The sequence below is a fragment of the Cinclus cinclus genome, chromosome 3 (genome assembly GCF_963662255.1).
Source record: "Cinclus cinclus chromosome 3, bCinCin1.1, whole genome shotgun sequence".
Taxonomy (NCBI): Eukaryota; Metazoa; Chordata; class Aves; order Passeriformes; family Cinclidae; genus Cinclus; species Cinclus cinclus.
Genome location: NC_085048.1, coordinates 64,515,051 through 64,587,139, shown reverse-complemented (window position 1 = coordinate 64,587,139; position 72,089 = coordinate 64,515,051). Strand labels below are relative to the sequence as shown.

The following is a 72,089-nucleotide window of genomic DNA, read 5'->3' as shown; positions in this document are numbered from 1 at the left end:
TGGTTCTGAATGCCTTAAATATTGAAACAATTTAGAACCTTTGGATGACCTTTGTGTGATACAGTTTTTACCATTGTCCCCACCCCAAACTGCAGAGTATTTGCAGCAGTCTTTTGGAGCTGCAGAATTTGCTAAGAAATGAACTGTTGTGGATGGTCTTAAAATACCTTGTCATTTAACTTCTGAGTGTACCTATCTTATGGACACAAAAAATATTGCCTTTATTTCTTCCCAGTGCGCAGAGTTGTCTTGGAGTCTGAATCAGCCCGAGACTAACAATACTAAATTCTGTGTGGTGTATTTCTGTCACAGTGATTTTTAGTATGAGTTACTGACAATATATCACCTGGACGTTTTCTAGCACAAGCATGTAATTTCCTGCTCTGAGGTTAGGCATCTTAAAACACCGTGAGCCTAAGTGCAACTTATTTTCTAGGTGTGGCGCTTCAGTACAGCCTTTTGTACTGTGAATGAGTGGAAGTTTGCTGACATCGTGAGCATGGCTGACCACTTGAAGAAGTGTAGCTACAACGCTGTGGAGAGGCGAGAGGAGGCTGTGCCGCTGCCATGTATGTGTGTGACGCGAGAGCTCACCAAGGAGGGACGCTCACTGCGCTCTGTTTTGAAACCAGTACTTTAAGTATTGCAGCCACTTCAATTGCACATACACTCAAGCACCTGATATAACCTCGGTAATATTACGAGACACTTTATTAATGTACTAAAGATACTTTCTAGCTAAATCTACTCTGTCACTGTGTATATAAGGTTTGAAGTGACATTTATTTTTTATAATACTGTTTAGCTGGAAAGTAATGAAAGTTGCCTTAACGTTTGAAAAATTCGGAACTTGCTGGACAGGGTAGTTTTATCTAACTTATATAATTTAAGAACAAAATCCTAAGGTGTGTTTTCTGATTCACTGGTGCCCATGTAGCTGTTGACTGATAACATTTCCAAAATGGCCTCTAAATGGTATCCACATTTGGATAGGAAAAACTGAATTGTAGTGAGATAAAAGTTCTGTTCAAATCCTGTACCTTCTGTGTCTGGTCCTTTAAAAAAAAAAAAAAATCATAATCCAAATATTTGAAAGATAAGGAGGAATTCAAAACTACAATAGATGTCTCAAACACAGCTTGTAAGCACATCTTTTCTCATGAAATCAGTGTTCTACTGCTCTTTCTAGTTAACAGGTGATCTAGGATCAGCTTTTTTTTAAAAAAAAAGTGTTTTTAGGAATGATCTAAGTGAACTCAGATTACAGCAGCTTAATTTTTAGCACAACTTTGTTTTGACATGTCAACAATTGCTATTTTTCTTCTGAACTCTTAACAGTTGTTTTACTTCTGGGAGCAAAACTTTTAGAGCTAAAACCATGGAATACTTGTTTTTACTCTCACACCTACAATGTCAAATGTTCAGAAAATTTTTCCTTGTCCTGCAGTTGGCTGAGGGCTAAATTGCTTGAGCAGTCAGAAATTCAAAGTATGTGATGAGCAGTTGTGAATTTATAGTGCAGCTAATGAAAGGGCTTTACATGTTCTGTGGTGTTGTGAGACGTATTGTCTCCTTTTCTGTTAATTTGTCTGTAAAAATGCTGCTTTTTTAGGGAGCATTTAAATTACTGGTATGTATAGCAAATGTATCATCTTCATAAGATGAGACATGATTTGTTAATTGCATAAGGCATATCAGAAATGTTACGTTAAATCACATTTGTTAAACCAAGAACTCAAATTTGCTTTCAGTCTTCCATAAGAAAAGATCTTACAAAGTGTTTGTGAAGAGAGAATTCATGCTTTGAGAAATGGCCTGGTACAGCAAAACTTTAATAACTTGAACTGACTTTCCAACTTGTTTGTGTTACTGTTGGTGTCTCTAGCCTGTTGCACTTAGCAACTGTGCCACAAAGCTAAAACAGAAACAGACCAGAGCTTGGAACAATGAAATACAGTGTGTATTTCCATTATAGGAAAAAAAAAGAGCTAAGTAAGGAGGAGATGTTTACAAAAATGGCTAAATTTATTACTTGTAATTTCTGTACCGGACACTTGTTTATGGCTAGTTTGGCTGCAGTTCACAGCTTTGGTATCTGTACATTTCCCATTCTGGATTCAGTCCAGCTAAACATTCACTGCCTTTTTTCTATTCAGAGTGCTACAGGTGCCCAGAAAAAAACAAAACAACTAGTTCTTCAGTGCCATGAGTTGAAATTATAAGAACTTAAATAGCAGCTTTGCCTGAATCTTCAAACTGCATGTTCTCGTTCCACAACTTCTCTTCTTGTCTGAAAGAGAAGAAAGGAGTAAACCCTCTACAGAAGTTAGCAACACTTGCAGTAATTCTTAGCTGTTAGCAGAGTTATCTGGCAGGGTGAATCTAGATTCACATACAGATCTGACTATACAACTGGGTTTTAGGTAGGAATCATGCACCCCAGCCTGGTTCTTTGAATGCATTGAAATGCTTGTTACTCACAAATTCTTCAGTACAAGGCAGGAGACAGATTTTCATCAGTTCTTGTCTTTCAGCTCTAATGGCTCCTTGCTGCTGCTCTCCAGTGTTTAAAAGTAGTTGTGTGACTGGAAGGATCCTGAAAGTTGAGGAGATAATGCTTGCATTTATCGCTAAATCTATTTTAAAACATCTGTCTTGGGTTACTGGTATTTTTTAGTGAGCAGTATCGTGGTTTTGGTACTCTGCATTCTTTGTAACTCCCCAGAACCCTGATAAGTATGGTAGGCAGGCACATGTCTTGGTGCTTATGGAAAAGAGGATGTTCAGTTGAGGAACTGGTGTTAGAACCTTGCTTGTAGCACAGTGCAGAACTGCATCTAAAGTATCATCAGTTGTTGATCTATTAAAGTGAATTTTTAAAGTACTCTTCTTAAGAAATAACACTATTTCTCAATACATGCACTTTTATTTTCAAATGTAGATACAGGCTTTTTTGTTAAATTAGTTTATTTTTTACGAGAATCCAGAGCTATTAAAATATCAATGTTGTAAACAACATCTCTGCCTTGTAAACTGCTCCAAATGCAGGAATACAGTATACTTAGGATAATTTTTTTTTTTTTTTTACACTGCTATGCAGTTTGTAAAACATCTATGGTGTATAGTCAGTCTATCAAAATGTGACCTGTTCACATTTGCCCTTGAATTTTAAAAATGTCATATCCCTTTCCTGGTACATGTTCCGTACAGCATATATAGACAGCTGTTCCAGTCTTTCTTTTACTTGATACCACATTGCTACTTTGTTTAAAATACTATGTTTTCAATCATTATGCAATATTTTTTTTCAATGTCTGTTGAAATCCTAATAAAACTTTTGGAGTTTCTCTTTCAGTATGATTGTATTTTCTTTAAAGCTCATCCCCAGCCTTTGGGTGTTCAAGCATGGTACTCACTGTCTGCCTATAGGCTTCCAGTAAGTACTCCAAGGACACTATTTACAAACATTCAAACACTGCACAATTTGGAAGGGATTAAAATTTTTACACATTTCAGTGTGAAGACTGGTCATTCTTTTTCAGATTATCTACCCATTTCTATTGCTTTGGTCCATTATGCAGCATAGATTCCCTTCCACAATTAAAAGATTTGAGTACATATTGAAGACACATTGTAGCTTGTAGGCTTGTTCTAGCTGATTTTTCTGAATAATAAATTGGAAAAATTATCTGATCAATATGATAATGCTGCTGGTTTGCAACGAACATCTTCAGTATGTTACTTTGTGAGTAAAGCTTTCTGTAGAAAGTTACTGGTTAGAATAGTACAGAAAGAAAAATTTAGGGTGTTTAGGTAATGGTTGTATTTCAGACTGCTTATGGAATGGCAAAATATAAAACATCATAAAAATAGAAGACTGCTCAGAAATTGATGTTTTGCCCTGACATTTGCTAATACTGGCATACTAATAGTCTTTACAGATAAAAATGGTACCCATACTACACTAAGTTCAACCTTAAAAACTTGTGACTATTAACTTTTTAGACAGACCACATTTTGGTTTTCTCTCTCCATAACTGGATTAGATATTCTGTTGTATAAGGAAATATTTTTCTTTCACTTTCTTGATGCTTAAAGTATTGTAGTAGATTTGCCTGTATGTTTTAGGTTGTTTTTCTGAGATTACTACTGCTGAAATTTCATCTGTGCTGCATGTAATTGTTCTAAAATGAGATTTAAGTTCAGTGGACAGTTCAATGCCTGCTGTAATATCAGATTTAAATTCCTTTAGTCAGAATGTCTGTTCAGGCAGTTTTGATCATCTTCAGATGAGCAGAACCTAGCAGTTGTTTACAGCACTGATGAAAAAAACAGTATTCAGATATAGGATTTATAAAAAGTTATGGCATGTAAAGCAGAGCTTGAAGAATGGGAGTCTCATACTGTAATTTTTGGGCATGTGGTGAATATTGAAGCAATAATCCAAACCAGAGAAGGACACTGAATGAAAAGATAAAATAACTCAGGCTTCCAGTCCCAGCATATACAGATTCTTGTGAGAGATTGTGAAAATGCTGGGAGTTGGACTTGTACATGCTGCAGCTATGTTTCAGTGGTGATTTATCAGTTTCTCCATAATAGCAGAGTTGTCCTGCTGCTGCTTGTGCTTTCATGTGCTTTAGTTGCAAACTGTCTCCAAGCATTGCTTGCATTCCTGAATCAAATATTACTTAAGTTGAATGCAGTCCTCTCTGCTGAATGCACGGTATGTATTTGATGTAGATTCTATATGCTGGTGGTATCAGAGGCAGTATCTGGTAAGAATAATAGAAAATTAATAGAAAATTAAGGTCCTTCACAGACAGAGGATCTGTCTGCTTGGTTTTTATTGATATTTTCCAGAAAAAGAGACGAAAAATGTGTTATGAAATGCAAAGAGCAAGACTCATAGCATTCAGTATAGCTCGCTAATAACCTGGTAGTCAAGAAAACATTTTTAATTGTCATTCGATGCAGTAAGATGGCAAAAGTCCACACCTCTGCCATTTTGACAGACTTAAATTTTGACACTTGCAGCAGTAGGTATACAGCCTCCCTACAGCCTCAGGCAGTAGAAAAAATAGGTGTACAAAGTTTAACTGCAAAATATAGGAAAGCTAGAATTTCATTAGGGCTAGATTTGTACAATGAATCAGAAAAATGTGATTTCTTCCTTGAGGATGTTTCAGTCTTCTGGTTCTTAGTTTAGTCCTAAACTGGGCTGGCATTTTTATATTTATCAAAATCATAAAATGAATGAGCTGCAGTAAAACAGTAGTAGAAAAAGATTACGTGACCTCACAGAATTGTTTCCTAATATCATAATGACATATTGAATTGAGAATTTTACAAGGTGTTAAAGAGAGGAACAGAAGAAATAGATTGATACATGCTTTTCATTGAACATTTGCCATTTCCCCCCACCAGTGTATGTTTTCAAGTAACAGCAGACCTACCTTCAAGTTTGTGATTTAAATTCTGCTAGTAAAATGAAAGTTGGGTTGCATTAGTATTCATAGCACAGGAGTAGGCTGCAGGACAAAACTAATCTGATTATGTGACTGGTTAGCAAATGAACAATCAACGACCTGGCATGAACCTACCTTGGACTTTGTTCAGAAGTGTTCATGTTTGATTGTTATGTGTTGCGTAATCTTATGAATATTGTGTTCTCTTTAGTATTTTAATTATATAGTTGTGTTCCACATGTGATTCTGGAGGCCTTCGCAACAAACAGGAAATAGTGTGCTGCTTAAGGAGATTTGAACTTTGGTTAAGGTAAAATATTAGTGCTATGAACTCTGACAGCTGTTTATGAGCATCAGCTGTCCAGAATTTCATGTCATTGTGTATTTGAAGAGGAAGGGATGACTGGATGCTGTGTTGACTAAGCAGGTGGCTTTACTTACAAACAAGATTTTTATAAGGTACAGCACTAGACATGTGTTTTTTAATATACAGAGAGGTAGGATATTCTTGAATTGGGATTGCATAGAACAAAAATTGCTTCCATATTAAAACAGACTATCCAAGTGACTTGCATCTTTGACATGAGTTAAATGGAGTTGTAACTTTTAATCATATTTCTTAGGTGATGCCATTTTGGATATACAGAAGCCTTTATATTAATGGTTAGAACCAAACCAACCAAGGAAAAAAAACCCCAACAAAAAGAAATCTACCCCAACAACTGAAAAATTCTCTGTGATACATTTTTTAATGTTTAAACAGTGGTGATTAATGGTTGTTAGGAGAGCTTGGGAAGTAAATAGAAAACTCAGTTTCTGTATTTTGTTCAGATGAAATCTCCTGCATGTAGATAACCAAGTGCATTTTTTAAATGAAAACCAAAGCCAAAACAAAACACATTTACAAAAGATATATGATTGGCAATATCACTTTTCTTCTGTCCTTTTGATCTTCAAGTGAAATGTTAAAGATCACAGATTAGCAAATCTTATCATCCAGAGGGAGGAAGTTCTGTGAGACTGGACATTGAAGAGAGTGTAAAAAACACTATGTAGCAGAGAGAAGAGTGACAAAAATGTCAAAGAAACAGCCCTGCAGACACAAAGGGTCATGGGGGAGGAGGTCCCCGATGTGGGAATAGGGATTCCCCTGCAACCTGTGGAAAGACCATGGTAACTCAGGCCATTCCTCTAGCCCAGGGAGGACTGCAGAGGAGCAGGTATCAACTCTGCAGCCAGTGAAGGACCCTACGTGGGGTGCAGGTGGGTCTGCTTTGAAGGAAGCTGCAGTCTGTGGAAAGCCCCCACAGGAGCAGGCCTCTGGCAGTAGATTCCACTCATGGACGGGAGTCCATGCAGGGACAGGTTTTGTGACTACTGCATTTCTATTACATTGACTACTCCCAGAATAACACACAGAAACCTGTATGAAATAGTTACATAGAGGTGTGGTAAATAAGGTTGGCCAGAATATCCATAGATAAAATATAAGAAATCATCAAATTAGGTGGAGAATATGGAATAATTTATGTTTTTGACAGTTAAGGAACTGGTCTTTAATTTTGCTCTGACCACGCATATGCTCTCAGCAAAAGTGGGTTTAAAAACCACTACTTGAAAGGTGGAGCACAGCCTGTCTTTAGAACATTCTGTTTGAATTTTAAGCCACTCTTTGGCAATTGAACAACTTACTGTTAACTATGGTACTTAGTGAGAACAACACACAAAGTGGAGGAGTATTCCCTGGCAGCTGTGGTAACCTAGCAGAGCTTGGGGAAAAGCTAACAAGTGGCCAACTGCTGCATGACATGGGACTTCAGATCTTAAGCAAAGTGCCTAATGGTTGCATGAAGATCATATGAGTGTGGGTTTTTTTCCATATTTTGACCAGGTTAGAGTGACTAGCTGCATCCATGGTGGTAAAGTTTTAGAGTTGTGCTCACGCTGAAAAGATCATGAGGATCATTATCTGGGGACTCGCTCATAGTAAGGGTAAGCTGCCCCCAGACACATGTGACCACACAACATGTAATTGCAATTGTTCTCATAAACTGACCCATAATATAACATGTAAGGGGGGAAAAAAAGTCACTATTTATTGCTATATAGATCATACAGATACAGTCACATTTAAATAAAGTGAGATGCTAAAGCTATGACTACAGTAATTCTTTGAATCCATGTATAGTTAATTTTATGCTTAGTTGGATCAATGTATCAAATGAATTGGTTTCTATCTCCTTGAATTTATGCAAATAGTAATGTTTGAACAAAGATGTGCTACAGCAAAGCAAATATTAATAAATACAGAATAATAAATGTAAAATAAACCCCTCATTCTCTAGTGGTATGGACATAAACCTTGACAGAACATAGGAAAGACTACCAGTAACAACCAGATGGATTTATTATGTAAATGACAACTTTTCATAGATTTTTTAAGTGGTTTCACTCTCAGTAGAACAATCTGAAGTTTGTTAGCTTATGTGTTACACATATTCATGGCATAGATGTTTTGTACATGTTCATATTCTCTCATATGAAAACACTGTTACTAAATTTAGATAAAGAGGTGTCTGTGGGGAAATGAGTGTATCCATTTGACTTCCATGCAATTTTCAGATTGTTCTAATCCAGGTCACATGGGTTGCTGCTTAAAATACATCTCAGTTCTAAACCAAAGTACTAACTTTCCAGGTCTGAAATAAGTTCTAGGTAATAATGTGCCATTCATCCGTCACTCTAGTCCATGAAACAATTCAGTAACTTTCCCTTTTATAGGTCTCTAGTCAATGACCTGTCCCTGAAGAAAAAGCTGTTGTATTTGCAAGCATTTCTGAATGGCAGAGAACTGCAATTTTTTTTTTTAATTATATAGTACTCAAATCAGTTGCTGAAGTTTAATGGTCCCCTTTACATTTTGAGCTGATTGTGAGTTCTAATGAAATCTATAGAGCTTTGCAAAATACACAGCTGTGGGAAGCAGTAGAAAAAGGATCAGTCTCCCTTGGTGTCTGCGTAGTTCAGACAGAGAAGAGCTTCTTAGCAATATTAATTTTTTCCTTGATTTCTGTAATTTTCTTGGCATTGTTCAAAAATAATAATATCCCATTGGCTATTACCACTGAGACTTTTAATCTGCAGTCATGCTAGTGTAAATTATGTATGTAAAAGACCATTTTGCATAGCTTTATAAGCAGCAATTTTATTTTCATAAAGTTTTAAGTTAAAACTTGCACCTATGTAAAATACCTGTGTCTTAAAATAGATGGTCTTGAAAGCACAGAAAATGAAATATATGTTTCCAGAGGTACATAATCCTTTATGTAGTAATAAAGTCAAAGGAGGGTATGGATTTATCTGTTACCTCTCATAATGTCCCAGCTTTCAACTTCCAAAAAAAAAGGATTTGCTAGAGTCACTTTGAATCTTTCAACTAGCAAATGAAGGCACTGACAGTCAGTGCCTTTTATTTCATGCTTTTTAAATACAAAGAAAGAAAAACCTACCTTCTGAGATTTAGTGTTTAACACAGTTAGAGAACCTCATTTGAATAAGATTGGTTTAACTTTCCCTACAAAGATATGGTGACCAAAATTATATGAATATTGGTTTCTCTATCTCCTTAAAAACATTAAAAGGAAAAGCATTAGAAGGTAGATAGAATTGAGTTGTTACAATATGCCACCTTGGCTCAGTTACTTTTGGAGGCAGTGACTAAAAGAGCATGGAGATCAACATACAAGTATTAAATTGTCTTTTGTGTGCATAATCACTCTTTAGAAATAGTGTCGAAGGAAACCCTGTCAATTAGTTTACCTTATTATTTTATATTGCTAGAATTAATGTATTTTGAAAACAATGTGTGTACAGCTGAAAGCGAGGTAGCTCAGAAAGCGGCGGTAAGGCAGGTGCTCTGTTATACTTGGAACGCACGGTCAGTACCTCATGTAATACAATTGTGTTCTGGTGAAGAGGAACTGTGCAATAACACCAGTCAAATTCACCAAGCCAGAAGTGATGCTCTCAGGTTTTCTGATTATGGAAGCAACAGATTGAGTTATCACATTACAGTCTGCAAAATGTTGAAGGATAGTTTATTTTATGTGCAATTCAATGCAGTTCAGGGTAGTGAACACTAACAATACCATTGATCGTGAAGGTAAAAAAAGTTATTTTATTTGCATATTCATACTTACAGTCAAAGTGAAAATGCAGAGTTTAATTGTTGCTTTCAGTTTAAATCCCTTAAAATGTGATGCTTCCAAAGGAAATCTAACAGTAGCACATTGAGTTCTTCACTGTGCTGCCCCTGTCAATCCAGACTGGCCATCACGTCAGTTTAACAGCTTCATATACCTTTGCCTTTTTCTCCTTAGAAATGTTTTGCCACTGGGATAGCTGTATTGGGTAATACATTAAAATTACTCATAAATGTGTGCAGTGTAAAAAATTCTGTTCTCTAAATAAGATTAAATTCTTAAGAACTTGGAATATTATATTCTACTGCATGCTACAAAGTATTGTTAGTTGGCTGACAAGAATTCAAAAGTGCTTGAAGTTTGCATGGAACTAGTTCCAACAATCCCTATATAAATATATTTTTAAAAACTCCCCATTTCATTGTTTTATGGGTAGGAACTTAAAACATAAGAGATCAGCTCAGGATTTATTCTACAAGTTTCACAGACCAGGAATCAAGCAAAAAACTAATTGTGATAATTTAAGAAAATAATTCTACTTGCCTGGAATTTGAGGTCATGAGTGTAATACTTGAGAAATATGCAATTTTGGCCAAATAGATACCTGGTATTAATATATGGCTCTGTTAACTTTTCTATTTAGATTTATCTCACAATAGGAAAGGCATTTGGCAACAATATTTTATATAGCATTAAGCCTTAATGATCTTAGCTTGAGACTTTGTGCTTATGGAAGAGTGCAGATTAGATAATGTATAAAAGTAAACCAAGAAGGAATCTCAATTATATCATTGCTATTTTTCAGCAAACTTAAAACCAGTTTAGAGGGTGCAGGGGTAGGAAGTTTCAGACAGCTCGCATAATTATAGTTTCATGCATTAAGGAATAAAAGTAAGCACTGCGAAAAATAATGTCATTTGAAAATTCAAGTGTTCTTACAGCTGTTCAAGACAATGTATGAGTAATTCAAGTGTAACTCTACACGGAGAATATTTGAAGTGTGTGCTGTACTTCAAGGGCTGTTGTAGTACTGTTGATTAGCATGACTGGTACAGTTTTGGGCTGATCTTCAAAATCCATTATTCTTTCAAACAGGTGAAGAAAAACCAAGTGATCAGGTGCTGACTTAGGGGGCAGGTACAGCTCAGCTGTCCTTCCTGTGCCATTACCTTGAGGGATGGCTGTACTAATGGGGAGGTGTCTGTGTGAGAACTTGAGCTCGAGTGGAAACAGGTTACTATGGTACACAGCAATATACACATACCAAATTAAGTAGCAGGAGTCCCCTGCCTATGATCTAGTTTGCAAAGTATGTCATACACATCTCCTGGTTCTTGGCTGCAAGCTGTTGCCATGGCTGGTGGAAGGTTGCTAAGTTGCAGGCTGTTTACACTCTCATTCTAGACTGCAATTCCTATTTCCAAGGGTTTCTTTATATCAGAATGAAAGCAGTGTTTGTTTCTTAGCAAGGATTATTTATGTGCCAGGTAAGTGAATTTAGGGAAGCTTGCCAAATCAACCAAAATAAAGTTTATTTGAAATAAAGAGATGTGCAGTGGAAAATTTGGTAAGTACATGAAACCAGTAAGATAAACAGCAGCAATGGATTGTATTGATGTAGTCATACAGCAACAGATGCATACATAGAAAGAAGGTAAGAGAATAGATGCTCTGCTGTTTCATACACTTGAGCATCAAATCTCTTGTTTTATTAGATTTAGCTGATGATAAAACTTCTTATTTTTGTGTATATGGTGGAACTGTTGGGTAGGGAGCAGAGTGCTTTTTGATTTTTTTTTTTCCTGTTGCCACTTTTCCTTGACCTTAAAGATAATGTTTTGATTTAAAGATAATTTCTGGATTCATGTTTTGATCCAGTTTCAGTTTAAGAAAAAGGCTTTAAGTTATTTTTACTTTTCTAATATAATTGGAAAAATAAATTAATTGGTAGGGTCAGTCACCAATAAGTTGTATTTCTTGTATTATGAGCATATAATAACCACTGAGAATTGTACACTTTAAATTAGTAATTGTTTCTGTTCCCTTTTCTGATATAGGGTCACGGCTTGAAGGATAATACCCTTCAGTTTGTGTTTGGTTAATTTTTAAAAAAACACTGAAGGTTTCCCTTTACTGTTCCAAACAGCTTTTGTTCCAAAGCTGTTTAATCATTATACAATAAAATGGTTCTATTTCTAACTTATCAAAATCTAGTTGGACTTTTCAGCAAGACTTTCACTATTTTAGGCTCTTTATTAAATTCCAGTCAGTTTTGGAGCTAGAAATCGATTGCTTAAGCACATATTTTAGAAGGAAGTTTTCTTGTCAAACTTCCTTTCCCATGGTTGCTTTTCTCACCTTCTACTCAACATCTAATGCTGTGTGTGACTTCCTGAAATGTTGTTGGTCATAAATAAAACAATTGCAATTAAAAAGTCTGCATAATGAAAAGTAAGCAATTAAATTTTTCTTAAAATGGCCTCAGGAGTATAATATACAGGAACTTTCTATCAATCAGTAATTAGCTGGGGATCCCAAGAACAGTGAATCCCTGGCCACGTACAGTGGGTGCATTAGACTGGAGCACAGTTATTAGGATCTGTGAGAATCAGCTTTTGAAAGTGGAAGGATTATTTAAGTCTCCACAGAAAAAAAAGCAAGCACATTTTTCTACTTAATCTGTCATATTGCACTTAAGTTTTGGGTCAGATTGCATTCTCCTAACTAATGAAATAAAGTTTTGCTATTCTGTACAGTCAAGTATTTGTTTTTACACTGTCTTGTTTCTGAACAACCAAAACACTTCTTTTTTCCCTTACGTAGATATTTTATTTAGAAACTTGATGTAACATTGGTGGCAACAGGCTGGTTTCAAAAATGAAGCTTACAGTGAGTTAATATTGTAATGATTACTGCTACATACTGTTTTTCACTCAGGAAGCCCCCAATACTTTGATCTCCAAGTAAGCACTTGGCCTCCCTTCATCCCTTTGTGCCAGGCAGAAGATCCATGCTCCTGCAAGGGCTACCAGAACTCTGGGTTGCCTTGGGTCACAGCACCCCAGTGCAAATGCATCACAGATGACCTGGAGCATCCCTCCAAAAGCTGTGTGGCTCACTCTGGGCAGGAAAGGAACCATGTGCTGGACTAGTCTGCAACATTCGTTGATTTCTGGACGTTGATGAGGCTGATAGGACATCCTGAAAGGGCCCTGTCCTGAAATATGTTGGGATTTTTTCCAGCTCCTAAGGCATAGGAGGATGCAGACAGCTTTACTGGATGTTGAAAAAAGAAACCTACCAGATTAGTTGTTCCTGTTTGTATTTCTGTAGTGTTTACTGTAATGTTGTTATGTCTTTAAACTGCCAAGTTACTTCTAAAAACAACAAACTTTTTTTTAAAAAAATATGCTACATAAACTGCCATGCAAAAGTGGAAACCATCTCCTGTAGTGTCCTATCATTGCAGAATAATTTTCCAACACAGTTCCTGAAATGGTCAGTCCTGACAGAAATTCTGTAGCTAAGTCTGCATAAAGGTTGCTCCTAGCAATAAGCAGCTAAAATGGTTCATGCAGTTATCACTGCTCTGACACAGCTCAAAACTAAAAATTATGGATAGCAGTGCTTATCTGTTAACAAGTTCTTTAATTCTTAGTCTCCTTTCAGTCCTCAGTCAATAAAGCTGCATTGTCAAATTAGAAGTATTGGTGAGAGCCTCAGTTTATAGTCCTATCAACTGATGAGAGGGACAGTCAGAATTCAATTAGAAGGTCTGGATCCATAGATTGATTAGTTTAGGTTAATCAACATAATCAACTTTCACTTAAACCAGTGGTCTTAAAATTATTTGCACTAGAATAGGGTTTCTTTTATATTTGGCTCAATCTCTTTGAAGAAATACAGGCTGTCTATATTTTTCAGCAATGAACATTTTACCCAAATCACTAATACATCTAAATCAGCTTACACATAATATAAATGTTTGCCTTTTTACAAGCAAGACTGAGCACCATGTGCTGCCTTTCTCTTTTCTATAATTAGCAGAAACATTTAAAAATTGCAATAACGCTTTCTCTGTATCTTTACAAGAAAGAAAATTACCTAAAAAGGGAAGAAAGGCTAGTCTAGGAAGGAGCACTGCTAATCTAAACATCACCCACAACTTGCAATCAGGGACACCCCCTCCCTTCTCCAACTAGATCTTTCTGTATTTGTGTTTTGTTTTTGTTACTCAAACTCTCTTCACTACAGATTTCCCTACTTGGAAATATTATCATTTGAGATCTCTGTACAGCAATAACAGATAAAGCTGTTCCAGGCTGCAGACTGGACTGTGGGGTAAAAGTTTGGAATTGGTGAAGGACACATAAACTGCAGACACAAACTACCCCAATGTGGAACTATTAAGTTCATCTGTCATTTTAGTAGTGTTCACATTGATCAGATAACTGTGTGCTGTCTCTATCCCTTTATAGAGACACTTTTATAGACACTTTTCAAATAAGAAAATTGTGAAGAAAAATATTACTTTCCACTTGGAAAGCTGAATTTTGAACTGCTGTATACTGTCAAACTTCTCATCTTCCATTTTTACTAAAATTTCAGCTAGCAATACTTTGCCCAAGTTTTCTGATTGTAGCAAATGCTTTAAAACTCTTGGGTTCACAAAAATACCATGACAATTTTATCCCTGTCAGAGACACTATAAGAAATTAGGGTTCTGCAGAAAGTTAGAACTGTGATTCTGCAAAAGTTTAGCGCACAGCAAATGAAAATACCTTTAAATGTGCTCCACATGTCCACAAATAAAGTCACAGCTCCAATTTTGTAATTCTAGAATTTCTGGAAAAGTCTGGAAATTCAGACTTTTCCGTAGAATGCTTTCAGATACAGCCATTAGGCAGAAACCTGAAGGCATAACTAATGGCTGGTTGATACATAGACTCGGTGAGTCCTCCTGTGAGGACCTGCACAAATTTTGGATAGTAAGCCAGCTAACTGGCTGGAAATTACATAAGGCTACTACATATTGTACAATTTAGGTGAAATTCACAAAGCAACTGTTTCTTGCAGGAACTGCGATCTCTCGAGCCCCTTCTTGCACACTAATGCTGGGTAAAAATAAGCTGTCTCTTTTTTTTCATACAATTCTTCCCTTTTTGCCAGTTAGAAACAGCTTTAGCAAATGCCTGGGATGATAGCAGCAACAATAAACTGAAGGCTTTAAAATAAACTTGGCACTAAGCCTCACTGTGTTGCTAGTTCACTGTTCGATTTGAGGTCAATTGAGGCTTCCACTCAGTGGCTGCTGTAAATTAAGTATACTGAGAGATCCTAAACAGCTGTGAGGGGCACAAATGCACAGCGTGTATTGTTACAATGCAGACAGACCACTAAGATGGTAGTTTGTTCCCACAGGAATCAACAATTGACAGTAGTTTCTGTGAGAGTTAAAAACAACTTGGTTTATTAGGGTTTTGCCCCTTTGTGCCAAAGCTTTTTGATGGGAACTGTAAGGCTTGCCAAGTTGGAATGAGAACTTACTATAGTGGAGGAAAAAAAACAAGGAAATAGTCATGTTTAATTTGTGGTTGTGAAAGATGACTGGATTATAGGGAAAGCTTTTAGATTTCAGAATAGTGTTAAGGACTGTAAGGGAAGAGCACTGGCCAGGCAGTACTAGAATAACAGGTCATTTTGGCAAAGGAACTCTTGTTAATTCCTTAAGAAGCTTAGGGTGACACTTAAAACTAAATTTAGGGTTATGGCAATGGCTCAACTGTGGAAGTAGTTCATCAATTCCTTCAGTCCCAAATGCTAACAGTAAATGGAACTCCCCACCTCCCCTCCCTTTACTCCAGTTGAAATTCCAGTTTAGATGACAAATTACAGACCATGCAAATCTAATGGGGGGGGGATGACGACATACACTTGCCTTTGCTTCTTGATCTTAAAAACAAACCTTACAGTACCTTTAGCTCCTCAGTCTAATGCTAATAAATTTCATCTTGTCTAAAGCCCCCATTCAGCCTGCAACTTCACCAATATAAACTGCTCTTCTCTTCCTACTATCCCCAGCCATGGGACACCCCAAGCCAATCTACATTTCTAGTTTTCATCTTGGTCTTGCAGGTTCCATCAGTAGATCCAGTTTTTCAGCCCCTCCTGTTGATCTCTCAACCTAACCCTAATCTGCACTATGGCTTTTGAGGAAACCAGAGGAAATCACGATGTCTACTTTCTCTTATCTTTAAACTTAATCTAATAGACAATATTGAGTGGCATAAAATGGATTAAGACAGATCCTTAAGAAGAAGTGGACTGAATTATTTTTAAAGATACTACTTGACACGTCAGAGTCTACAGAACAATTTTTTTATTGTTCCACAAGGCTTACTGGTCTAAGATGAGGACTCAATACAGGCATAAGGCAGTTCAGATTTGTCCAAAGATGGATGCTGCTGGTTTTTCTTTACACTGGAGCTTAGACAACAGCCAGGGATTAAACTGTCAATCAGATGTACTATTGGACCCTGCAGTTTCTTAGCTGAGACTGTGACTGGAATGAACAGAAGCACACTTTTATGTAGATACAATATGCTGGGGTGGCTTTAGGACTCCTGTCATGCTTGAGCTTTAGGATAAAACCCCAGAGTTCTTGCACTCTGTCTCATCCAGGCTGCTAAAATTAGGGTGTACGATAAAGAGATATTTGAAAGACAACTATGAGATAGGGTATGGGTAGCTCGACTGTAAGGTTGAGCAAAAACAAAGATTAAAATGTACTGCACTGTTCCACAAAAGGCAGAAGTGCTACAGTGAAGCCAGCAGAAATGGAGGACAGTGAGAATTCCATTTGCTTTGGTTACATCTGGAAAGTGGTGGAATATCACTTACACAGGTTCAGTAAGTATCAGTGAAAATTGGCTAAAGCAGTCTTAAAAATTAATTTGGCAGCACATACACTTCAGTGTCATCACCCCTGAATAAAGGAAACAAACAGCCATCTTTTGAGGCAGGATTTCTTTTGACTCATTGAAAGGCCTTCATCCTGTTCCCAGAACTTGACCTAAATAAAGTTACTACTCCTCTCTTTCTGTCCTTAAAAGCTTCTGAAATGGGTGTATTCAACCAGGGACCGCCCTATAAATGGTTGGATTGCATCCTCTTCCTTAGTCTTTTTAAGTCCTGAGTATTGCTATGCGTAGGAGTTGCCAAATTTTCCCCTTCTGGCTGTCAACAGAACACGTGCAGTGAACTCCAGATTTTTAAAACAAGCTTTCTAACCTCCCTGAGCATTTCACATTTCTTTCCTCACTACGACTGGCTGGCTGTCAGCGGGGAAGACACACACTTCATGAACACTAAAGCGTTATTTGCAGCCAGTCCTTGTTTGTAGCTGCACGTATGGCAATTTTAATGATGTGTTTGCTGCGCTAAATTAAGCCTGGGCTCTTGGGAGTAATTGCAGCGGCTTCCTTCAATGCAGCAATAATCCTTGTTAAAGTCAGCGTACGTGACGCGTAGCCTTCGGAGAGCCAGAGTTTAGCTGCGGAGAGGATTTTCCCTCCCCACTTCAGGAGGCGATCGGGGGTCGGTGTTGTTTGAAGTCCCAGCCGCTACTTGCGGAGGGGAAGTTCCCTCGGCTACGAGCGTGTGGCAGCCAAGCGCCCAAAACAACCTCACCGGGAACAGCCCGGACCGAACGGGCCATGGCCGGGCCAAGGGGCAGGGGCGGCGCCCGGGGCAGGGACACTGTCTGTCCGGGCAGGGACACTCGCCAGGCAGGGACACTCTCTGTCCGGGGCAGGGAAACTGTCCGTCCGGGGCAGGGACACTCTCTGTCCGAGGCAGGGACACTCTCTGTCCGGGGCAGGGGCGGTGTCCGGCCCCGGCGGAAGGGCGGGCCCGGGCGGCCCCCCAGCGGCGGCCGTGCTGCAGCAGGAGCCGCAGAGCTCCCCGCTGAACCACGTCCTTATTGCGGCAGTAAAATGCTGTTCCGCTTCGGCGTGGTGCTGCCGGCCCGGGTGACGGAGGGCGGCGCGGAGCTGCTGGTGGCCGGGTCGCGGCCGGAGCTGGGCGAGTGGGACCCGCGGCGCGCCGTGCCCATGAGGCGAGCGCGGCCGAGCGCCCCGCTGCCCGCCCAGGAGCCCGCGCTGTGGCTGGCGGAGGTGGCGCTGCCGGACGAGGACGCCGCCAGCCCCTTCTGGTACAAGTTCCTGCGGCGGGAGGGCGGCCACTTCCTCTGGGAAGGTAACGCGGAGGGGACCCCTCGCCGTCCCTCGCTCCCCCGGCTCTCCTGCCGCAAGGACGCGCCGGCCCAGCCGGGAGGGGCGGTGCGAGCGGCCGAGGGCGGGCTCTGGCGCTGTCCGCCCCGACAGCCCCGCCCGCCTCCTGCGCCGCCCGAGCGCGTCCCGCTGGCCGGGCCGTGCCCGAGCCGGGGGCTGCCGAGGCTCCGGCACGGTGGGGGCTGAGCCGTGCTTGCAGCTAGAGCCGCGCAGGTCTGTCGTGGCGTGACGTGGGTTCTCGCAAACAAAAATATTTTTTAACCGTGTGATGGAGGCGGGTGAATGCGGAAGGAGGCTGCCTTACTAGATTGGTAAAAGTTATTGGAAACAGTTTCGTTTTCCCTCCCTTACTTTAGGCATCCATTGTCATGATGTTTTGCTTTGTTTTCTTTCTTTCCCCAGAAGTAAGGAATTTAGGATCCCCTATTACACACTATGGTGTGGGTTATTATTTTATTTCACTAAGGTGAAATGTCATGATGGCATTTTCAGGCTGGTAAATATTACTATTGTGGTTTCTTAAAGAAGAACACAGGGAGAAGTTCAACTACAGCTTTTCCAATCTTCTTGCTGTTTCAGTAGTACTTCCACTGTGTTCTCTCGCTGTGTGTTTTCAAATGTTGAATAACTGTTGTCAGTTTCCATGTGCTGTTCTAGTATATTTAAGTATCTTAAAAACGAGAGAAAGCTCAGACAGTTGTCTGCTGAGTCAAATAAGCTCTGGATATACCTCCTGTTACTGAGGAATGGATCTGAACTAGTAAAAGGAAGACAGATCTCTTGTTAATTTGTGAGAGTGTTTTTTAAACTCGTAGCATAATAATCCATGTACCAAAATAACACATTGTAGACCAGTTGCTCTTCACCCATTTTAAGAATATGTACCACACTTCTAAACCGCCTTTCTGTCAAGTAGACTAAAACATATATGTTGTCATAACTGTTGCATTTGTTCATCCTTCTTTATGCTAATAAAAGACTTTGTATTAATGCCACATTCACAGACGTTTACATCTTGAAGGACTATGTATATAATGCAGTAGTAATTGTTCTGTTTAGCATCTAAAACAAATAGCATATTCTGCCTGTTTTAACCCTGTTTTTCTTTTCCAGAATTGCAGAAAAAGTGAATTTATGGAATAAAAATCTTTACAGCTGTCCAAGGAAGCAGAATTGGGTCTCTTTGAAGGTGCCAAGTTGTACATAATACGTCAATGATACTGGTATATAAAGCGGTTCTCACCATGCAGATTATAGAAATAATAGTGGAATTAGAAATAATTAGAATTTCATAGAAATAATAAGAGAATAACTAGAGAGAATCAGTAGTTGCAAGGTTGATGGTTACTCTCTGGTTTGGAAGTAGTGGTAGCTCAAATTACTGTCTCTTCCAGGGAGCACTTTTAGGAAATGTAGTCAGAGTAGTAAACATACTGTGTTCTGGCAATTTGCAATTTTAGGATTAACCTGGGTGGTATTTTGTTCTTGTTATTGTGAATGCTCAGGAGTTTGAGCTCAGTGCTTAGCAGGAATGATAGAAAGAATGTGGGCATATCATCTAAATGCAGAAGAGTTTTTTTATTACTCATTCATGTAAACCATTTTTTCCTCAATTGATATTTACAGGAAAGGACAGATTTGCTTAAACGTTGAAATTTATTGTTCTTCATGTATTACATGAAGGGAGCCTAAGGATGTTTTCTTATCCAGTAACTGAGCAAACTTGCAGTTCTTTTAAATCTAATAGGTTTTAATGTTTTTTTGTTTTTTTTTTTTTAACTGTTGATCAGTGAAAGTTTTGGCCGTCATCTGTTTATTCTTATAAAAATCACAGCATGAAAAGACAACTCCCTTAAAGAAAAGAACAATTTTTTTTTTGGTGCTAAACAAATGCTGTGCCTTGTCTCTTTCATATCCTGCATGTTTAGAATTAAAATGTGTTCTGGGAAACACTTAGCACTTGCAGAACATCTGCAGTTTTGAAGACATATTTATGAAGAAAGTGCACAATGATACTTGCTCTAAGTTTATGAGTTGAGGCCTTTATCTGTAACCAGAGAAACTCTAGTCCAGTTCTAGATGTCTGATGTTTACATATACTGGATGTTGAAATCATGTGCTGTATTTAAGAAAATTATTTCAGCTATTTTTAGTAAGTCATGTATGTGTGTGAGAGTTCCACTGGCAGTGCATATGGTTTTTATAATAGTATAGTACCTACCATATCATATATTTTGAGTACAAATTGCAGCCATTCCAATGCAGTGGGGGAGACTGAAAGATAAAGTGAGGGTAGTTTTTTCTGTGGGCTAGAAGAGTCAAATTCTCAGGCCAGTGTTCTGTGGCTTTGGTAGGAAGCTTTCAGGCAAGGCTTGGCCTGTGTGACATTCACTGGGTTGTTGCTTGTGCCTGGAGGGAACAAGTTCCCCTCCCTAGGAGGAAGGATGTAGTGGGAGATGAGACTCCCCTGTGCTCCTGAAGGATGAGATACTTGCCTCTCCTGTCCCAGGGAGATGTTGCTGGTGTGCACCCAGGACTTGTCTCTTAAAGCCATTGAGCATTTCAGTCTCGGGTCACAGGAGCTGTTTGGGGTTCCTTCAGGGTTGATGCTTGCCTACCTGCTGTGAAACTGAAGCCTGCTGTCGGAGGCTTTGTGATATGCTGTGGTATCTGTGGAAACAGGTTGGTTATGCTGATCTTTAGAATCTGGGAATAGGTTTAGAAAAAAAAAATAAATTCATGCATGTATCTTTTTTTCTCCCCCAGCTGCACCTGTCTCTGTGTACTTTGTTTTTTATGTTGATTCTTCAAAACTGGACGTAAACATCTCTCAGCATGGAAACTAAAAGTATTTTGTGCCTACTGTCAAAACGAAATAAATACAAGATGAAACTTATGCTTGAATTTATTTTTGTGAGTTTATGATGGAACACTCATCTGTGCCTTTATCCCCTTACTTTAATCTAAATAAACTGTAGGTAGTAATCAAGAAACACGCAGCATAAAAGGACAGGGATTTTACTAGGGATATGCCTCAAACTGTATTTTGAAATGGTGGAATACAGTCTGCTGACACTTTCTATTTCTGGGAAAGGGAAAAATAAATTATATAAAAACCTACATAAGCTTATAGTACATACATAAGCTTGTATTATAAATGTTGATCCTTTGTTGCTGAGAGAAATTACGGATGCCCCTTGAAGTGTTGAAGGCCAGGTTGGATGGGGCCCTGAGCAACCTGGTCTACTGAAACATGACCCTGCCAGGGGAAGAGGGATGTGGCTTGGAACTGGATGATCTTTAAGGCCACTTCCAGCCCAAATCATTGTGTTATTCTGTGATTTTGATGTAGCTCTTAATTTGGTGTAGATGGAGCTTGCTTGAAGCTGGGCAGATACAATATCACCAGTGGAAGCTCAAAAACTTAATATTCTAATAATTTGTTAGGGTGAGCAGAGCCTTAATCCTTCCAAAAAAACCCCACCTCTAGTTTTGGCAGGGGGGAGAAAGAGAGAGAAGGAGGTGTATTATTTGGAAGACAAAACAGTACGATACAGTGCAATTCAGCCTATGGTGTGTTGGTCTTCCAACATTTCCAATTCATGCTTCTGTGAGTTTGTTCATATAAACCAGGAGATTGGTACGTTTATGGAGTAATAAAGGTTTTCACATCATTGTAATACCATCAGTGACAATATCAGAAATAAATTCTCATAATAGGTTTCAGGGTTTGAACACCCAATTAATTGAAAACATCAGTGATAGCTAAGCGCATTAAGGTTTCATTTTTAAAGTTGTGTTGAAACTTCAATCAATATGACTTCTGATTTTATCTCTTTGAACAAAGCAGGTATAATTTCTTAATTAAAAGGCAGAGATTCTTTAAGGCAGTATAAGAAGGTAAGGTGTACTTGCCATTTGCACTGCAGAGATTGTAACAGAATGAAGAATGCTTGGGACTAAGCCTTAGCAGACTATGCAAAATAAAAATTCTTTTGAGGCCTTTCTTAGAAGTACAGTTGGATATAATATTAATTTCTGTTACTGAGATCCATGGTTTTTTCTCTTTTTTTTTTCTCCAAAGCTGATCTACTGATCCCCAAAATAGTTAGCAGTTCCATTGTTAAAAACAAACAAAAAGAAATCAAACAAAAAAGCCCCACTGAACCCTGAAGAGTTACATTTCTTCATGGCTCATTTAATGCAGATATTTCATATAGTGATGTTCCCACTGGGTGGTGCCATATTCCCTGTGTATATCCCGTGGCTGCCTAGTATCTTGCAGCTCCTTTCATGTTTCATTAGTATTTAGTATAATCTGTTCTGCTTTTGAAAATAATCCAGGGTTTTACTTATTTTCCCAATCCTGGTCTTGTTCTGAAGTAGGTGGTGACTAGAAATGAACCTAAAGCACAAGTTATGTGATGCTTGAATAATTGTGCAAAATAGGCATTTTGTTCCTGCAAAGCTGTTGCTTTCTGGACAGTGCTAGATACCTTAACACCTTTGTGATGTGACAAAACTTAGCGAATAAAAGTGGATAATTCTGAATTCTTCAACCCAACATTTCTTTAAGGGATGGAAATAAACTTTGGTTACAAAGTGCAGTAGCTCTTGGTGTTTTGTTCTTCAACCCCCTCAAGACTTGTACATAGTATGCATTTTGGTGCAATTAAATGGCAGCAAGATTCTCACTATTTTCTATCTGGTTATCAGCTTCAAGCATCTTATACTGAGCAGAAAACCAGACATCAGTAAAACAATGTAGAGTGGCCTATGTGAAACTGCAAAATTACAAGAATAAAAATACATATCCTTGCGTTCCTTTGGCTTTGGCAGGCATGTATCTTCCTACTCACAGAGATAATCAGAAGCCAGTTCTGGTTTCTGTGAGAGTCTAATTAAAAGCTTTGTGATTATAATGGCAAACTGACAATAAATGCATTGTTTATGCAAATCCTATATTTACCATTTTCCCTGTCCCTCACTTCCAAGCGGTGGTAGCTTGCAATAGGGTTCAACAACTTATTTTCAATGTCAAGAAACACTGAGAAGTGATAAGTAACTGCAGTGATACTTTGCTGAAGGTGTTGCTGTGGTTCCTCTTTTGATGTAGCTCATTTCACTCAGGATCACACAGGATCACACAGAATGAGTAGGTGCCTTTTCTTTGGGTGTGATAAAAAGTAGCAGTCAGTAGTAAACAGTACAGTAGAGAGTGTCAAAGCAAATGGGAAGACGGTATTTGATTACACATTTTGTTGCTGTCAGCCATTATTCTCTCATCTGTATTTCTTTCAGTCTTATTTCTACCATCTGACAGAAAATAAGCTGTCTTTTACATGAGGAAAATTTCCTTCTAGTTGCTTTCCTCTGATATCATCATTAAACCAGGCATTTGGTGAAAATCTCTAAGTATGGTAGAAGTTCCCACTGAAAAATACCTGGGCCTGAGTAGGCCTAGATAGAGAAATAAAACATGTTCTTGAAAGTTGCCTTTGAAAATTCTGATTTTCTTATCTCTGATGAAAAAAAAAAAAAAGAAAAAAACGTGGTGATTAACAGCATTAAGTGTTGAGAATGGCTTTCTTGCAAACTATTTTATTTGAATTCTGGCATAATTTCAAAATATAATTCCATCAAATAATTTTCTTAGGATATATGAACAGTGACTAAATATTTGAGACTGAATATTTGCCTAAATAGAGACTAATATTTGAGACTAGAAAGTCTCAAATTCAGCCTGGGTTTTAATAGAACTAAAACTTCTTTTTCCATGGTTCTATGTAGCCGCTATACCAATAGGGAAGTTGAAACAGTCTGCTTCAAATCTGGTAGAATATAAACATGTGGTGTATGATGCAAATGGTTTTCTTCATTTTGCGTGTCTCTTCTTGGCTTGCAAATTTCTGAAAATCAAACCAGTTAAGAAGGAGTTACTGAACTAGGTGTGGCAAATTAACAAATTTGCCTTACATTAATACTAGGTATTTAAGTAATACAGTAAATTAATCTACCACTTACAGAATCCAAGGGGGAAGAAGCTTTACTAACAGCAGAAGAAAATAGCATTAAAAATCAAAGTATGCTTTTCATAGGCACACGAGTAAGGCTTCATACATGGTATACAGAATTGGAGCTATTTGTTTGAGCTGTAAAAACAAAGGGCTGCTGCTACTGAAGGCTTTGCTGAGGCTTGAGGAATGTGGGACTCCAAAGCCTGTGGCAGACTCAAACTCTCAAAAACTTGACTTCACTCAGTTCCAGTGAGGGGAATTCAGCCTCCCCTACCTCTGTTTTTTTTAATGATCAATAACAGTTCAGTATTGGCAAGATTGAGCTGGATCCTTTTTTGAAATATCAGAGATTGAATTTTGTTCACAGGCGGCAGGAAGACTTTTGTGACAGAAATTGGTGTGGAGGATAAGTAAATTTGAATATTGTGAGTGTACTGAAGGAAGTTCAGTTAGATTGATATGTGATAAAAAGACTGAAGTAGCACATTCAGGTAACTGAGAATTGTATCCAAAATAGGACTTGAGACTTTTCTTTGTTGTAATTTTCTTATAAAAGATAAGCAAGCTAGCAAAAAAAATATTATTTTAAAAGCTTTATTTTGGAGAGGAGACTTTTTTTTGGTATGTTTTTTTTTACTTCCTGTTCTACTACTATTTTTTTAAAAAAAGTCTTTTATTCCTTGACCCCTCCCTGTTTATCTGCCTGCAGAGTGCCTATAATATTAATATCTTCCAGGGGAATTTTAAAGTGAATTTAAGATACTCATTTACCTTGTCAAAGAAATTACTTAAAATATGAAGACATAGTTAAAATTTTGAATTGGCACTTAAAGTGTGCTGGTTCATGCAGAATTTATGACAAAGATTATAGGAGTTAGTCTGTGCTCTGACTGACTTCTGAGTAGGTGATCTGAAACTGCCTGGCGGCTTGTGGTTTGTAGGTTGGTTACTTACTTAGTTAATGTGTTTCTCTAAGGTTATCTAAGTAGCCCTGTGGTTTTTAAAGAGGTAGCAGTGAACTGAGAAGCACCCCCACCTTACTGGGGTTTGGAGGTCTGGAAGTTACCTATCTGTGTTTTAGGGTCAGGCTAAGGCAGGGATGAGATACTCAGCACCTTTATGGCTGCTGTTGTGCCCTGGAGTTCCTGCATACCTTCCCTTACACAACACAGAACAGAAAAAATTAAACTTTGAGCAATTTGTGCAACAAGTTGGTAACTGGGAGAGCAGTGGCTGAGCAGAGCCTTTGCTGCAAAGAGCTCTGCAGAGACAGTGGGAGAGGCAATCTTATTTTTTTCATTTATTCATGTGTTTTTTGTTCACCACTCTTAATGGTGATAAGAAATTTCATTGGCCCATATTTTGTTTATTATCTTTTAAGATCAAGCTGGTAATTTCTCCACTCTTTTGTGCAATCTGTGTGCAGTTCTCTTCTGTGTCAATGTGAGACTGTGCTGTTGGTAGACTGTTGGATGATATTTCCTTCTTCCCTGCAGTACAGCTCTAATAAAATAGCAACTGCAGGTTTTTCTGTGTGTTTTGTGGTTGTGCCTCCTTAGACTGAATTTCAGAACATTCTCTTCTAGTCTCTGCCCACCTTCTTGCAGTCTTAGATCTTTGCACGTCTTGTATTACTTCCTATATCTGTATCTGGTTTTCACAGAATCACAGAATTAATCAGGTTGCAAGGGACCACAGTGGGTCATCTGGTCAAACTTCACTGTCAAGGAGGATCAAAACCAAAGTTTTCCTCTGCTTCATTCTGGTCTTCCCCTTTTACCAGCACCATTTATCACTTATACTGAGATCTTTGGTTTTATTCTTTTGTTCAGTTATTTGTACAGCCACTTCTTACGCTCCTTTGATCATCTGCATATGCATTAAACAAGGAGCCATAAACTGCAGTCACGCATATTTTGAAAGAGCCTTCTGTGAGGCTTGAGCTGTAAGTTGGGCTACGTGGTTGCTTTGCTCTCCAGCAATTCCCTTCATCAGTGGATTCTGTGCAAAACCATCTGCAGTACAAAGCAACAAGTGAAAAAGCAATGAAAAACTATAATTCAATGCCTAGAAACTTTATCTTTCTCCCTCAGGTAAGCATTTTTGCTGTTAAGAATCACAAAGATGGGTTTTAAATAAAAAAATACGGACCTTATAAAAGGAAAGAAAATGCTATCCTAGAAGTTAAACTAGGACCTATATATTCTAATAAACTCTTCCAAAATGGTTTTCTTTTTTAATTAGGAAAACCAGCATGATCAATTAACAGGAAGATCAATACTGTTCAAATACTGACTTATCCCTTTTTATGGTAGAATTTTACATGTTTTCAGTTGATTGTGTATTTGCTTCTGAAAGATAAATAATTAAATCTATGTTTTGCCAGTTGGAATTTGAACGAAAACAAGATGAAGAAAAATACTGGTATAGAAGTGGGTTTAGCTGTAAAACCATATATTTGCTGTTGTGTGAGCCCTTTCTCAAAGGGCATTTGTGTTTGTTTTCCTTTTTTTCAAAGATGAGCAGTTGAATGAAACATTAGCTTTACTCTTGTCTCTAGGAACAGAAAAGTAGAAATACTATAAAAATTGTGTTGTTGTCTTGTGTCATCCAAAATATGGTGGATTTTCTGTGACAAATTGTGCTAGCAGAAGCATGATGTGGTTTGATACAACAATTTTCTCTCATTTTGAAACTTACTTGTTAAATGCATATTGTGAAGCAAACTGTGATGAGAAGCACTTGTGTAATAATTTGGATATTACCTGGGTAGTGAAATCTGATATTTTTTGGTAATTGCAGATTTTCATAATTCTCTTAAGAGGTGTAATGAATTCAACTTTCTGAACACAATCCACTTTGATCATACTATTCCCTAAATTAGTATTTATTGAAGATGGTAACACTTTCTCCTTCCTGTGGGAAGCTATATCACATGTGAATATATATGTCTATGCTGAAAATACGTTGATGTACAGTCTGTTGCACAGATATCTTATTTCAGTAGGAAAGTTGTTTAATTCATAGATCAGTATGTAACATAAGGAGTAGTAAAGAGCTAGGCAATTCTCATGAAATATGGTATGAACACGAGCTGCTAGTGTTTACCTGGTTATTGAAGGCAAACCAGAACCATATCTTTTGAGATTGAGGTTTGATTGTAAGCCACAGTGGGAAGGCTTAGGCTGAGTGGTGCAGAAAAATCAACAGCAATAAATATTGATTACAGAAGAAAGTGTTTCAGAATGAGATTTGACCAAACCTGTTTGAGGCAACCAATAAAACAAACATCTCATGGCAGCTTATTCTTTTCCCCGTTTCCATATATGGTTGTAGGCTGTTTAAGGGAATTGATGATTGTGAAGGTGGTAAGGTTACAAGGCAAGGAGGTTGCAGCACTTAAGAAGGCAGAGAGAAAGAGGAAGGTCATACAGAAAGAAGGAAGATGAAACAGGGATGAGAATTAAAGCTGGAGAAGGATGATGATCTGTGAAACTGTCAGGTAACAGAAGTGCACACACATCAAGCAGTAGCAATTGGAAGTTGGGCAGTAGGAAGCACATGGTGGGTACCTGTGTGCAAGGAAACACAGGGCTGGGAGCAGCACAAAAGCCAGAGATCCTGAGAACACAGTTCAAAACTGCCAGGGTGCAGTGAGGGCTGGCAGCTCCCTGGGACTGCAGGGATACTCCAAGGGACTGGCAGTCAGGAGCACGCAGCCAAGGGCACGAGGGCAGCTCCAGGCATCTCCCTGGGGACAGGCTGAGGCTGGGTGTACTGGTTTGAAAAGCAGTGAGACTTCAAGTCAGTAATACAATTTTTAATAGGGAAGAGAAAAAGCAAAAACAAAATACATGCAATAATAAAAAAAAAAATAAAACCACTGACAGAGTCAGAATACAGCCTGATACCCTGTCAGTCACGGTGTTGGTGCAGTCCGATTAAATGGTGGCTACAATCCTCCTGGATTACAGATGTGGTTCATTTGAAGCAGGGGTATTGTAGAAGGTGCAGTTTTCCTCCAAAGGGTCCAGCGATGATGTGGAAAAAAGTCTGGTTCTTCCTCTGGAATCCAGTGGAAAAAAGGCTGCTTTTGGCGTTCTAAACCTCAGTTTTTATCTAGGTAGGAAAGGCTTGGCTCGTCCTCCTGGCTGGAGCATCTCCCAATGGGATGATGTAATCTTATCAGTTATACAGTAGGACTCAATGGCCCATTAACAGAAGATACTTCCCACAGAGATAAGGATGATCACCCTTCTCAGATGGTAATAGAATATATATCTTGTATTGTAAACCAGGACACTGGGATAGGACATGGACCCGTGGGCATGTGGGGGTCAGGATCAGATACAGCCTCACGATGGCAGGGCATGGCCACGGTGATGTGCATCACTACAAACAGTTGTTGGAGAGTAGAGTGGGGAAGGCAAGATGTGGTGTTTGTGGCTGTGTTTTGCTGAATGCATGAGGTCATTAATTGTAAGTTATAAACATCCATAGATTTTGTTACACTGTTGTATTTGTTGATGTATGCTGTTGTCTTCCCGTATTGTTTAAAAGTATTAAGAATATGTAAACAATTAGAAGCGTGAGATATAGTGGCAAGATATGTAGCTTCTGAAACTGTACTGATCTTGCTTACCTTATTTATAATCAAAATAATAGAAAACTGTGATGCATAACTGCTCAGCAGTGTGAAAGAGAAAATAGTTTTCTGCTTCATGTTTTATTTTTCACTTTGGTAAATAATAGTATTTCACAATTATGATAAAATGTCCTGCATGTCATCTGGAAATAAGGAGAGATGGTTTGAGCTTTCCTTTTGAATGTTATTCTTACTCTCTAATCATTGCATTAATACATATCCCAAAATGCTCTTGCTCTAGCAAATTTCCCTAGCTGTGGTGTTTGAAAACTGGTCATGCATTTATGTGCAATGTGAAATTGATGATATTCCTTTGGGTATAATTTTTCTCAGAAATATTTTAACATCATTAATAATGTATAAGTGTAACAGGCTTAAGGAAGCCAAAGACTTGGTCTCTTATGATCTGCACGATAATTATTCCTACATGTCAATTAGTATTACAATAAGTATGTAAAGATGGTGGTGGGAGGGAGAATGTATGTGTACTGTATTTTTGGAGGCTAGATAACCTTTTGATTGATGACCTGACCCATTTCAATTCAAGCTGCTTACTCTGGAATGGCATTAAAAACCAGTTTTCTGGCTAAAGCTCAGACTGTTGCTGTAAGAGAAGAGGGGGTAATGAATATCAGTGCAAAATTGTAAGAAAAAGAAACCAAGTCGTTTAAGGTAGTTGTGGTCATTCAGCCTTGCAATTGTGACTGTCTCTCTGTGGGTCACTTTGGGCAACTTCTGTGTATGAGCTGACTCGCAAAGTGAGACATGCATTTGAAGATAGAAAAGTGTTTATTGGTCCACAAACATAAAACACAGGATTTAATGAACTCCTTGGCTAGATACCTGTATGTGTCTGGTCTGCAACAGGAATCTGAAGAGTCTTTGCTGGCCAGGCAGCTGTGAATTAGGTGGAAGAGGGCCACCCTTCTTTGCCCCTTTAAACAAGTCTGCCTTGTTTCTAGGTTGCTGTCTGCCACCTTCTTTGGGCTCTGATGCTTTTCCACATTGATGTTTTTCCTCTTGAATCCTTAAGCTGGTAGCAAATCCTACCTTTTTTGTTTTTACCTTTCTGAGCATGCATGTCTGTCCCCTGAACTTTCTCTGAGGTCTTTCTCATATCTTGGCCACTTCCTTAGAAGTCAGCCTGAACCAAGGTCAGGCTACCATGGATATCTGAGACACAGCAAGGGTAGTACCCTAGAGAGAGGTCACTGAGCAAGAATATTAAACACTGAGGTCACATACTGTGAGACAGCAAAATAGGAACTTAAATTACATTAATTATTCCTTAAATTTTAAGTGGTTTAGGAGTTCTTAATATTCAGGGAGTTTTAAAGTAAATAATTAAATTAAAATAAGTTTTTAAAAATAATCTACAAAATTTTATTTTAATGCTGAACATTTGCTTTGTGGTAGTGCTTCTGTTGCCGCTATTTCTGTTGCTAATAATGCAATTTGAAGAAGCAGGAAGAACCACTCCTGGCCTTGAATGCTCAGTTCAAATCTCCCCACAGTTTTTTGTGAAGATTGTCCAGATGCATAGCCTGCAACTGTCCTTTCTTCTGTTCTAGGTAGTGGGCCCCATCATGATCGAAGTTGTGTTTACAACCAGAGCAACATAGTAGATGGAGTTTACTGCCTCCCAATAGCACACTGGATTGAAGTCTCTGGACATACTGATGAGATGAAACACACAACCGATTTCTATTTTAATATTGCAAGACATCAAGCTATCCATTACTCCAGGTAAAAGAAGTGTGCAGAGCTTGGCTGGTGTCAAATGTTAGGAACAGAAGGTCTGAACTGGCATATCTGAAAACTGCATTTGAATTAGTGAATGTTTATATGTATGAATATGTAACAGGAAACTTTAACAAAGATTCAGCACCTCTTTGCAATTAAATGTCATCTTAGCAGATCCTAAATTCAAGGATACTTGTACCCTGTAGGGGTCTGTAATGTTGCATCACATCTGAAAAAGTTTTGTGGCAATTTTTGGATATTAATTTTCAAATGCTTGTCTGTATGCATGTGTAAAATTACATGTGTGTTATGTGTTTGGTTTGGGATGCTTGTACTGAAGAACATGTCCTGGGGAACAAAAATAATATAATCCAGCACCAGAATTTACTGGTGACATGTCACTGGTGTGGCAGCCACTGCAATTAGTGACAGCTGCTTTTGATGACTTCCAGATCTGGGCATGTATTTAACAAAATACTAAAACTTAGACAAGCCTTAAAATGCTTGTATTCTGTAGTGTTCACTTGAGTCCACTGTCCCACTGGTGAAGCATCCTGGCTTGAATTAGGAGACAGTAAAGATCAAGGAGGGCACCCACCCTTTAGACCTGCAGTGTGCAAGGGAAAGATTTCTTCCCCTTGGTATCTTTTGGAACAGCACGGATTCATAAACACTGTCAGGCACATGTAGGTATTTGTGGGACCTTTTTCCTGAGACCCCCTCAAGTTACAAAGTACACCTGATAACTGTAGTGTTATGTGGATCTCAAACATCTGTTTCCAGCATCCTATCAGAGTAAAAATCTTTATTCCGAAGCACAGATTTGTCAATCCCAAATAATCTTTGCTTGGCAGAGAAATTTTTTGAGAAAGAAGAACAGCTGTCAGAAAGTGAGTATCTAAGTACCAAAGGCTAAGTTATCTTCCTTTCCAGAGGCAGTGGTGATCCATTTAATGCTGCCTTATCTGCATGTCTGTGTGTTTCAAAGATTAGGTAGAAAGCTGCAGATACTGCTAGAGAATATTTGGAGAAAATTTTCTGAGCTGTTTAGTCTTTTGCAGATGAGGATCTTCTTCATTCCCTTCTCACATACACATACCTTCATTGAAAGGCAACCTTATATGTGCATCTTAGTAATTCTTATCTAATTTCTTCGGCCTATATAATGTAAGAATACTCTGTAACAGTCCTGTCACATAATTACTTCTAATATTTTGAAGATATTCCACCTTAAATTTTTTTAGTTATAAACAGTTGGGGGCAGATTCACCATTCTGCTGGTCATAATAAAGCAGCCAACAAAAATACTAGCTATTTTAGATTTTTTTTGTTGTTGACAGAGCAGCTGAAGTGAGCTGATGAAAATGCCTTTATTTTGCAATGGATTTATTGATTCGGAGGCATACTATGAAGATTAATCTAATAAATAAATTAAAAAATATATCTTTATACCCCCCATTCTCCTCAAAGCAAAAAAAAAAAACCAAAAAAACCCAAAAACTCAGAAGCAAAAAGCTAGTCTCTCTGCTTTTACAGTTAAATCCCAGAGTAGGAACAGATCATGGTTTTCTTCTAAGATTACTTTTTTTCCATGCTGTAGTAGAGGCAGCAGTGGGAGTATCATGACCACAGATTCTGAGTCCTGTCACCACTTGTAGGGCCTTTACAGAGTGGTGGAGGCTGGAAAGAAGTGATTCATCAATGAAAACTTTTGATGTGAATCCATCTACTATCCTGCTCCACTTAATAGGGCTGCCATGTGTGACTTAATGAGAAAGGAAGGTTTTCCTCTGTCAAAGGGGCTTCCCGTATGAATCCTGGGACTGATTTTGTTTATCCTATGTTGAATCACAATTAGAAAAACTTGCTCTGAGCATTGCTACTATCTTGCCTCTTCATAAAACACAAGTTTCTGCTTTAAATGAGCTGCAGCAGGATGAGAAGAGCCTGCTTCTGGCTGGGGCCAAAACCAATTTTGCATTATGCTGAGGCTAACGACAATGCTCTGAGGAGTCAGATTTTTCTTATTCGATGTAGATATATCACTCATAGTTTAGTAAACTCACATTTAAACTTATATTTAGAGAACTCATTTTGTGTTGGTCATTCAGGTAGGAGAGTGTATAATGTGGGTTTTAAGCACAGCAAGATTTGAACTAATTTCTTGTGAATGTGAAATGGAACTTTCCCACAGCTATGAGTCATGACTGATACCTCCATGGCGATAATATTCACTTGGTTTGGAGACGTAATGATGCCTTTAACCAAAATCTGATTCAGGGAAAAAAAAACAAAAAACAACAAACCAATCAACTTCTCTTTTGTGTCAGATATTACTGCAATAAGATGGCTTCAAATTGCAGGAGAATTCACTTAGGATGCAGTAATTTTCCAAAGTAAATTAGAGTTATTGTAGTCTTTTCTGGGAGAAGATGACTTGAGAAAATTTGTTAATCTGGACCATATTATCCCTCTTTCAGTTCCATTTGTGAAAGGTGGAAGTTCCTATTTCATAGATGTAGTATACCTTATTATTGATATAAAAACGTCTGCATTTCTCAGAAGAAAGGCATTACATAAGAGCAAGAGAAGGAGTGACACCTGAAATTGCAAAATCCTTAAATAATATGTTGAAGACAATGATGCTTATTGGCAGAATTAGGTGCTGTGGAAATGAATATCTCTGATAGGAAAAGCCATCTAGTTAGTTTCCTGTTTTCAGACTAATTTCAGGCATGTGCTTTTTCTGAGTCATATTTCTTAAATCTGACAAAGGAAAATAATTTTTACATGTTTTGCATGTTAAATGCAGATAAACTGAAATGTAAGTGAATTCCTCAGACAACAATGATAGCTAATCTGTATCTGTGGTACTGACTGTATGGCTGTTAAACCTTTTGGAGGAAAATACAGAATTAGCAATCCACAATCAAAGAAGTCACTACATGGAAGTGGCCTTGGGCCCTGACAACAATTTTTTGCCGTACAGGTTTCTTTAGTACCTTCCTGCACCAAAAAAAAAAAAAAAAAAAAAAAAAAAAAAAAAATATATATATATATATATATACATATATATACATATGACATTAAATACTCTTATTTCATGTTCATGTTTATGGAGTGATTGGGAAGTTGACAAATGTGTTGCTACCAACAGTGTTTTTTTCCTCCAAGACAAAATTAGTGTAATGATAATAGAAAATTGACTCCCATACTTGGGAATTTTATTTTTGTTTCTCAGTGGTTGCAAATGAAATGCAACTTATGATGTAGTATTATAAATGTTTTGTGGCTTGTTGGTAAGACAGTTCCTTACAACACTGCCAGTAATGTAGGTTATAAACTAAGTTAGGTGTTGAGTGGGAATGATCAGGAGAGTCACATAAGATGTATGTTCCTGCCTTGTAGTAAATGTTAACGTAAATAGGTGAGCAAATGAAGAATGATCCAGGGCAAAATGGAGATGCTTCTTTTTTAATCTTTTGGAGGCACTAGAGCAGTATGTTGCTGATGGAGCACAGAATTTCTTTCTGTGGGAAAAATGAGCATTTACTTGATTGATGTACATCTTTAATTAGATGGAAAACAAGAACTTGGTTGAGTATAGTTGATTCAGTCTGAAATTAGAATTACCTTTGGAAAAATACAAGAGAGAGCACTTTATTTTAGTCTTTAATTTCTCTTTTTACTGGTTGTAATTAATTCACAAAATAAAATACCTTTTTGTTTTCAGTATAATTCTTAGTTATTTTTTTATCACTGAATTATAAAACAGGCTTTAAAGAGTAAGCTATCACAAAAAACCCCTAGAGGGCAGTGACCTGTGCTACTGCAATAGAAAGCTGCACTGATATTTTATGCCTACATTATGAATTAAGAGGTGATGGTGTCTACAGAGGTTACCATAATTAACATTAAAAACGGAGAGCTAACTGTCCCCTGTGCCTAAAGAATGCTTGTGATATTGGAGAAAAGAATAAGAAACAATGAGCTCTGGAAAAAAATTCATTGATTGTGTTCTAGTAAAATAGTCCTGATCAAAAGGACTTAACATCAATAAGAGTTCATCCTTTGATTTCCATACTTGGGGCTCTAACTGTAGAATTGTCTGGTCATTTAATACATTAAGTAATGAAAATATTCTAAGGCACATTTTTAATGTTTATCCCATAAACTAGGATATCTGACTTGACCTTTGAATATTGTTTTATTGTACTGAGCTATAGTCTGAAACTAATAAAAATTGGAACCATTATTTACTTACCAATGGGAATCACCTTTTATAGAATGATTTAAAGGTTAATTCTGTTTTTTGTCCTTTGTGTGTCTTCATTTTTTTCTACATCACCTCCAACAATTCTGTGTCATTCTGGGAGAAAAAAACAGAAGGAAGATTGGGAAGCCTCCATGGAAAAACCTGGAGGAGTAAACGTAGTTCTGTTTTTCTTTGTGGGATATAACAGAAAAATGTTGATAGTCCAGTAAGTTTGAATTTTATGTGGGGTACCACTGTTAGGGAGCAGAAACTATTGTTGCTTCTAATTTCCCTCTGTGTTTTACTGTGTCTCCCTGCCGCTTGTCTATTTTTCTTCTGAGGGTTTTCAGCCCTTTTTCCTGCCTCTTTACTCTTTAACATTCAGGCTGTCAGTGAGGAAGTAAAGTTCTGTCTCCATTGGAAAGCAATTTGCTGGTGTTGCTGGCTGTGAATGAAATTGACTGAGATTGTGAAATCCTGGGCAATTTAGCTCACAGCTGGGATGACAAGGAAGGGGCAGCATCACTCACTCTCTGAAGATGATGTTCCAGTTTTCTTGCAGATATTTATTTTCTTCCAGCTTTTACATGCATTTATTAGGTGCCGGGTAATTGCTGGTATTTCTTAATACAGTTTATCTAAAGATAGCAGAACTCTTTCTGAAAAGCAGAGATTGTGTACACATTCTTATTGCTATTTAGCTTACCAGGAGGGAGTGAATTCAGATTGCTGGTTGTTGTTGGAAAAACTTCACTAACACAACTCCATAAATTACACCCGGTGAACCTCTTGAACCAGAGATGTGTATTTGCATAGTAAACCCACTCTGCCTCCCCTTCCTCTGAGTTTTTTGCAGGCACAGCTGCTAGGGCAGATTGGCCCAGCCAGCCTGAGGCTGACTCTTACAGAAGAAAAGTCTCAGAGCAAGAGAGTTTTTAGTCCTCAAATGTGAAAAGTGATGCTATCAGATGTTTTATTACCACCAGCTGGTTTGGTGTTTACTTACTTGCTCAGTGTATACTATATCTCTGAAAGAGGTGATCTGAAAGTCAAAAAAATCTGAAATAAACAACTGCATAGTTATTTCAAATTAAATGGGGAAATCATTAAAGATACTTTGTTTGAAACATGAGCAAGCCGTAGTTAAGTTATGAATTCTGCCTCTATCTTCAATAATTTTTGTAAAAGCTGAGAGATATAAGTGCAAGTTTACATGCTTAAATGCTCTAGATATTTACAAGATGATTTAAAAAATGTGCTTCCATATAAAAATGTGGAGATTCCTACTTAAAGGATAAAAAAAAATATTAGAAAGGAAACTGGAATATAGCTCTAGTTCCTTTGAAGTGTGTCTCAGAAACATAAGTATTTTATTTCCCAAGAGTAAATAGAGATTATCAAACTGTTGCTGTATTTTCTCATATATAATTTTCTCTTTGTAAGAAAAAAAATACAACAAAACTCAACAAAGAAATGAACAGCATTTGTCTTCCCAGGGAACATATTAAGAGGCTGAACTGAAAATCTCTTGTTCCCTCCTTTAATGCTTGGGCTTTGGGAAATTTAATTTCAGGGAGTCAGGTACATAATCCCTGCTGTTGTTCAGAAGTTTAATGTGTGTCCTCTCATGAACTGTGATAAAAATTGAGTCAAATGTCGTAGACATTGCCAAGCTTTAAGAAATGTGGATTTCTTCTTTTTGGTTCAGTAGACAGCATGGTTTATAAGTTCAAATGAAATGTCTTTTTTTCTTTGATGTGAAGTGCCTAGTAATAGAATATATGATTTTAAGCATCAGGAAGAGGATAAAGGCAAAATATGCATTTCAGTTTTAATACAGATGCAAGAAAATGTGGAATATATATAAAATCAACAGTTAAATAGGTGCTTGCGTACTTCCTTTCCTTTCCTTTCCTTTCCTTTCCTTTCCTTTCCTTTCCTTTCCTTTCCTTTCCTTTCCTTTCCTTTCCTTTCCTTTCCTTTCCTTTCCTTTCCTTTCCTTTCCTTTCCTTTCCTTTCCTTTCCTTTCCTTTCCTTTCCTTTCCTTTCCTTTCCTTTCCTTTCCTTTCCTTTCCTTTCCTTTCCTTTCCTTTCCTTTCCTTTCCTTTCCTTTCCTTTCCTTTCCTTTCCTTTCCTTTCCTTTCCTTTCCTTTCCTTTCCTTTCCTTTCCTTCCCTTCCCTTCCCCTCCCTTCCCTTCCCTTCCCCTCCCCTCCCTCCCCTCCCCTCCCCTCCCCTCCCCTCCCCTCCCCTCCCCTCCCCTCCCCTCCCCTCCCCTCCCCTCCCCCCCCTCCCCTCCCCTCCCCTCCCCTCCCCTCCCCTCCCCTCCCCTCCCCTCCCCTCCCCTCCCCTCCCCTCCCTCCCCTCCCCTCTTCATCCTTGCTGTGGGTCAGCAAGGAGATTCTGTATGTCTGTCATTCAGTTCAGGGGCTGGATGCTGGGCACTAGTAAAAGGGGGTGGATGGTGAGCCTTTCCTTTTTTAATAATTATTTTTCAGTTTAACTAACTTCTCCAGGACTGCCTTTTATAAGCTCTTCAGAACAATTATATCCAGTGCCTTCATTTTCTCAAGGTGGTGATCTGATAAGGAGGATATTCAGCTTCCTCAACACAGTAATTTCTCCAATTCTTCTTCTCTCTGTGTTCTGGCTGCCAGCTTGAAGGGTTGGCCATGTGCAGACCAATCCTAAAGAATGTTAAATACTGCTTTCACTGCAGAATACTGAATTTCTCAGCTTCCTTGTAATAATGAGTTACTTCAGTCTGATGAGATAAAATGAGGAAAAAGCTTCTCAAATACATCCGTTGTCTTGGTAATAAGGCTGTCCAGTATGTTTAACAAATTTACAAAGTCAATCTTCAGCTGATAATATAAACACATTTAAACAAACTTTAGTTAACAGTAGATCACTTTAATATATTTGTTCAAATGCTTGAAATTTAAATTTCCAAGCAGATGCAATGATACTGCAAGGAAAAGAAAGAAATACAAAAGAAAAAAAAAAAAAGACATTTTTTAAAAAGAGAGCACCTCTGGTAATTGATGGCAGCCATTGAGCTCCAATAAGAACTGCAGCATTGGCTGTTCATAAATTTAACTCTCATGATTTTTTCCCATTTTGTCATCCAAGACTTCTATGATACATTTCACTATACTTGATGGTTTTGTGTTAAACAGACACACATAGGTTCTTCTGGGGCCTCTCAGTAGCTCCGTTACCATCCCAGCCTCAACCTTTGATGTTGGCTACTCATCCACCAGGGTTATTAATCTTATGTTTATAATCTAGTAACCAGGTACATTAGCTAAAATGAAGTTTTCTGACAATTTTGTTATGGTAGCATTATACACATGTTATTCCTTTGATTTGACTTTGCTGTGAGAACACCTTGTTTTAGATATTTATGTAGCTGGCTGTGGTGAGACATTAATCCCATTTTTCTCCATATTACTAAGATGTTGTCTCCCAGCCTGTGCTGTTCTAGTATGTATCTGTCCCTCTTTAAAATTCAAATAAATGAACTGATGTGGGTTTAGAAATTCTGGATAAATTGGAATGAACATGCATACAGAGCTCATCAAGGCTGCTTTCAGATGGTACCACAAGGGATGAATGTGCATCTTTCTCTGACTGTTGGAGTTCTGAGAGATTCCATTATTTTGTATATGTGCATATGGTGCCATGTGGATCACAAGGCCACCTAGCAATAATCTCTGCTTTGCAGTTAACGCAATTTTCATGAATATGTACTTGTTTCTGAAGCACTGGACTGTATTTCCATTGGATCTGAAATGCTACATTTTGAAAATTGGATTTATCTTTTATAGTTTCTCCTGTCTAGACTCCTAAGCAGCTGCTAATAGGTAAACTATGAAAGAAGACAAAGTGTGTTTTTACCAATGATTCCCGAATCTTCTTGGGCACTAACTTGAAGTTCATTTGTAGCAGTTTAAAGCAATTTTGTTGAGATGATTTAACTTACAGGTGCCAGCAGTGGCCTCATTCCCATTGCTAAGCATTAATGTTAGAAATTCTCATTCCTAATGCCAAGAGATTCATGGCTTATTGCAGTCTGGCTGAGTTCTGCAGCCTGTTGTTCTTGTGTTTCTGGGTATTTGTTGTAATTCAAAACAAATGGGAATGTTGGCAATCTAACGGAGACATATGTAGGCAGTAACCATTGGCAACCATGGTTGCATGAGACAAGATTCTATAATTGGAGCATCTAATTAATGCTCCAATGAAGTAGTCCTTTCCAGGTTGTTCAGTACAAGCCTTGGAACCTGATTCTCTTCTCAGGCTGTATTTTTGTAATTGGCACACTGTCTGCTTTCAGAGAATGTTTGTAAAATGAAAGTACCAGAAGAGTCATTCCTTACAAAGGCAGATCTTGCTTTCTGCTTCATATAGTGTACTCCTTAGGTATCAGTTGAAGCCTCGTGTGTGTGTTTGAAAATAAATTCTGGCAAAGTCCTTTAAGGGTAGATCTGGACACCCTGTCCTACAAGGCATTGGTGTGCTTGTGATTCATTACTTTCTTATCTTCACAGTAGAAATACATAGAAAAATGTGACATAAAATATTTCACTTTGAATACAGGGAGAATAACATTTGACCTTCCACATTTCCACATTTCAGTTAATTTATGTATGTAAAGTCTTGTGTGACCACATGACTTTAGATCATATCTAGACTAGAGGAAAAAATAGATAATAAAAAATGTATATGAGATAAATTAATTTGGTTTAAGCTTTTTAATGGAATGAAGTGAAGAAGAATTTATGTTGTGGGTCTTTTCACTGTGTAGATTTGAATGTACTGCAAGGTTGATAACAGCAATTCCACTGAACTTACTGGAGTATGTGAGCATAGTTTAGAGACATAATTAGATAAATTTGATCCATTACTGTGTCTGGAGAACAAATATGCAATGAATGAGAGTATTTTCCACAGGATGTGTAGCTTTTATGCCACTGGAGTTGAAGCAAAATAAATTGTCTTGAAAGGAACTCTGTGCTACCATAGTTTGACTACTTCTGATGCCTGGGATAGACAGCATAGTTTAATGAAGACTAAGAAAGAGATCTATTACTATTTGTAAAAGATATTCAGGAATTACTATATAGTGGGAAGAAGAATTATTGAAATTGAATGTTCTTTAAGATCAAATGGATATTAATTGCTTCTGAATGAATTTAGAGTGTAAATTAGAACAAGGTTTCTGTCATCAAAGGAATGATGTCTGAATTCTGGCATGACCTTTCAAATAGGGCAGGAAGGACAAGGAACCTAAATTATTTCAAGATGGAGCTTGATAAATGAATATATGTAGTGGTTCCAGAAATGGAAATTAAAGTTTATGATTATAGTGTCATAGATCATAGGCTCAAAGAGGCCTCAGAAAGCATCCAGTCCATTTCCTTGCCCCAACTTAATCTCAATTACATTTAAATCATTTCAGGTTTATCCAGCCTGATCTAAAATATGATCTCATCTTAGTGATGAGACTCTATAGGCCTGTTACTCTCCCATTCAATTACCTCACTATTCCAACCATTAAAAAGCTTTACTAATCTCAATTTAAGTCTTCCTAGTGCAAATTAAGTTAATTTCTTCTTGTTCTCTCCACAGAAGACTTGGAGAACAAATTAGTATCCTGCCCTTCTATAGCCCTTCAGCATATGCTTGGAAACTCTTTTTTTCCCCAGAATCAGAGTGGTTGACTTTGGAATATCTCACTGTGTTCATTCTGATGTTAGTCCTTGGATCTCTCAGTCTTTTTTTCTGAAAACTTGTCTTCTGTAACTCTGATTGTTCTGTCACTCTCTGCTGGGCTCTCCAGGCGTTTCTCTTCCTTCATCCCATTTTTCCTGATGAAGTTCTACCAGTACTGAATGCAACAGAAGGATTATTTTGTGACTTTCAAGCATAGCGCTACTGCTTATTCAAGTATTATTGTCATTTTTGCAGTTTAGGATGTGGTTTACTTCCCAGTTGTCTATGTGTTTTCATCAAATAAGTTCCCTGCTGTGGCAGGGAATAGGATGTCAGGAATGTCCTCGATCTCTTCATCTGTTCTTATGAGTTGTTTTTTGTGAGTTTCTTCTAATAGAGCTCTTATGCTCCCTCTAAGGGAATGTTTGGGATTGCTGTGGAAGGGGAAAATGGACCATCAAGAAAAAATTTTGTGGAACTGTCTAGACTAAAGTCTTATGTGACTAATTCTTCTCACGTGGGTCTTTTAATCCTGTATCCCTGGTAAATTCAAAGCTGGGACAATCCTGAAGCACATGCAGCTTACAGAATGCACCAGAAGGTTGTGGATGAGAAGAGCTGTGCTGTGCTTAGGTATGGACACGGTTTCTCAGTGTTTCATAACCTGAAGAGTGCACCATGGCACCTGCTGTAAGAGCAGTTTGGTGGATAAAGTGAGGGCAATCAAACCCTTTTGTACCATGATGCTGATGCTATGGAAATCTTTTCCTGAGACAGCAGAACCTGAGGGCAGTGCAACACTGGAGCCACTTTGTAGCTGAATGTCTGGGTAATGCTGTATTTCAGTTACAGGTTTGATATTATTCTTACCTGCTTTAGTTTTAGCACATTGTCAGCATGAGGTCAAACCTTAATGGCTTATTTGCTTGGCATATCAGTAAATGAGGTAGTTTTATGCCACAGATTTGTGAACATGGAATAAATGAGATATTAGTAAGCATAAGGCTCAGAATTCAAGGGCTTGAGAAACTTTGCATATTGCTAAGCTGACAAAGTGTTCTTCTAAAGTGATAAAAGTAGGTGTTTCTTGCTCCATTCCAAGTGTGCTCCCATGTGAGAGGCTAGATAAGTAGTTCAAATTACATCTAAGAAGAAAATTTGCCAGACCTTAATTGCTTTTCATCAGAGTCCCAAATAAGAAGAAGTAAAAAAAAACACCTTGGAGCTACATTTTAGTCTGTTTAATTCTCCTCATTTAAAGCCCCGAGGTAAAATTCTTAACTTCACAACAAACTGCAGTCTTTCAGTGGTAAAGCAGAACAAATTTATAAGCAATGACTTGTCTCCTTCTACATTTGATATTTAGGTAAGAGCAATTTTTTGTTCAATAATAGAAGTAGTTTCTCCAAGGTCTGCAGCTGTGTTGTTTTAGTAGGATATAGTTTTATCATTAATCTGTGCTTTTCTCTGGTGGCTTCTGCTAAGGTTATGGCCATTTATTTAAACTTTCTTGATAAGGGCGATCTTATTAAGCCTGTTTATTCTGTCTTGGAGTTAGACCATAGCATCATCAAAACTTGCTCTCCTGCTCTGGCTGCTACTGCTTGACTCTGTGCTGGAAATCAAGTGCATCTGACTGTTCCCAGTCAATCCTGCTTAAGTCAGGCCTCTCACCACGAAGGGTCCATCAGTTTGAATTCTGCGAGGAGACTTTACCAGTAAATCAACAGGAGAAGGCATTAAGACCAAGCCATTTACCCTTGTGCCCTATGGAATATGCAATGAAATGTCAGTGTCATAACCCCTGAGTTCTACATTATCATTTCATTGGTAAGGAGGTATTTTGCTGAGAGATCTCTCTGTCCTTTGTTTAAACAGACTATAGTGAAACCAGAATTCCTGGACAAGACCAAACGAGGGACTTCTCTGTTTTGATATCTGCCCATGCTGTCTTTGGAGGAAGCTACAAGACTAAAAAAAATATTTTTAAAATGTTGCCATTTTCTCATCTCTTGGTAGTTACTTTGAAGATGAAGCTATATGGAATTTGATATTCCTTATGTCTTTCATTTAGATAAAGCCAGTTGGTTTACCCTTCTCATGTATATTATCTTTAAACAGTAGTTAAATTCCCTCTTAAGAATGTCAAATCCTTAGTCTGCCCTCATTTGAGAGTATTTTCACAAGAAATAGCTGGAATCTACTTTATTTTGAATATTTTCATTTTTCTGAGTCTTTCTTGATGCAATAAGATGCTGGTAAAAACTTCAAAGTTTGGGTGTGTAGAATAGGATCAGTGATTTTTAGACCATTACTATAAATTTTCTGTTACTTTCAGTTCATTTCTTGGTACAGGCTCATGTTTCCACTTTGACCTCTTTATACACAATGCTTTCACCAAGTGTCACTACAAGCAGGTACTGTTTCGTTTTCTATTTGATTATAGCTATCTTAAAACACAGTGATGTGTTTTAAGAGATTATTTATTCCAAGACATATTGCTGAGATGCATTCATCAACTATGAATCTCATCTGCTCCTTTGCTGCACATTCATTTAGTTTAATTTGACACCACTGGAAATTGAAACTAATTATGGTTTGGGCAAACTTTGGTCTCTCCTTGAGTAGGTTCATCTGTGTGGAAAGATCTTAAGTTGAAAAAGGAATCCCATGTTGAATATAGGTCAGCAATGACATGCTGTAGAATAACTGCCAGGGAGCTGTAAGGAGGGATAAAGCCTTTGAAGCACAAGAAGTAAGTAATCTTTGGTTCATCTCAGAAATGTAATTTTTCAGTACTGGGCATAACATATTCAAAAAGAGAGAGAGTCCAAAGGCAAACAAGAGTGATCAGATGCTTTGAATATATGACAAGCCTGTGTGTGTATGTGTGAAGAATGCTAAGTTGTATTGGAGTGTGTTAGTAACTCAGAGATAAGTAAAAGAATTTTACAGAGTGGAAGGAAATAATCTGTTCTTTATGTCCATTGTGAAGACAAGAAGGTGTCTGTATGACCTGTGACTGTATTATTCATATTGGACAAAATAATTTTTTTTTCCAAGGTAAGCATAGTAATCAGTGTGTTTTCTACATATCAAAGAATATTTGAACATGCTCGAATCTTTCTCTGGAGAACAGAATCCAGTCACTTGAAAATCCTTCTCTGTTTGTGAATGCATTTCGGGACATTAGACAGCAACCTAAGTAATGTTTCTAGATTGCTCTGACAAGTATAGGAACCTCATCTGATTTCTACGTAGTGCTCACTGTCACAGGTTCAGAGAAAAGAACAAGGAAGGTCTGGAAGAGAGGTGTCTAATTTGGTACTTGAAGGAAGGCATACACAGACCTGTGAATAAGCCACTATATGATGTTAGAAGGATGCCACAGGCAAAAGAAGGAGCACATGAAGGATGATAGTTCTGGGTCATCATAATCCAGTGGTATCACCATTTAAAGTGATGTGCCTTGTCACAAGGCAGAGGATACAGAAAAGATGAAAGAGCTTCTCAGCTATAGCTGGTAGGATTTCCTGTATTCTCATTTTGAATATGTCCAAAGCAATACTTCTGGAAATCTCTTTTTCAAAGTGTCAAATGAGACAGAGAGCAGACATCTGGTCTCTGAACTAGTTTGAATTTGGCTGAAAGTTGAATATTTCTATGAAGCTTTTGGTTCAGACAGATCATAATTTTCTGTTAAAAATCCACCTTGTAAAAAATTCTGAATGAGTTCCTACTGCAGTGCCATCAGGGGAGGAAATAGGAATGCGGTGTAATTGGAAACAGTCTCTAGTAGTTTAAGTGCTGCAAAAAAATCATCTGTAACTGAGTTGTACTTCAGGCCTATAGTCCCTTTGGGCTGCTTGCTTGTACTGGTACCCAGGTAATAGCACTGTATTGGTGCAAAAAACCACTCTGTACACCTAGAAGCAACACAGAATGCTGAGGGGTAAATTGACTGAATTATATATGTTGCTCTTCTGGGAATGCAGAGCAAGTTTTACTGCAAGTTTCATGTAGCTGTGGTTGCATGCTGTACCTTTAGAAAATAAGAATTTTGAGGGAGGACAGAGTCAATTGAATCATTATTTTGTTTGTTTTCTCAGCTAAATTGTTCTGTTATATGTATATATTAGTACTTAACTCGTTGTCATCAGATGCTTAACGGGATCTAAGGAAGTAGACAAGTGAAGCAGAATGCAAGCTACACTTTGACCTGGCACTGAGGGATGATTCAATCCATCACTTTTCATTTAAAATAATAGACTGGACCTTGGTCAAAAATACCACTGGTATAAACAAATGGCATAGTTGATGGATCACTGTTGCCAATAACCAATGACAAACACCCTGTTACTTTTCCTTAGTTTGGCAAAGTCCTCTCTTTTGATTAAAGCTGGCAGCTATCAGGATAAAAGGATATCTGTCAGTACCTGATAGGTACTCTGATGAAATATGTCCCTAAAGTGCCAAATCCTATCCTTTTCTATAAGAACTGTGACTCTTAGAGGATTGATTGATTTTAGAGTAGATTCTAAGATGCCTCCTCCTAGCACACAATGGTTGCTCAGATCTGGAAGCAGTACCTGAGTCATCCCATCTTGCAAGTCAGCATTTTAGGATCTGTTTGTCTCAATGCAGTATTAGCAGAAGTAAAACAGGAGCTGCTGAGGAAGTGGAGTAGTCATTGGTGTCACGGGGGAAGAACTGACTGCCTGATGCACTAACCTGGTGTCTTCCCCTAGGTCATGTCACCTTCCCTGGGAATCAAATCCCTACAATTGCAGTTGCTGGCCTGGTTTTGTACTGTACTAAGATTGAGAGGTATCATGTGTCATGCTTTGTGAACCAGCCTCAAAATTAGTCTGCAGCACTAAAAAGTTTCACTATGCTAATTTTTCATTGCCTCAGACTAATTTTCTCCTTAGGGATGGGAAGACCATTTGCATACTCATTGTTTAAACGGAATGCATTTGCTATTTTAGATGCATTCACTCTGAATTTTTATATTTTAATCTAGACTGTGCAGGGTCCTGGGGGGAAGCCAACAAACACAATATATGTCTAGATCATTAAAATTAATTTAAGTGTGCTGGAAGTGTACAAGTGTTTGCAGGGTGTTCCATATTTATGCAGTAGTAATGATAAATAATTGTTGGTTTTCTCAGTTTATAAGTCAAAATTCAGGTTTAAAATATGTCAGCCTTCAGTCTGGGTTCTGTAAAAATGAACTGAATAACATTTGCCTAATATTTAGTCCTTGTTACCACAACCTCAAGCTTCTCACATTAATTTGTCCATTGGACCCCTAAAAGGTAGGTTAAATATTGTATCCATACCACTAGTGGAGGACTGAAGTGTAGGGAAGGCTGAAAGTAGCTGACAGAAAGTAGCTATAAAGAAAGGGTTTATAGACAATCTACAAGTCTTAATCTCAGAAGATTGCTAAATATTATTGATGTTTAAATCACTCTAGGTGATTTCTTCATTGAAAAACTGTCTCTGACTGAATTGACCATGTCTTCTGGAGCCAAACATGGCTTATTATCCTTGATGCAGAGTAAAGATATACAATGAAAATATGTCATTTTTATATTAAAGCAAAATTTCAAGTAGTATTTTGCTAAAGCACCATCCTGTTTTGATATTTTGGGAACATCAAAGGTGTTGGCTGGAAAGATTAATGGTCTATTGATCACTAATAATTTCGTAATGTTTTTTGATGTGCTTGGGGATCACATAATCTGCTGCTGAGTACACCCACATGTGAGCTGGAAAGCAGAGGCTGTCAGAGACCTCAGAGCACTGTAACTTGAAAATTCAGAGGGGAATGTAAAAGAACTCTCTTTCCCATGCCAAATAGTCTTGTGGCTAAAATCTGGTTACCTACTGAAGTTCAGTGGCAACTTAAAGAAGGACCACATTGAAAAGGGAAGTTAAAAGTTATATCATTAGGGAAAGAGATGTAAAATTGAAATTACTACATTTGTGCTTGGTACAATGTATGTGTTTTCCTGATTCTCAGCATAATGAAGCCCTCAGTAGGGCTATCAAAAAAATCAATATATAGCTGCTGATCTCTCCATTAGTCTTTGTACTCACACATGCACTAACCCTTTTTATTCCTTCCTTCTGGTGTCAGAAAGAGGTAAGGTTTGAAATAGATAAAGCCAAATAGAAATATAGGTACTATGCAGTAGGATTGTCCTAGAACTTTTACACATATTGGCTGATTGGACAGCTCTGCACTACTGTTGTCTGCATGGTAAAAGGGTGGTTAAGCCTTGGCCAGCAAGTCCAAGAATTGCAGATAAGGGGCTTGTAGACCAAGGTCAAGGCTACATCTTGATCCTCTCAAAGGCTAAACTTTACAACCTGATCATAAAATTAGTTCACAAGAATTGCCTGTCCTAAATACATCTCTTAGGTCACTCTCTGTATGCCTCCACTTGTTTAGTTAATTACGGGGAAAGAAAGTGATAAAAGTTTGGTAAATTCTTCAGATTGTTCAGTAAATATAATTGGTGTTGTGCAATACAGGAGGTCTTGTCATGTACAAGACCTGGGATGCAAGAACAAAATAAACAAATGATCCATATCCCAGGGGTCTTGCAGGTAGTGCAGATGTAAATTTCATCCATTAAAAAATCATTGGGAGAAAAAATTGTAAAGCATTGGTTTATCAGTAAGCAAGTGTACTACTGAGAATTTTATTTATCTCAGGAATGCTATAGTCACTTTTAATTCAGTCAAATCCTAGAAAACACAATTTTTTTTCTCCCTTCAAGGTAATTTAGTGCATTAGATGTTTCACAAAGTATCAAGTGAATTACATATGTATGAGTCATTAGAAAAGCCTTTGAAGGGAGGGTAATAATGTTCTTGTTCTTGAAATGATATCCTTATATTGTCACAAGGTATTAGTGATATTGCCATTTCTCTATCCCAGGAATGGAGTTTTGTGGGCATTGCTCATCTCCAGCCATTTGTCAGCATCTCTTAGGGTGCGGTAGCTTATATTCACCACCTTGAAATGCTCTAATCATCATGGCAAGTTCCTGTGGCAGAATCCTGAGAGCAATCACTCACTAAGGTTAGGATGGGGGCTGCTGTGGGGCTGGCACATGGGAAGGGGGGCAGTGAAGCAGTTGTTGCAGTGCACCTTTGCCCATCCCTCTGATCAGAGAGAATGCTTGAGCTGGTTATGTTGGATTTGGGGCAATTCTTGAACATGTATGTGAAACAACAGCCAAGTCAAATCTTTTCAAGTGATCTCACTGTTGGAATATGGTTGAAATGGTTATTTGCTATGTAATATTTTTGTTTAAATTGGTCTCAGTTACCATATATTGAGATTAAGTGTTTTGTCCCATTGAAAGAGGGGGCTGTTAAGGCCAAAGGCTGTGTTTGTATGACTAGTATGCAACTCACCATGGATGCTGCTTACAAACAGGAAACAATAATAATTAGTGCTTCCTGGATCTGAATTTTTCTTTTTGATAATATTGCAGTACTAATAAAGCAGGATTTAATAATTACAGTCAATTACAGGTCTTAATTAAATGCTAATACTTATTACTGTGGTAGTAAAATGGTAATAGCTACCTGATGATTTAAGAGTGGTTTATAGGCTCCTGAAAAACATGAAAATTCTCTTATTTGTTGCTGAGGTTAAAATTGGGAAAGATCATAAGACATGCATGGCAGACATTTTAATTTTGAGGATCTTGCTTTTGTTGTAGATTTGCATTTAATAGTTGCTGCTAAGTTTGCAGTTAATGGTGTTACGGATTTGTTGCAGTCAGTAAGGTTTGTGAAGTTTTATGTTAAATGCATGGATATTTTGTTTAGTTTGTGGATTGCCCATTCAAAATTGAAGTTAATGGAAGCACAAAGAAATTAAAATAGATCACTAATAATTTGAGCATCTGAATACTCCACTGTAGATACCATCATTTTAATTGAATGTGCATATTAAAACCCCTCACTTGAAAACAAGTTTCTTAATATTCAGTTTATAATGTCAACATCTGTTGAAGTATACAATAGTTTTATGATAATTAGCAATGGGAAAACCATAGAAGTCTTGAAGTTTGATTTAGATAAACAACCATATTTCTGGTACTTTCTCACCCTACATAAACCTCTTGTTTTACTGAAAATTTTCTGGTCCTTCAGGCCTTAAAGGAAGCTAACATGTATTGTAATTCTGTATTTGATTCCCACTAGACTCAAAGAGATCAGAAAAAAAATAGAAGAAAATTACTCATTAATTTTTAAGTTTCATCACAGAAGGGTAGTTCAAAATGCTTTTTTTTCCTACTTCCCTCATTATAGTGGTAGCTAAAGGGTTGGAAGACTTCTTTAAATCTGACTTCTTACTAAAGTTATGCAGATCTGGATCATGTGAATTCTTTAGGATTTTTTTTTTGGTTCTTGGGTTTGGTTTTTTTAGCATGTGTGTGTCTGTGTCTGTGTGTGTGTGTGTGTGTGCAAATTGCACACTTCACAGTGAAGAAACTCTGAAGTTTTCAGAGTTTTCTTATTCTAATCTAATCCCTGATGTTAGGAAGCTTCTACTGCAAGTTTGTGATGAATGGTGCCTTGGAGACCTGTGCTAAAATTACGCTCTGAAATTTTTTCTCAGTTAATCTGGCTCTTTGTGGTAGTCTGGAGCTTGATCCCCAGCATCAGACATCAACAACTCAACCGTAACAAAATAAGTTGTAATAAAACAAGAAGTTTCTTACTGCCTGACATGAAAAGTCTGTGCTTAGCAGTGTTTGTGTGTTGATGTCAAGCAGGTTTGGAACTGGAACACTGCTGGCAGTTTCCTTAAGATACTGTAGTCAATCTCATTGCAATGTTTTCTCAACGCTAGGATTCTGCCAAACATCTGGCTGGGAAGTTGCCCTCGGCGGCTGGAACATGTGACAATCAAGCTGAAGCATGAGCTGGGTGTTACAGCTGTGATGAACTTCCAGACTGAATCTGACATTGTTCAAAACTCCTGGGGCTGCAACCGCTACCCAGAACCCATGAGCCCCGAAATCCTCATGAAACTGTATAAGGAAGAAGGTCTTGCCTATGTCTGGCTGCCAACTGCAGACATGAGCACTGAAGGTAATGCTCATGCCACTATTACAGTAAATTAATAGCAAAAAATACTTTGAGTTACTAATCTGTGACTTTCATGGCAGTTGAGGGGCAGGGAGGAATTCTGTGTATATTTTGCATGAAAATATAATTGGCACACAAGGTACAGTTTCTTCATGTGCTGTCTTTAACAAATTATTCATATTTTCTTGTAGGCAGAGAGGCCATCTGAAGTACTTTGTGTCTGGCAGTATTACATTTGTTAGAGTTTAAAGCCATCTGACATCAATAACTGCTTGACTGTTTTTGCTTTCAGCTTGAGTCAGCCTATATAATGAAAATATGCTGTGTAGGTGGAAGACTGCAAGTTTGCAAAGCAGGGCAGCTTGCCACCTTTGCTGATTAAAAATGGAGATACACAGATGTGTGTCTGCTGTTCCCTTCCCAGCAAACACTATTTCATTAAATTTTTATTTCTTTTATTTATTTCTTTACTGTAGTATCCTATGCCTGGTGACATAGAGACTCCATAGAGACATTTATATAATAGTTTGCAATTAATTGAAAATACTCATAGCACCTGAACTGTAACATCAATTACTAGTACTTTTAAGTCCTTGGTTTGAATGCTCAGTTCAAAGTCTTGTTTCCAGCAAGAAGGTTAGAAAGTGAGTGTGTTTTGAAGTGAGCAGCCTGTCAGCAGAAGAGAGTGCTTTCAACACAGTGAAATACCACTGCCCCAAATAGATAACTGTCATATCAGCAATAGGACATCACGGAAGACAGGAGACCTTAAAACAGGGATTTGAAAGGGTTTAATGTCAGTGCTCATATGTGCCATTAGGAAGAGTTGGGCTCTGCTGTTCCCAAGATACCCAGAAGAAAAGTGTCAGAAATATGGTATATTCATCCCTTTGGGAGTGAGAAAGGCTATTCTGTGTTGTTTACCTGTATGCTTTGTACACTATGAAGTCATAACTGTTTTAATTTGTACCGTAAAATGTTCTTCTTCTCTTCCTCACTCACTGAATTGATGGCCTTTGTTACAATGTTTTGGAAATCAGCAGTTTGTAGGTACCTTCACAAACCTCCGGTATTAAAAAACATTTCATTTTGGCTTGCTAACTTTTAACGCTTTGTGCTGTTCTCTATAATGTGCTGCCTTGTCTCAGTTCCTTTGAAAATGAATGTGCCACACACATCTGATGTTATCAGAATGTATATTTAGAGAAGACTTGGGGCATTGTACAGTTTTGTGTGATCTGATTCTATATTGCAAGGAAAAAAATCAAAACAAAAAAACCCCCAAACAAGTTAGCCTAGAAGGTCATTTGAGAAAAGAAAGAAAAAAAGTGGAATATGTCAGGTTTGCCATTATATTTCACGGTTCATCAGTCTGTACAGGCAGGATCTCAGCCATGAACTGACTTTGTCCAGTGCAAATGAACGTGCCTTGTTTTCAACCTTAGGAAGAATACAGATGTTGCCACAAGCTGTCTGCCTCCTGCACGGGCTGCTGCAGAATGGACACACTGTCTATGTTCATTGCAATGCTGGTGTTGGCAGGTCCACAGCTGCTGTCAGTGGCTGGCTGAAGTACGTGGTGGGATGGAGCCTGCGCAAAGTGCAGTACTTTCTGGCTTCCCGGAGACCAGCTGTCTACATAGATGAGGAAGCCCTGAATCGTGCTGAAGATGATTTCTACCAGAAATTTGGGCATCTTCGTTCCTCATGGCATATACAAGAGTAGGAAAGCAGAAGAGGGAAAAGGAGGTGAAGAGGAATCCTTACATTTCAACCCCAAGGACGTAAAAATTTCTGTGACTCGGGCACCCACCTCACCTCTTCAGATTATAAACTTCTTGTAAAAGTGATCAGAATTTTGTTTAAAAAGTGCCTTAGAGTGTTTTTTATTTGCTTTCTTTAAGCATGACATGATTCCTGTTTTCAAGCCCTTCAGTGCAATAATGAGACCTAGAAACTCTGCAAAGTGAAACAAGATTTTTTTTTAACTACTTGCCTACAGGAAGGGAGGTTTTAGGGTAAAGTTGTGAGATGAAATAGAGTTGGCAATATTTCAGTGATAAGAAAAGAAATAGAGATTGACTGGATTAAGGTTCAGGTTAGGATGGAGCAGATCATCACCAAAGCTGCTCATTTATTTCAAGCAGATATTAGATTGTTGCAGTGTTTTGTAGTAATTCTGTAGTCAAGTAGTATTGATGAGAAAGACCAGAAGAAAATTGGTTCTTCTACTCAGTGTTTAAAAACAAAGCAAATGTTTAATGCAGTGAGCTAAGATTTGCTCTTTGTCCATCTAGTTAATGTTAAATATTATGAGCTCCAGCTGTATTCTTTTATGACATTGGTGTTCTGCTGGGCTGTGGCGTGAAGAGAGGACACAGCTCCAGCTGTGGCAGCCTTGCTTTGTTGTGGGGCAGAACCTCTGCTTGTTACATTGTCCTAGGCTGTGAGTTCTCTGAGTTGAAGCTGCATTTTGTTCCTCTCGTCCGTGCAGTGTTCTACAGAGGCTCTCTTAGGTCGTTCTGAGCAGTAACCACTGGGGTAAGGCAGAACCTGCAGGGACTGTGTGATAAGCAATGTGCACCACTGGCACCACAGCCTGCTTTAGTATCTTCCATACAGCAAAAGTCTCTCCTTGTGCAAGCAGTGGGTGTGTGTTAGGTTTAGCTGGTTGAAGCTGATGCTGGGCTGTCTCTGGGCTGAATGGAGTGAATACATTCCTCCATAGGAACAAAGAGCAACTCTGTAGAAGACAGTTTCTTGGGAGCTTAGCCTCAGTGTTGGCTAATGTTTTCCATTGCTGCTTGGTTCCTTAGCTAAATTTAAGCAGTGGCACCAACAGCTTCTAGGCCCGCTCAGATAAAACAAATTTGCTGTAGATTGAGTTCAAGAGAGAAGAGAGGATTAAGGATTCATAAACATTCAGAAACATGATTTCTATCGGTTTATTTTTTGGTGAAACCTCATTTTTTCCAGCCAACTTGTTCCTCTAAAGATGCAGTCAGTGACAGAGTAGTTTAAGTACTAAATATTGATTTTCTGAATACTTAATGGAGAAACTATTAGATATGAACTGTTTATGGAGACTGTCCAAAATAATACATTTATTTATCCTATATGTCAATCATCTTAAGAAGAAAAATGTTTATTTAAGTTATTCTGTGTGTGGTTTTAATAATGACTTCATTTCTGATTTTTTTGCAATAGCAGTGCCTGTTTAGAAAACGGGTGAGAAAAGTTCTCTGTTAAATAAAGACAAAATGACTATTCCAGCAGTCCATTTTGTCATGTGTCTTTGTCTCCCAATTCCAAAAATAACAAAAAGGTTCATGACCGATATTTCTATATAGAAGTGGAAGCAGCCACTTTAATGGTAACAGCCCATGTGTTGTCTGATGTGCTTTGTCAGTTTGATAAGAAATCTCAAAAAACAGCACAGCAAAGGTGTGTGGATCATATGGTGCCTCTGGTATCCTCAAAGACAAAAATAGGTGTTTCTTCTCCTAGCCCAGTGCAGAAAGCAGAGGGGGGGTGATTGCTTCTGTCTGGCTGTTGGGCTACAGTTGCCTGCCCAGGAGTAACCTCATTTTGATTGAGTTTAAAGTAAAATTGGTGAGCTTTTGCTACCGTGTTCTCCTCAGAATCAGACACTGGGAGAAGGAGAATGGCATAAGAAGTAAAGAGTATGACTTGCCTAAGTTTTACGTTTCTGCTGAGATTTATTTGAAACCACAAGCTTGAGATATGTTTCTAAGCATCCCTGACAGACAGCCCTTTTGTCCAGATGCAACTTGTAATAAATGCTGGGGAAAATACTTGTAGATTTGATTCTTGTTCCACAGGTAACACATATATATATTCCTTTCAGAAAAGCAATTGCAATGAGGATTATTTGGGCAAGCTTCATTCCATTTCCCTGCACTTCTTGTCATCCCATTCACTTTTAGTGTTTTCACTTGGTTTTGGAATTTTCTCTCTTTTTTTTTTTTTTTTTTTGCCTTTCTTTTCCTTAGCATCTTCTCTACACTCTTTTTTTACCTTTCTTCTGTGATTTCAGAATTTTATTTGGAGTAATTTTAGCAAGTTTTGGTCCATTGCACTGCCCCTCCTGTCATCTCAGTCCATTTCATTGTAGTCACTCCATTTCCAATTTTTCTGGATTTTTTTCCACTGCATTTTATTACATCATATCTCCTCTCCTGTGGGTTTGTTAGATTTTGTCCTCTGGTTTCAAGATTTCATTCCCTTTCCTTGAAGGAAGATTAAAGCAGACTGATGTTTCTTTTTTTGGGCAGGAATTCATACAACACAGGAATCACAGATTCAGTGAATTCATTAATATTTTTCCTTTGGACATCACAAAAGTACTAGTGACAATCTGCTGCAGGACATTTTTAGGCTGATGATACAAGCTGGTGAAAGGGAACTGGTGTGACTATCAAATACCTTCCTTTCTCCCTTACTCCTCACTTCTTTGAACTTTGGTCCTTTTGCTTATGTTGTAAGTTTGTGATCTTCCCTTCTGTGTACAGCATCAAGCACAATGAAGCTCTGGCTGCAGGTTTCATACCAGGCTGTTATCCATGGTTGAAAAGTCTCAAACCTAGCAGCTGAGTTGTATGTGCTGCACAAAATCATGTGCAAAACAGTCTCTGCTCTGGAATGAAATTAGAATTTGAGACTGCAAGTCAAGTCCACTTGGGCAATGGAAAAGAAAAAAGGCTGTAGATTGTTCAGGAGCAGGTAATAAAAATCCCTATTTAAAACAAGAATGCAAAAAGTCAGACTTATTCCATTACCTATAATGATGGCCTTTTTGAGCTCTAATCTGTAAAACCCACTGAATTTACTGTTCTGTATTTGAGGAAAAAAATCTAAAGTAGTCAAAGACATTTGCCATGAGCATATAAGCCTGTTACTTCTTTTATTCTTCTCAATTAAATTGCAGTGAGATGTTTCAAACCAATGATGAAGTTACCAAAAAATATTCTTTAAAAAAATACACTGTGCAGCAGTAAACAATGAGAAAATACTTAGAAGCATAATGACTACTGGAAAAGCATATATTTGGCAAGCAAGAGTTACCTTCTGGAAAGATAATGAACATCAGGTTGCTGCTAGCTAAAATAGAATTGGATTAATACAGCTGAATGTCTCCAACCCTGTTTACATTCTCAGTGGTAAATCATCTCTTTAAAAGTACTCTGCTGGAAAAAAAATGTGGTTTATTTTACACATGGATATAACATAAAGGGTAATGGGCTGCTCTGGTGGAGCAGATGGGAAATGGTAGAAGTGGTAAGGAATTAATAATTTTTATGTTTTTCAGCAACAGAGTGACATCACCAACAGTAAGACCAAACTATATGACTTCATAATTCACTTCCTTCCTAAATTTGAGGAAAGCAGTATATTCAAGGGCAATGACATTACTTTATATTAGCACAACTGCTAATTAATAATGTTTTTATACAAGTGACCAAAATACATATTGCTGGCACTTCAGTTGTGCTAACAGTGAGCCTATGGGGTGGTCATTCTTAATTATACATATTTTCCTCTTACTCTTCTTTTCACCTCCAGGTCTTTCATTAGAGCCCTAAATGGCTTACTTTTTAATTTTGTGGCTTAAAATTTTGATATTTTTTAAGAACGAGTAATGAGTATTTTATCCAGCCCTTTTGATGTGCTGAGACTTGTCTTATGAAGCAAGAACTGTTGTACCCTGTAAACTAAAGATGGTAACTAACTTAACCTGACATGATTCAATATTTTTGTGCTTAAATGTGTTGTCTTATTTGGGAGATTGTATTTATAAAGATTGTGGGATAATGTCTGTGATTTGATAATTACTTAATTGCTGATGTTATATTTACATCAAGGAAAATAGGCAGCCTGTTCACTCACAAGCTGGTAAAATATTTAATGCTATCTCATTCTTGATTTAGATAATGTGAGGAAAAAGCATAAAAAATTTCCAAGAGGAGATTTCTAATTCTGGACAGGTTTCTGTGGCCTTTACTTAATGTCATTATGACAAAATTTATTTTGTGGTAATGCAGTTTCAGCAGGGAAATAATTAATGGTCAGGCCATCATCCAAGAGTAGCAGCCATGGTTAAATTGGGCAGCCAGCCCAAAGTCACTGCAACAAATCAAATGCTGAAAATTAATCCAATCTTCAAAAAAATCAATAAAATGCATAAACACAGAGGTTAAGAATGAAAGACTGTGTTTAGGCTTAAAATGCAGTTTGCAATATTTAGCTGTATAAAAAGAGAAATGTGGAAGGGTAAACTTTCAAGAACACAGACCGCTTGGTTCCCTTCTCTTGGGCAATTGACTCATGCAGTGCACTCAAGCTGGTGAAGCTTCCTGAGCATAAAAATGGTTGCTGGTCCCCTGTGGTTTGGCAGTCACATAAATCCTTTGTGTAGAGACGTGTGTTTTGGAAACAGGATCGATGAGGCTATGCTTTAGAAAAGCTAATGGGAAGGGCACCATTTAAAACATGCTTAAATTATAGCTCCAGATGGAAGTCTAAACAAAAACACATCTTGATGGAGTCTTTCTCTTCACACATGTCTTGCTGAAACAGGCAAGCCTCCCAGACATCTCCCTGCAACCCCTGTGTTTATAGCCAGAGAGCCAGAATAGGAAATCCTCACTCAGTAGCACTCTCTGACACCAGTCAGATTCTTCAGGTGAAATGGATTATGTAATCTCTCTACTTAAGTTATTCTGTTTCTTAACATGACACAAAGGATGCTTAACCTCAGTCCCCTACCTCTATCTAAGTGGGAAAACAGCTGTTCCCAGTGGCTCCAGTCAGAGTGGCTGTGGGGGTGCTGTGAGCACTTGATCAGAGAGTATTTCAGGTACTTTGAAACTCCATGTTAACATGGAATAAATGGCCACCTTAAACTTCACTGAGAGTTACTTGTTCATGACCCCCATATACTTTCCTGACACATGTGTGAATATTGGAGTTTGAGGGCACTCACAGGCAGCTCAGGGTCTAGCAATAAGAACCAGGACCCTGATCACACCTTCTTCCCACCTGAGGCATCTTACTCACCTGGAACAAGGATGCATGAACAGATGCTGTTATCTTTAGCCAAACTCAGTGTAGTTTTTTTGGTGCCTTATCTATCCAAGTACCCTCTTCAAAGCATAATGTAAGTAATCATGATAGGTTATTCTCAGCACCATTGAAAATGTTTGTAGGGTGGTTCTAGTTTGTTTGTTTGTTGTTTTTTTGTTTTTCTTTTTTTAAATTAAGCTTAATTTAGCTATTCAGCTATGGGCAACTAAAGCAGAAAGTGCTTCTCTTAATCCCTGAAGTCTTCCACTCTTCCTATATGGTAAAATAAATGCATTGTTTTGCAGCAATTTTCATGCAAAGGACTGCAAAATGTTTGTAGGGCAATAACTAGATATACTATCCCAGCAGAGGAAGATGAAGAAACAGGAGTAGGAGGATGGGAGGATGCATGAAGAAATGAGCAGTCTATTGGGATAATTGACCAGGTGGCCTTCCTTCCTTCCTGAGCTCTCTCATGTCACCTGAGAAGAAGCTGGGGAGAAGGTGAGCCTGGCAACACAGGCTGGGGGCAGGGAGGGGAGACAGGGAGAGCTGTGTGACCTGGGAGTGGGTGAGAAGGACCCATGCTTCAGGGCTGAGCCTACTCCCTGGGGCAGGAGAGACACAGCCTCCCATCTTCACTCGGGTTTCAGAGCACTTGGAAATACCTCACTCAGCTGTCAGCAGACACTGGAACTGAGGAAATGCAGCAGCGAGGCACAAATGCATCTCAGCACCCAGCAATCACCATAAGCACACAACACCCTTGGGAGCAGCAAAGCCTGGCAAGCTATTTAACAAAATCTGCCAAGATCATTATTTTTGAGAGGAAAAAATTTGATTAGGTCTCTCTTGATTGCTGGGAACGTGACTTGAGTACACTTTAGAAAATGCTGAGCTCTGGCACTTGGGTATTCCTGCTTATGGAGCTAAAAATCAGTAACTTAATTTTAGCTATAAACACGATTTGATTTTGTTTTCCTGAATAATTTCAAGGTATCCTTCAGTGACACTCTGATTTAAAAAGGAAAAAAAAAAAAAAAAAACAACCCCTGGAAGAACTGTATCAGAAATTGATGGAAATTATATGAATAAGGTAATTTCTGTGGTTTAAAGTCTGATTTATTGGGGTATTACTAAACATAGAGTTATCTTATTTTCACTCAACTGTCTATATTATATACTTATAACTGTCTTATATTCCTGATTAAAATTTATTATTGGATAGCACAGATAATATAAAACTATGTTTGAAAGAGTTATATTTTTCTGTTGCTATGAAGATCCAAGGTTCTCTGTGTTAAAATTTTTGTTAAAACCCCCACATGTGTAAAATAAACATGGATGAGAAATGCAGTATTTACAAGAATCTGCCATTATCCTTCTGAACCTGCTTTTCATTTTGCAAGGCAGGAGAGAAAATTATTTAGAAAACTTCGTTAAAGTCAAAGAGAAAACATACCTGTACATAGCAATGTACCTTTCCTTGCTTTTTTCAGCACTGGCCTTGGGCAGGTGATGGGCTGATTCTCCTCCTGTTCTCTGAAGGGCTCTTCTCAGGTCTCACATCCTTTAGATAGAAATTGATCCAGCAAAATACACACAGCTTGTGGAAATTTAAGTGCCAGAACAGTCATGGGGATTTCAAGTTGAATACTTTACACTTGGTGCCCAAGTGCTTGGTTGCATTCTCCACTGTGATGTTTGATGGAACAAATTAAAAATTGGTTCATTGCTGCAACTAAAATGCCCCCAGTAAATGCCATGAGTTTGAGGATAAGGAAACTCTCATTACACGACTCTGTGACTCAAACAAGCTGTGTTAGGGGGCAAAGTAAAATCACTTCATTTTTCAAGATATTGGGTAATAATAAATGTTGGAACTTCTATATGCAAACAATATCTGACAATATCTGTCACGCACACCAACAGACTTTTCTAAGTGTCAGTGTTCATGTGCCACGTGCCTCCACAGAACACAAATAAAATGAAGAGCAAGCCTACCCAAGATCAGGGTTTTCCAGACTACAAATTAAAGGATGGTGGTGTACATGTCACATATGTAGTGCAGAAATCATAGCAATTAGATAGAAATCTCCCTACTGAAGAACCTGGATTCTACACCTGAGCAGGATTTTTCATCAGTCCTTCTAAAATGAGACGAATAAAGTTGTTCTCCCACAGGCCACAGCTGCACAGTGCAGTGACATGAAGTCACACTGAGGGTTCCCCCAGCCCAACACCCCACTCAGATGGTGGATGAAAGCAGAAGCCAAGGGCAGGGTGAGACCAGGGCAAACATCAAAGGTACTTTGCTGCCCCCAGGCTCTGGGCATTTGTAAATCAGGATATTTCCAGAGCTGATGTAATTTCTCTATTCAGTAATCTAGAACATGTCTCTATTCAAGTCCTTGTGCTATCTTCAGTGTACGTAAGCTTCCAGTATTCCAGCAGCCTCTGGCAAGAAACTCCATGAGTCTGCTACATGCTGGAGGAATAGCCACATTATTTTGTTTGTTTTGCAGTGCACTTCATATCCCCAAGTTTTCATACTGGAAGAATCAGAGCGTAATTAATCTGTTCTCCATCTTTTCCATCTGAGAACACGTGCTCTGTTAAGCACACACATAACTGAATATTAAACACTTGATGAACTCCACTGGGAAGTAATGAAACCTCAGCCCAAACCTAAACACAATCTCACCTGCAAATGCTTTGCTGAGCTTGAGAGCTCTGACAGCATTGCTGTGGAGCTGAGCTACACTAATTCTGTTCTGCTGTAAAGAACTCCCTGCTCCAAACCTTCATTTAGGTGTAGAGGGTTAAAACATCCCTTCTAAACCTCCAATTTCCTTGGAGAAACCTTTTCCCCCCATCCCTATCTGTTATCTGCTGTCCCAAAACCCCTCTTATTTATTAAGTTATTAAATGAAGTGTGCACACCCTTCCCACATAACTTTCATTCTCTTAACTCTTCCTTACCTTTGATTTCTATTTGCTCTCTCCCGTGGCCAGAGGCCACCAGCACAAAGAAGGAAACGAGTCCCTACACTCTTCTGGCCATCTCACACAGCCTGAAGATGTAAAACTCCTGTGAACACCAAATGCTGCTTCTAGGTGCTTAAACAACCGAGTGGAAGCAATCATCACATTAGCATTGCTTGTGTGGCTTTGCTGGTGCTTGTGCTAATATAATTCTGGTGATTTATTTTATTTGCAAAAATTCTAATGCATATATGCACAGATAAAAGACCTAGAAGTAATGGAGGATAACTTAAAGGTAAAAGGGTCCTCACGTTTATGACTACTGCCTCATAAAGTCCTTTTCCCCATCACTTTCCCCAAAGATTTATTTCTGACTGTGTCACCGGCAGTTGTAATAGCCCAGCCACAGAGCAGACACCAAAAAGTTTCTTAATAATTTTTTTTAATTACCAGCTAAAACCTTAATCAAACCACATATGTTTTAGGGCTTTTATGGACCAGATGAAGCTATATTGTTTGGTGTCCCAGTCCCTGTATGCCACCTGCATGCTGACAGAGGAGTCACCTGGAGATACTGAATAGAAAATCAGAGGTCAGAGGCAAATCTGATGCCTGCCTGGGATATGGGGGACAGCATCATCCCTGGTGGAGACACCTCTTATTTGTAATGAATTTGCTGACTCCTGATTGTTTTTTAGGGTGGGGGGACAGGGTGATAGCTGTAGTGCCCATTGCAATTATTCAGGGCTTAAAATACTGGCATAGAAAATGGGACTGTGGGCTGGATCCACTTTCTGTCCAAAGTGTTTCACAACTGTATCTCCCAGGATGTGGCCCTAGATGCTGAGCTGTATAACATGTGAAGGAAATTTATCTTGAATTTATGTTGGCTTTAACAACCCAAAAACATCCTGGAGAGCAGGAAGGACACTACTGGGCTCCTTGTCAACCATAAGCATCCTGGTCTCCAGATCCTACCATCAGCATCTCTGTTGTGCTTTGCCTCTCTGGCATAATGAAGCTTGAATTCTGTTCTGCATTCTGGCATGATGCTGGGGGGAGTTGGGTGACTTGATCCCAGCAGGGTGCAGCCTGGACTAGAACATATTGGTAAAGGAACTTGGAGATTTTATGCTCTCTTCCAAAACAAGCAGTCTTAGAAGAAAGCTATTATGCCAAAAATATCACCATAATCTCAGGTGTTTCAGAAGAAATGACAGAAGTGATATCATATGTTCATATCAGCATCAAGAGACCAACAGCCAGCAAGTGATATTTGTGCTCTGAAGCCTCAAGTCACTAAGGAATCTGCAGTGTTGTAAATCCCAGCCCTGGTAGCTGATGTATACAAGGTCTGGAAATGTTCTATGCTGGCACCACCATCATCATCCCAGAGTCTAAGAGAGGATTTGGATCTCTGCTCCCTCTTCAGCTATCATTCATCGTAAGTGACCAAAAAAAAAGTGTGTATGTGTGATCACTGTTTTATTCAACAGCTTCCAACATTTTCTGGTGAAAAAGAAGAGGAAAGTTTGTGTGCTGCCTCACCAAAGGAGAAATGTTTACTTTCTTCCCATTGTTTACTTTCTTCCCATTCTTAGCCCATATAAGACACTCATATACTGCCAGCAAAAGCTGTACTTAGAATGGAGAAATACTATAGGTTTATAAATGTAAAGAATTTTGTTTTCCTGCTGTCTCTTTCTTCTTTTCCCCAAATGGCAAAATCATTTAAATAATAATTTAAAGGGAAAAACTCTCTCCTAAGTTGGAGAGCAGTCATAGAGAACACCGCTTTGCTGGTGGTTTTCTAATAAGGGTCGCTGTGTGGGGAAAAAAGAAAAGGAAAAGAGAAAGGATATGTGCCTTTGCAGCCATTCCAGCAGCCTTTACCTGCCAGTCTCAAACAGCTTGTGCCACAGTGAGGGAATTCTGAACTAGGCTGAATTCCCTCAGGAAATATATTTGTGAAAATTGGGACATACAAAATCATGACCTGAAAGTGGGTGTCAAGGTGAGGGATGACTTTTTGGTTGCTGTTTATTGGGGTTTTATTTTGTTCTGTGTCATGCTGACTGAAAAACATACATGAAATATGTATGGAAATACAGGAATCCACAGAAGATCCTTTAGTACTACCTTCTCTGGTGATTAATTTTCCTTTGCCATGGGCCTGTCCTTCTATCCTGTATCATAATACTTTTGCACTTGGTAAAAAACAGGCATTTACCCTGCACGTAGCCATACTCTAATAGGCAAATTTTCTTAAACTGTATTTTCTTCTACTTCACCGCAAGATACTCCAAGGGAAAAGTGCATTCTCTTATCCTAATATTTCTCATTATAATATCTGTAAGTTTCTGTGAAATGGAGGAAGGACAAACCTCCCCGACAGTTTACCTCATATACCCCATAATTTCTCTGATTTACACTCTAATGGGGACAACAGACCTCAGGCAGCTCCAGTAACATTTTGCAGGGAAAACACTTTGCTGTGGGAGATGCAAGATCCTGAGAGATCCACCTAAAAGTGCCTTGGTGCTGATCTCACTTGACAGTGCAGCAGACTCTGCCAGTGCTCTGTGTCCTCAGGGCACCTTGTGGTGTGACAGCCAGCTTCCTCCATCCTTGCTCATCCTCTCTCCCAGAAGATTTCAGGTCACTGACCTCAGCATTGCAGGATTTATTTCCATTGTTTCTTTTACTTCTCTGTAACTGGGTAAAAACATGTGCCTGAAGAAAACAAGTTTTATTTTCAATGATTTTGGGCAAGTTCAACTTTTTCAGTTGTCTATCTGCAAAGCAGACAGTGTTATGAGCTTCTCTTGCTGCTGGATGTGGAGGCAGGGCTGTAAAGCAGGTGGAAATGTTGAGAATTCAAATGCTGAGTATGTCTGAGATGCTTATGGAAAAATCCAAAGAGTGAGCCCCTCATACTCTGAAATATTCTGTTTCAGTCAACATTTGCCATGCTTGAATTGGTCATTCCCTTTACTACCCTTTTAGCTGTATCATTTCATAGTCAATTCATAGAAAAATATCGAGCTGGCTGACTGGAAATCTTTGCTGTAATATACAGAAAGGGCAGATCAGTAAACTGACAGGGGAGCAGATACACAATTCATTGCTTCTGGCTGGGCTAGAACTGGTGAGGTGAAGAGTTACTTCCACTGGGATTGGGAAATTCATACCCTGCCACAGGTGATTGCGTTGCTTGGGATCTCAGAGATTAACACATGAAAACATACTGATCTCCTGCTTTCTGGTTAAGGTCAAAAGTTTCTTGGATCTCATGGGATTTGGCACTGCTTCAGATGTGCAACATCTGGTCTGTAAGAAATAGGGACAATTGCATGTGAAACAGATTACAGTGTGAAAATAAGTACAGAATAAAGCTAAAACCAGCACTTTGTCAAAACTATTATGGGTTTAAATGTTGATTGGTGCATCAGCACCTTCTTTTGTTACTGACTAATGTGCAGAACTGGGAGTTCCAGAACAGTGTTTGTATTCTTTTCTGTAAGTGTCTTCCAAATTAACTTGACTTCATCTGTCTTCCTTCTCTCCTTCACTTCTCAAGTGTTCCCTTGCTATGCATAAATTGAATTTTTAAGTCACTGCAGTTTCTATTGGTCTGTGAGGAAAAAAAAAAGTGGCTCCCACATATGGGTTTGAACATCCTATTTTGTAGGGCTTTGTTTTTTAGGGATGTGAGTGACAGTTTTAAAGTTTTTCTTGTGGGGCTGTTGAAGTTTTTTTTCTACCTTCATGAGAATATTCCTCTTTTCATGTTTTTGAAATGGAATTTTCATTTTCATTTCTATTGCTTGAGGAAAATTAAATGGAGCACCAGGGAAGGTGACTTTCTTCATTCAGATTAGATTGGTCTGGTTTCTCATTAAAAAAAAAAAAAAAGAAGAAGATAAAAAAAGATAAAAAAGATGAAGCACTTGACAGTGCAGCAATATCAATCTTAGGTGATCTTAACTTTTTGGGGAATGAGGGTTTCTGAGTTAGTCTTTCATCAGTCTGTCAGGACATTATTTTCTCTTATAAACTATAGGTTCCTGCTTGCATTTTTGTGGCATCTTCAATCCCGATGGACTGAAAGCACTTCACCTTCTATCCATCTGCTCTGTCTTCACCCTCTGTTGAGGTACAGCTGCCACAGTCTCTGGAGCACAAATTGGATATGTGTTTAATTGTGTATAACAACCCTGTCCTGTAGTGAAGGACAGAAGCAAAGCAGAATTCAGCAGAAACAGCAGGGGACCTTCACATGAAAGTGTAGCTAAAAATGAATATTCAACTGAAATAATTTTCTGACAATAAATTTCACTTCATCTCATGCCTTACCTGGTTCAAACCTGTTTGTTTTACAGGTATGATGTGGAAGGTATCTGATCTGCCTCTCATACCCTATAGCTAGTATTTTGATCAAAAGCCACAAATTTCTAGTTTGTTCTGAATTTATTTTGGTAGTACATGCTTTCTGACTCTCAGAGGTGCTCAGTGTCCTTGCAAAAAATCAGTGGCTATCGATGGAGCCCTGTTCACACACTCATCCTGCTGAAACACAGGCTCCCTAGACAGCCCAAGTCAGGAGCGTAGAACGAATTCCTGCTCCGAGGAAGTTTGATCATTACAGCAGTACCCTGCTAACACAATGAACACAAAGTCAGAAAATTGGTCAGGATCATAACAACCTCTTCTAGCTAATAAGGCAGTTCAGCACCTGAGATAAGCACAGGCATTCAGGGTTTACAGCTGCTATAAACGGTGGCACTTCTAATAGCAGAATAGCACCAGTGCTCTGGGACTTCAATTCAGCAACTGGATGGTCAGTGATATAATTTTATGTGACTTCCACATTGTTGTCTGCAAGAAAACAGGACAGCCAGCCCAGCAGCCCAGAAGCACCGCTTCATTGTCCCTGCTTTTGCTGGGAGAAGGCTCTTTTGGTGGTGAAGAGAAGAGACCAGAGCAGCAGCATGCTTGAAAGCACAGGCAGGGGTCCTTGGTGAACCACTCCAGAGGAAATACGTCATTACATGGAAAGTTTTCAGCCCCAGTTAGCTGAAATTGTAGGGAAGGATACTTAGCTAGTAAAAAAAGAGTTTGAAGACAGAAATTTGGTGAAGTCAGTGGAATGCTGTTTAAGGCAGATGAAAGTAGTGAGGTCATTCTTGTAGACAGCTTTTTGAGAGTTCTGATTTCACCAAGGTTATTCTGATTTAATTATATGCTGCATCTCTAAGCTGAGGCCATGTGTGTGGCAGCATGTGCTCTAGAGTTATTTTTAGCATGGGCCATTTTCCTAATTGTACCTGAGCATCATTTATAGGTGAGTCAGTCTGCCAAGAAGATTCGGTATTCATGGTAGCAATCCCCCTTCCTACCTTCCAGTAATTTCAAAGGACTCATTTGGCCATGTCTATCACATACAATTATATAGGAACCCTGTTAATTAATTAATATTAACTACTGACAGTTATGCAATTAATTGCATTTGGAAGAATATAAAAAAATTAGTAAATAACCTCAAAGTGTTGAGTCCTATTTGGCAAGATAGTACAGCACATCCTTCCCAATTACAATGATAAGATTTTAAACTAATTGAACTCACACTGTGCCTCTCCATTACCTGACATTCAGCAGCACACAGAGAAGATTAAAGGGATTGAGGGAATGGTGTGTTTATGAAACCAGGAATAGTCACTCCCGATTCTTATTTAAGTATAAATACATTTTAATTCACAGCTGAACATTACTTTAAATGGAGTTTTCTATAGGAATTAGCATGTTGAGAAGTTTGGGGCTTTTGCTGGTGTTTCAGGTTAAAAATAGTGACCTGGGATGCTCAGGAACTCATTACACAATGGCAGGTGCATGTCCTGCAATCAGCTGCTCACCACGGCACCATAGGAGCAGAGGGCTTGCCAGAGTGTATTAAATCATGTGTTCATCTAACTTGACATTTTGCCGTCTGTGCTGATATTCTTGAGGAAGGTGGAAGGCTCCCATAATGCCTATTACCTATCCAATTATGCTGTGTGGTGTACAGGGATGAAACATCCTTCCAGAGCCCTGCAGGCAATTAGCATACACCCAGAAGCGTGATATTCAATTACCCTTATTATTTCAGCATGCCAAGCAGCAAGAGGTGGCGAATGATTGCATAAAATTATCTAGCCTTTTAGGAAACTATACTCAAAATTACTAGAACCTTACATTGCATATCAGCAAGACCCATATGAGGCCCACTAACAGCAGTAAAGCTGATGGAAGGCCAGTGACAGATTATTCACTTGCATGGCAAAATTTGTATTTTTAAGCCTCTTATTCATACCCACAGAATTAGTCCTTGGGGACATTTTACAGGATGAAAATTTTCACCCAGAAGCAAATGTATTCCTCTCCCCAGCTGAAGCTCAAGGCTTTTTGTTCACTATATGGAACTGGCTGCTTTTCAGAGAAAGTTTTGTGCTGCTGAGCTCTCAGATTCTCTTGCAGCACTTTGGACTCAGAAGTGGATGGTGACCATATCCATGGTACCCTGACATCTTCTGCCACTCACAGCAAGGCAAACAAAAAATGAAAACTGATTTATCTTCTGACCACTAATTCTAAAACCTTTGCAGTAGAGTTTGCACTTGAATGGGTATTTCTGTTGCCATGGGAAAACAGGGTCAAAGATGCCAAGGTCTATTTGAGTAGGGAGACAGTATAAACCCATTCCCATACCATATCTGACCATGCAAGAAGAGAGGGGGTAAATAGTAACTGCTGTGAGAAATTATACATTTAATACCTATTTTTATCAGAAAGATCTGTGCTGGTAACTTCATGTCCTTCAGAGAAAGCATAAGGGAGATTATGATGTAATGGATCTACTTTTTTTTGTAGTAACAAGCAAGTGCTGAACTTTGTCAAACTGGTGTTAGAAGTGGGCTGCAGGTGACATTTCCCAAGACCTTCAGTCTCTGAGGGACATATACTCTGATTAAGATGTATTGAATCATTACTTATTAAGTAAGAGGAAGTTAAGTTCTTCCTGCTAAAAATTCAAGCAAAAAGCATTGTCTTTAAGGCTTAAAGAAATTATTTTCCTTTTAAGTGAAAAGCTCTTTGCTAAAACCAAAGGTGAGGTGATCAGTGCCTCTTAGAGCTTCAAACCATCATCCAAGTTCATAGAGTGTCAGGATCCCAATTAAAATGCAGTCTCACACCTTTCAACAGCACTGATGGGATCAAATGTATATTCTGTAAATACGTATCTGTCCACTGGTGTTCATGGTACTGCCTCAGTGAATACCAGGACTGATTCTGATCTGTTTCATACTTAACTAAGAAACTATTTAATTCTGAAGTCTTTATAAAAAAAGACTATTTGTCTAAATGGACTTTTAAAATGGACTAGTTAAGAAATGTGAATTTTAGTCTCTGTTTTGGGCATAGTCTTGGGATTCACTAAGACGACATCAGGATTTATATCCCCCAATGACAGACCTACTGCTCATGGCAGATAAAAACCAGCTGCCTCCTCATGGGTCACAGTGAGCCTATGGAAACAAAATACTGCTTTGCCTAGCTGACTTGATTATTGCAAAATTCGTTTCCCTAATATCTCTGTTTTCTGTAGAAGATGATAGGAAAAAGTGAGACTAATCAGCTAAAATGTTTTATTTTCCACATGAGGATTAAAATTTCACAGTGTGCTTTCAATTCAAATATTCTTGAATACCTCCAACTGTAGCTTATTGAATAAAATGGATGTAAACTAGAAAAACGTATGGGTTTACTTCTCTCATTAATCAGAAGAATAAATTGCATTAAGATGTTGATGTTTTCCTAGAACAGAAAACAAATGATTCTGTGAATGACAAATAGGAAGTAACACTGAACTGCTGCAAGTTTTGTAGCAGCAGCTGCCAAGAGCCGCAAACATCAGAGGTAAATGAAAAATCACCAGCAGAGAACAGCCATCAGACATAATGATAGAAAACCTCCTTTCACACTCACAGGCGTCAAGTTTTCTGTGCAATTAAAAGTTGGCAGAAGCAAACAATTGGCTTTAAAACAAGACAAAGAGCTATGAAAAGAACCAGGCTTTTTGCTTCAAGTGAGTGGACTGTGAATGAATTCAATTACTCTGCTTGGAAAAGGAAGCAAACCAAAACTGTTCAAAAGAATATAGTGTAAGGAAAAAAATCAAACTATTTAATAAATCTATCAAGAACTACCCAAAACATTAATTTCCTGCGTTTCTTTTGAATTAGAGCTAGTAATGCCTCTCAAAATTGTCTTTAGATTTGTGTTCCTCTTGAAAAGGCTGCAGAGAAGTGGGTGCCAGGGGTTGTATCACTCACCGACAAACGGCAAGAGCAGGATAAAGGGGGATCACTAAGTGTCTTCTTCAGTGGTATCTATTTTGTTCTGGTGGAGAGCTATTGATTTCTTAAGCATCACTCCCACAAGTGAGATGAGAGTTGTTTCATGTCCTCTGTGGCTCAAAATCCTTTAAGCACTATTCGACTTAGTATTTTATTGCAAGCTGCTTCTATTTCCTGCAGGAAGTTGCCAAAGAAGATGGAGGATATTATTTGGGTGGCATCTGGTAGGAGATACTGACTGAAGAAGGGGCAATGTAGAGAGAGAGAAAGTGTGCTGGAAACAGAGCAATTAATCTTCTCAGTGTTACAGAGTAAAACCAAGACAGTGGGACTTTGCATGGTGATTTCCTTGTGAATGCTTTGCTTTCTGTCTGGTCTTGTGAGTTTGGGATACAAAACTTGGAATTTGTCTAGTCTCATTTTTGCTCCTATTCCAAATTTCTGGTAAATTTTCATTTCCTGTAAATTCTAATTTTCACATCCTAATTCCTTCCAGCACCAAGTGGAGAGCTGAATTTCATTGATCACCATCTTCAAATGACTCCAGCCATTCCTGCTGAGAATATTAGGCAAATAAAAACCATGTATCTCACCACTGAGCAAGAGGGTTCAGGGCTGCATTCTTCTGTGATCTTGATGGTTTTATTTTTATTATTAGGAAAGAAGATAGACTTTTAATTGAGGTCCTTTCCACAGAAAAGAGAATACGTGGAATTTTAAATAGAAGAAAAGAAATTAAATAGTGCCTTTCAGAAATATTTTCTGATTTTGGCTATTCCAAGTGAAAAGATGGTGCTGTCAGTCTCCTAACCTTTAATGAAAAATTTTAAGCATCTTGAAATTTCAGAGTTAAAATCTATCAACATAAATATCCTGAAACATCCTGAAATACAAAATATGGAAGATTTCATCTTATTACCATTCTTTACCATTGCTTTTTAGCTGTATTTTAATAGCAAGGTGAAAATGAACGTAGTGCCTTAGCAAAAATTACTTTTCTGGGTTGGTTGGTTTGGCTACTAGTGTTCAGTGAAGGAAATTCTAACATGAGTGGCTGGCTGATTAGCACATTATGGTACTTCAACACCTGAGTGTTTCATTGAACTGAAACCACAATTTAAAATGGCATTGCAAGTTGACATAGGTGAGTACATAATGCTGGAGCAAATAGGGACACCTAGAAAGAAGGAAACTTCTCAGGAATGTGAAAATATTATATTATATTCTTTGCATCAGAAAATAAGGAAGGTGACAAAAAGAAAATAGAACACAAAGTAAAATCCTGTCCCCTTACCTCAAGAGAGGATCAACTTGATCAATGCAAGATCAGATCCAAAGGTTCTTGTGGATCTGGGCATCCTGTCACAGAGACATCTTCTACCTTCCATCTTCCTCTGTTGCCAGAGACCTCTATAAATCCTGGTGAAAGTTAAATAGAAAAAATTTAAAAAGTAAAATTTCTTTGGAAAAAGTTTTCTCTTTAGTTTCAGATTCAGTGAAGTTTTTCAAAAGATAGGCTCTTAATTCATTACACCTTTTCTTTCAGGCTGCAGCAAAGTCATTCCTAGTGAACACTTGGATTAATCAGGTACCATGAATGATTGGCCTGTCTTTGTTAAGTTTGAAACAGGAAAAAGAAAAACACAAAAGGAAAAGGCTAAGAAAGAAAGAAAAATCCCTTAAATTCAATAGAAATAAAATGCAAGTGGGGATGATGGTGAACCTGAGATTTTAAAAACTACCTGAGTGTTAATAGTTTGGGCATCATGGCTGCAGTCAGATTGCTCTGTGGGTGCATTGAGGGATGATACCAGGACCCATGAGAAGGAAAACTAATTTTCCAACCTCCCTGGCTCCCAGTACTTGTCCTACAAATGATCACCCTGACTCTTGCCAGTGCAATGACAGAGAAAAACGTGGTCCTTCATCACTCCCAGCTCACCAGAGTGACAGATATATCTGTCACCCAGGTATCAAGACAACACTTTAGGTGCTTCAAGCACAATTTGAAATTCAGATATTTTCCCTTGCTACTTCTGTTCTAATTTAGGACCCCAAGTAAATGCTGGCGTTCAGTTTCACTGTTGAATTCTCCACAGATTGCCCAAACCAGGTAGAAACATTTTCTTCAGCTTTGCCAGAAAATGGCTTTTATGAACGAGTTTATGGGAAACATATGCAGGTTGAGCTTGATTTTCTGTAGCTTTTTTCATTTTCATTCAGCAAGGCATTTAAAACTCCAGCAAATTTTTATAGCATCTGCATGCCCCAACAATAGAGACTTAGGTAGTATAAATACACACCCAGCCTGCTGGCTTGGATCCCTCATGTGAAATGTGATTGTTCTTCTATTCTCACAGTATATTTAACAGTATGAAAACTCTGCATAAAATTAATTTCTTGTAGGCTCTGAGCTTGGTTCCCTTGTTGGAAAAATAGTAGCGTAATCTCCCTGCTAAATATATAACACTTTCCTTGTTAAATATAAATATGTGCATATATTCAAAACCATATTTCTTATATATTTAAATCCAACTTCTTACTTGTTGCTAGTGGATGATGTAATTCCTTTCTCTATGCAGTAATTCTCTTAGTAAAAGTACCTTGCAACTACTTTAAGTTTTTCTCTATTCATTTGTTCAAACCAGCACAATAACTTGCCCTGCATCACTACGCTACTAAACTAAACTACAGTCTCTAGAACCATAGGTGCCAGGGCACTATATGTATCCTGGAGATAAATGGTTCCTCTGCTCTCCTAAAACAGGGAAATCTGAGAAGACTAAAATCAAGGGGGGACGTCTTACTGTTATTTGCTATTTTGTCAATGATATCTGGCATTTTAGAACCAACCAACCAAACAAACAAACAATAAAAAACTACAACACAAAAAAAAACCCCAACCCAACAATATCTTTAAATATATCTTGTAACAGATCCTTCCTGATTGCTGAGGCAGATCTTTTCCCAGGGAGATCCCAAAAGAGAACAAACTTTGCACAAATAGTTTTTAAAGTTTTAGACCTCTTCAAATTTTAATCTTGTACAAGGCACCTTCTAGAATTAAGAGAAATTTGCCTGTGTCAGGGATACCTCTGTGTGTCCCAGGAAAGAAAACAAAAATGCTGGGGCCAGAAATAAGGCTTGTGTTCTTAAAAACTGAAAGCTACATTTCTCATTTTTCTATGTGTTCTCACTTTCATTTGTGCTTATTTTTTTCTTTTCTTAATCTCAGCCTCAGATTCTCAGAGCTGTAGCAGCACCTTGGCTCACCTGTGTTACCTGGTGCGCTCTCTCTGCCAGGCTTTTACATCATCCAGAAATCAAACAATATAAAGGTAGTTTGGTATGTGAAGTTAAAATTGTTATTAAAATCAATGGCTTGGAGACATTTACTAATGAGATGTTGGTGAAAAGATTTAAAAAATTTAGCTACTGGCTTTTAACTGCCAAGGAACTGAGCAGCAGGTGATTTGGTGTTGGCTTTTGTTTCCTCTTGCTTTTGTGAATGTTGATGTTTTTGAAACAAGATCTCTTTAGCATTAACACACTCAACAACTATGACAGCAGTCAGTTTGTCTCTCACTAGTTGCTGGTTCACCACCATGAAGAACTACTGTCTAATCCAAGCACCATCAGGGATTCCTAAAATATCTCATGATTCACAGTGTTACAGCATCCATTATGGAACTCCCTGCCCTGGGGGAGGTACTGAGCATTCCCACCTGAACACAGGCATACATAAATCTTTGGGTTTGGAGGCTAGGGACACCACCACTTGATGGATTTAGAGGACCAGAATGTTCCCCAGGCTGTGACTGTCATTCCAACCAACAGGAGTCAGGTTGTACTCTGACGCTGAGGTTAAAACCAGTTCTCTCTTTATCATTGTATTTATTGTAATCTCTTCAGTAAATTATAACTCCAAACTGTGATCTCTCTTGGGGTGGTTGAGTGGGGTTCAGCTTTCTGACCAGTTTACTTTTAGACCAGCCTAGTCCCCAAGCTCTGAGCAGTCCTCAGCTGATACTTCTGGATGTTTTCTGACAGTCATAGTGTGACAGCTCCTGTGAAGATCAGTTTCCCTGAGACACATGCAGGGAATTCAGGATTCTCCTGAATCTCTGTCTCTGACTCCATTTTCAAAGGAAATGTCTTAGTATGTTTC

General features: G+C 38.3%; 2 protein-coding genes across 3 annotated transcripts in view; both read left to right on the top strand.

Moving 5' to 3' along the window:
• The window catches only part of FBXO30 (F-box protein 30), a 17,295-nt gene extending 13,897 nt beyond the window's left edge, over nt 1-3,398 (top strand). For both annotated transcript variants that reach the window (XM_062490125.1, XM_062490126.1), the window contains one exon: nt 437-3,398. In XM_062490125.1, the coding sequence (XP_062346109.1) occupies nt 437-640 (204 nt within the window). In that variant the 3' untranslated portion in view covers nt 641-3,398. The remainder of the gene's footprint in view (nt 1-436) is intronic.
• A 14,251-nt stretch (nt 3,399-17,649) lies between these two features.
• EPM2A (EPM2A glucan phosphatase, laforin) lies at nt 17,650-51,186 on the top strand. Its single transcript, XM_062488927.1, has 4 exons — nt 17,650-17,926; nt 30,195-30,369; nt 49,222-49,463; nt 50,906-51,186. Exons 1-4 carry the CDS (start codon nt 17,665-17,667, stop codon nt 51,184-51,186), a joined length of 960 nt encoding a protein of 319 aa, XP_062344911.1. The 5' UTR covers nt 17,650-17,664.
• Nucleotides 51,187-72,089: the final 20,903 nt, after the last annotated feature.

Excerpts from the sequence above, each read along its gene's own strand:
- EPM2A (XM_062488927.1), top strand. The coding sequence starts at position 17,665 with ATGCTGTTCCGCTTCGGCGTGGTGCTGCCGGCCCGGGTGACGGAGGGC. Across the intron at positions 30,370-49,221 it reads CAAGCTATCCATTACTCCAG|GATTCTGCCAAACATCTGGC; the intron begins GTAAAAGAAGTG and ends TCTCAACGCTAG. Across the intron at positions 49,464-50,905 it reads TGCAGACATGAGCACTGAAG|GAAGAATACAGATGTTGCCA; the intron begins GTAATGCTCATG and ends TTTCAACCTTAG.